General features: G+C 42.3%; 4 protein-coding genes across 17 annotated transcripts in view; 1 reads left to right on the top strand and 3 right to left on the bottom strand.

Moving 5' to 3' along the window:
* Positions 1-8424, bottom strand: part of ZNF655 (zinc finger protein 655) — a 13999-nt gene extending 5575 nt beyond the window's left edge. The window contains exons 1-5 of one of the 2 annotated variants that reach the window (XM_081089772.1): positions 8341-8408; positions 7273-7435; positions 6108-6193; positions 5594-5720; positions 2783-4322 (exon numbers count right to left, since the gene is read on the bottom strand). In XM_081089772.1, coding sequence (XP_080945898.1) covers positions 4126-4322; positions 5594-5720; positions 6108-6193; positions 7273-7408 — 546 coding nt within the window. In that variant the 5' untranslated portion in view covers positions 7409-7435; positions 8341-8408 and the 3' untranslated portion in view covers positions 2783-4125. Of the gene's footprint in view, positions 1-2782; positions 4323-5593; positions 5721-6107; positions 6194-7272; positions 7436-8340 lie in introns of those variants that run through there. The other variant, XM_081089771.1, reaches the window with a different exon arrangement.
* An 11059-nt stretch (positions 8425-19483) lies between these two features.
* On the bottom strand, positions 19484-39448 carry ZKSCAN5 (zinc finger with KRAB and SCAN domains 5). 10 transcript variants are annotated; one of them, XM_081089763.1, is made up of 7 exons: positions 38296-38822; positions 37279-37380; positions 33646-33781; positions 28996-29060; positions 28584-28719; positions 26541-27149; positions 19484-22741 (listed from the first exon to the last, which is right to left on the bottom strand). In XM_081089763.1, the coding sequence occupies exons 1-7, from the start codon at positions 38707-38709 to the stop codon at positions 21633-21635; spliced, it is 2571 nt and encodes an 856-aa protein (XP_080945889.1). In that variant the 5' UTR covers positions 38710-38822; the 3' UTR covers positions 19484-21632. The 10 variants fall into 10 exon arrangements, 8 of the variants coding, with proteins under 8 accessions (XP_080945889.1, XP_080945890.1, XP_080945892.1 ...); XM_081089764.1 differs by lacking the exon at positions 37279-37380 and having other exon boundaries at positions 38296-39448; XM_081089766.1 differs by lacking the exon at positions 37279-37380 and having other exon boundaries at positions 26727-27149; positions 38296-39448.
* A 2679-nt stretch (positions 39449-42127) lies between these two features.
* Positions 42128-52870, top strand: ZNF394 (zinc finger protein 394). 4 transcript variants are annotated; one of them, XR_013995861.1, is made up of 4 exons: positions 43934-44559; positions 46664-46784; positions 47098-47191; positions 51787-52870. XR_013995861.1 is itself a non-coding variant. In XM_081088925.1 (3 exons), the coding sequence occupies exons 1-3, from the start codon at positions 44107-44109 to the stop codon at positions 52863-52865; spliced, it is 1653 nt and encodes a 550-aa protein (XP_080945051.1). In that variant the 5' UTR covers positions 42128-44106; the 3' UTR covers positions 52866-52870. The 4 variants fall into 4 exon arrangements, 3 of the variants coding, with proteins under 3 accessions (XP_080945051.1, XP_080945050.1, XP_080945052.1); XM_081088925.1 differs by lacking the exon at positions 47098-47191 and having other exon boundaries at positions 42128-44559; XM_081088924.1 differs by lacking the exon at positions 47098-47191 and having other exon boundaries at positions 43934-44598.
* A 12462-nt stretch (positions 52871-65332) lies between these two features.
* Positions 65333-67732, bottom strand: ZNF789 (zinc finger protein 789; the record flags this gene model as incomplete). Its single annotated transcript, XM_081090263.1, is given in 4 exon segments — positions 65333-65336; positions 65918-65922; positions 65924-66055; positions 67727-67732. Coding segments are annotated over 4 exon segments (147 nt in total).
* Between the last annotated feature and the right edge of the window lie 3578 nt (positions 67733-71310).

Below are 71310 nucleotides of genomic sequence, written 5' to 3'. Positions count from 1 at the left end.
AAGAAATAAAAAATCTCTTTATAATAAAAATCCAAACTCTAGGCACAGTCAGAGCAATATTCAATTTGAGGAAAATGAACTTGTAAAGAAATAATTTGAACTCTCCTAAAATTTTTATTTGTATTAAAAAAATTGGTCTATAGCTCATATCACTCGTCCTTTTCAAACAAACATTTGAGTAACCACCATGAGCCAGGTACTTACAAACATAATCTAACTTAATCCTTGGCACAAACCAAAAGGGAGACACTATTTTTCGTGTGTGTGTGTTTTTTTTAATATATTTTATTGATTTCTTACAGAGAGGAAGGGAGAGGGATAGTCAGAAACATCGATTAGAGAGAGACATTGATCAGCTGCCTCCTGCACACTCCCCACTGGGTATGTGCCCACAACCAAGGTACATACCCTTGACCGGAATCGAACCTGGGACCCTTGAGTCCACAGGCCAACTCTCTATCCACTGAGCCAAACCGGTCAGGGCTATTTTTCATGTTTTATAGATGAAGAAAATGAGTGTGAGTTTAAATATTTGCTCAATGTATCACAGCTGATAACTGGAACACAAGTTTAATTCCACAGTTTATATTCTCTCTACTCTACCACACTAAGGGTCTCAGAAAGCATTGAGACAGGTTTTCCTGTCATTGGTCTAAATGTCTTTTCCTGCCCTGGCCAGGTAACTCAGTCAGAGTGTGGTCCGGATATGCCAAGCTTGCAAGTTCAATCTCCAGTCAGGGCACATAGAAGATGCAACCAATGAATGCATAGATAAGTGAAACAACAAATCAATGTTTCTCTTTCCTTCTCTCTTTCTTTCTCTCTCTCTCTCTCTCTCCCCCCCCCCCCCTCTCTCTCTCCCTCCCTCCGTTTCGCTCTCTAAAATCAATAATAATAAATAAATAAATGCCTTTTCCTAAATTTAACTCAAAACTCTATGCTCTCAAAAATAGCATTTGCTTAGATTTTTTTTGTAGCTCAAGCCTCTAATCTAAAATTACTTAATTTTTGCCTGGCTGGTGTGGCTCAGTGGTTGAGCACTGACCTATGAACCAGGAGGTCACGGTTTGATTCTTGGTCAAGGCACATGCCTGGGTTGTGGGCTCGATCCCCAGTGGGGGACATGCAGGAGGCAGCTGATCGATGATTCTCATCATTGTTTCTCTCTCTCTCTCTCCCTCTCTCTTCCTCTCTGAAATCAATAAAAATATATTTTAGAAAAATAAAATAAGTTAATTTTTTATTAAAATCTTTTAATTTTTAAATTTAAAACAAAGCCATTTCTTAATTCGATTTATTTTTACTTAATCTGGTTTTTTAAAGTAACATTTAAAATATACCTCAGAATTAAAAGGTTAAGGGATAAAGCAAAAAAATAAAATATACCTCATTATTTGGTTTCCTGCCTAAGATTTAGCCATTTGGAAGCTTCATGCCTTTCTTCCTGATCCTTAAAAAATACACAAATAAAATCTCTCCTTAGCAATATTGTTCTTGTGTATCTTCTATAATAATAAAAGTTTAATATGCTCATTAGACCGGACGTTGGACAACCTTCCAGACAAAGCCGGGGCTGCTGCAAGGGAAGCCTGGGTCCCAGGTGCCAGAGGGAAGCCAGTGGCGGCAGCCAGGAGAAAGAAGGGCTACTCTTGCAAGAATTTCGTGCATCGGGCCTCTAGTATACTTATAATGGAATATATTCCTAGACAATTTTACGTCTTGAATGTGTCCTTTCTGTTCCCAAACTATATAAACGTGCCTATCTGCTCAATTTATCATAGCCATTTTTCATTGTCATCAGAGTACAGCCATGAAAATATAAAAAACACCATATGTGGTTTAACTAATTGCTTTAAGACACAAAATAGTGAAAAAGAGCATGGGTTTCATAGTCAGTTTTGATTCCAAATTACGTGAATTACTAATTTCTCTGAATCTCAGCTTCCTCAGGTATAAAATAGAGTAATATCTGCTCACAGGGTTATAGTAAGGATTAAAATACACACACACACACACACACACACACACACACACACACACACTAGAGGCCTGTTGCACAAAAAGATTCGTGCAATAGGCCTTCCCTTCCCCTGGCTGCTGGCACCGGTTTTCCTCCGGCACCCGGGACCCAGGCCTTCGCTCCGGCCAGAGCCGCCTTCAAGCCTTCGCTGCTCCGGCCGAAGCCACCTTCAGTCTTCACTTCACCACTTCGCGCCTACGTATGCAAATTAACTGCCATCTTTGTTGGCGGTTAATTTGCATATCCCGCTGATTCGCCTATGTGAGGCGTAGCGAAGGTATGGCCAATTACCATGTTTGTCTATTATTAGATAGGATTATCTAAGAACCTATTGGTTGCTTAAGAAATAGTATACAGCTGTGGCAATAAAAACATTCTATACAAAATCATTTTTGTCCTGAGGACATTAACTTCAAAAAGTTAGGGGCTATGTGCCAAACATTCCTGCTTTATCAACTCACTTATCATGAACTAGAATTCTTATAAACATGTCATCTAATCAGGCACCCGCCACTCTATCCCATTTGCAATGCAATCCAGGCCTCTTTCCCAGTCTTAATTTCCAGTACTTAATCTTAATTTTAAGCACTAAGTCATATATAACATTCCTTTGAGTATGATCCTCAAGCCAGTAATTCATACATTGTTAATAGAGTATGCTTCTTTTTAGATTTGGTAATAAAAATTATGTTTTTACAAACTTTTTCGCTCTTTTACTCAACTGTTCATACTCTATATATTTTTGTTTTGTTTGTTTTTGTTAATCCTCACCCGAGGATATTTTTCCATTGATCTTTTAGAGAGAGTGGAAAAGAGAGGGAAAGACAGAGAGAAACACTGATGTGAGAGAAACACTGGTTGATTCCCTCATGCACCCCGACCAGGGCCCGGGCCAGGGAGGAGCCTGCAACCAAAGTACGTGCCCTTGATGGGAATCAAACACGGGACCCTTTAGTCTGTAAGCCAATGCTCTATCCACTGAGCCAAACCAGCGAGGGCCATACTCTGTATATTTACTAGAATATAGTCAAAGCACTTAACCAAAGGACCAAAGTTCTGATGTCTGTGACAAATACACCTCAGAGCTACTGCCATGGGAAAAAAGATGTGAACAGGCAGGCTGCTAAGTCAGGGACTGAATTATAAGAGTCCTTATTTTATAACATCAACATTAAGCTAAGTTAATTAAATGTATAACTTTAAAATGCACATGGAATTTGCTGAATCCACAAATATGAAAGGTCTTCCCAAGGACTGTAGAAAATAATTATTAAGGAGAGGCTCCTATCACAAGAGCGAATTGAATACGAGGATTTCTTGTGTGTATTTGTGCTCAGTATAAGTATGCATGTGTGTCCTGTGTGTATGAAGAGATGCGAGAAAATGGAACGAAATTCAGTTAACCAGCATGCTGTGCTATTAGGCTGATTAAGCTAAGAAGTTTCTTTACTCCAAAAAGTAGACAGGTTAACTATTGGAAATTATGTAATTATTAGATAAAAGTTATAGTATCTTGCAATTACATATCACTTTACAGTATACAAAATTGTTAAATATACATTCAATCTGATGCCCTGAAATAAAGAAACTGAACTCTTTTGCCTTCCCATCTCCCCTCCACCAAGGACAGCTAAGGAACACTTAATCAGAAAAGGTCATATAAATGTATCAATCTTGTTTGGCAACAAATAATAAAGGGGACAAAGTCAGGACCTTGGAGGTGGCCACAGGGACTTAAAAGAAGACTAGAATGTTAAATATAAAGAAAGCCCAGGGGTCACAAGAGAGTTAAGCATCAGAAGGAGCAGGTCCTGTTCACTACAGAAAAGGAGGGGCACGCAACAAACATTCCACATTCTAAAATAAAATGAAAACATAATAACTGAAGAGCTGGAGTTGAACTTTGTGGTTTCTCAGAACACAAGTAGATGACCACCAACCATGGCTTCTGAATGAACTCAAAATTCAGGATACAAAATGCATCTGGTGGCAACGGAGAGTTTCCTTGGCCCTTTAGAAATTTAACAAATGTCTTTTGAGGAGCTGCAATTTTACAAAGTGGTGGCATCCTGGGAGCATCTATTCCATCAATCAAATGTAATATCTTATAATCGTGGAAAAGGAGTTTCCGAGCGGGGATGAGCAATATCGATGGGAAGCCGATACTTGGGCCATCTCTTGGAGATTCCTGCTGAAAGGACTGCAAGTGTTTCTCCAGAGAAAGCACTTGCCTGGGTATGACTCAGGGCCGGGCAGGAATTCACACTATGAATCCGGGTGGTGGGAAGACGGAGAAGTATGCCTATAAAGATCAAAGAGCCAGGAATGGAAAACACGCTAAAACCTTCCCAGTTGGCAGGCTGCCTCCCCACAGAGAAGAAGACCTCTTTAATCCTGAGTGTAATCAAGGAGACAAAGCAACAACCCTAGATGCCATCAGCATAGGCAAAGCAAAATGAGAGAAAAGAAAAACCGTCATTAAATTTACACATAAATAAAAAGAACAAAAGCAGAGTCGGCAACAACAAAACAAAAAAACAAAGGGGGGGGGGGGGAGAGAGAGAGAGAGAGAGAGAGAGAGAGAGAGAGAGAGAGAGAGAGAGGAAAAGGAGCAATGCTCACATGAAGGGGGCTATCAACAACCCCCTACTGACGCTTCTCCACAGCACCATAGGTTACCTAATCTGGGCGGCCTACTGTACAACCCATATGACAAAGGAGAGACTTGGTTTAAATCTGAGACTTCTGCTGCTAGGAATGAGGTTATTAGGATTACCATCTGGGTGACTCACTGAAATGTACGCACAGTGAGTCTTGTCTTTAAATGAAGTCTCTCAAATCCTGCCTGCTTGAAGACGAATTTAGTAATCTCTCTTATAAGAGATTACTCAACAAGAAGGATTTAAGCTTATCTTTTAAAAAGGCATTTCTTCTTCCAAAGAAAATGGGAAACTCAGATACAAAGGCCCTGAATTACCAGGAAGGAATGTGTCTGGTTGTAGGTTGGGAGGCCCTAGAGCAGCGGTTCTCAACCTGTGGGTCGAGAACAACCTTTGGTGGTCGAACGACCCTTTCACAGGGGTCGCCTAAGACCATCCTGCATATCAGATATTTACATTGTGATTCATACAGTAGCAACATTACAGTTATGAAGTAGCAACAAAAATAATTTTATGCTTGGGTCACAATATGAGGAACTGTATTTAAAACGCCAGAAGGTTAAGAACCACTGCCCTAGAGTCTCTCTCATATAAAATAAAAATTAAATTAAGTTAAATTAAAATAAAAAAGGGAAGGTGAGAACTTAGGCAAAGCACAAGCAAGCTTCCCTTTTCTAACAGGGAACAGATACCCCATAAAAGCAGGAACCATTAACTCAGAATAAGGAGTAGAATGTCTCATCTTGAAACCCCCAAAGGAAAACCACTCCCAGAGGAGATGACCTTAAAGATAGAGGATTCAGAGGTTCTTAGACCTGGAATCTGAGCCAAACTCTACTTTCTCAGAGACCTCACACCTACTCAGTAAAGAAATCCCAATAGGTCAACTGAATGAATAAAAAGAAGTCCTTACCCAGTGAGACAACGTTCCCATAATTCTCTAACATCACTTCTCTGTAGAGATCCCTCTGAACAGGGTCCAGGCATCCCCATTCCTCTCGAGTAAGGTGCACAGCCACATCCTCGAATGTCACAAACTCCTGAAATAATACGGCCTGGCTGCTCTCGGGAATAAGGCCACGACGGCATCATGGCCAGAGAATGAAGGAGATGATATAGAGTCTCCAGTGTGTATTTATGTTGGGGAGGAGTGAGAACAGATTAGAATCTAGGGAATAAATCCCATAACCCTTTAACAATAAGCACCCATCAAAACACTAGGGATAAAGAACAAACAGTGTTTTCCAGTGGTGTTGAGAAGATGGGAAGATGGTTTGTGTGACGTCCAGGTCTCTGAAGAGGATCAGTTCTGAAACCAGAGTCTGTTACTGAAAAAGTTCTAGGCAAGGTTTATGGATGGGGTGAGGGAAGGGACACACTCAATCAGCAGCAACAGTCCCTGAGGAAAAGAAGGTTCCTCAGCTCACCTGGTACCTGGCTGTCAGGAGTGCAGTTGCCTGGTCTCCTGGGCTTCCCTCGTGGGGAAGAGCAGGCACCTGGGGAACAGGTGGAGCTAAGGGAGGAGAAAGGAGCCAAGAGTGAGAGCAGCCCTTCCCCAGGGCTCCCTTACAGAAGAGAGCCAGTAGGACCCTTCTTCCCGTCAACATTCCAGTAAAACCAATGAACATTTATCAAGTATTGAGTGTGTCTACTCTGCTCCTTCTCAGCACTTGCATGCCCTACTACAAAAGTTCAGACCCATGAGACGGGATTTTACGCAGTGTACCTGTTTTGCAAACGGGCAAAGCAAAGCATAAGAACTTACAGTGACTTGTCAAGAGCCATGGTTACCTCACAGACCGCTGACCCTTTCCCAGACACTTCTATAATCACTAAGCCTTCACCTTGTGAATGGGCACTGTCTCCGCAACTAGCGTGTAAGGCACCTAAGAACAAGGAATGGCCATTTGTTTCCTCACAGTCCTTTCCACACTCCCACATGCCCCACAGCACTCTACACACACAGTGTTGCTGACACACATTATTTCACTGCAGTTGGCTACAAGCATTCCGAGATAAGATTACAGGACAAAGGAAGTACAAGACAGATCAACCTACCTATATAATACCTAAAAATGTTATTGTATAATCAGTATAAGACACGTATACACTCCGACAGGCTCAACCAAGGAATGCAATGGGTGCTTTCTTGACCAAAATTAGTCACAAACACTGCAGTTGCAACAGAATGGCCTGTGGCAAAGCACGAAAGGTCATCCAGGAGGGAAGACACTAGGTGAAGGGAAGAGGGGGAGGGACAGCCCTGAACCTAAGAGGAAATGAAAGCCAAGCAAGGATTGTGAGAGGCCACAAAAACAGCACATCCGAGAAACGGCTGTGGATGTGGCAAATGGGATGAAGCAAAGGTGGTATAAACAAAAAGCAGCTGGAGCAGAGTGAGGGACTACCATTCTGCCTGTTAAGGGAAGACGGGCTGTCCTTAATAGAGGGGCCCATGCCCCTCCCTCCCAGGCCTCCCTGTAAGGGGCCATCTTCTGCCAGGAGTTCCTGGCCTCCCTCTCTCACACCAGGCCCAGAAGCCCCCCACACGCCCGCCCATGCTCCTGGATGTCAGTGCTGTCTCTGCCTTACCCCCAGGGAGTCCCTGTTCCATGTCCGTGTCCTGCAGGAACTCAGGCTCCGGGGACAGGCCCTCGGGCTGGGTCTCCAAAGACGGAAACTGGGCCCTTGGTGATCCTGCTGCTTCCTGGACAGACAGTTCCTCCATCCCTGTTCCGGAGGGCAATGACCATCACTGTGGGGTGAGAGTAGGAGAAATGGTTTTAGTACGTTAAAATAGCCTGGAAGTTCCTATCCTGAGCACTTAGCAAAGCACCTTATACACTGCAGATACTCAATAAAAAAAAAAAAAATAGTTGATAATGAAATGATTAAGCACCTCAACTAAACAACGAATTGGTATTTCCAAAAAAAAAAAAAAAATCAAGAAAGTTCTACTGAATAAAGATTTCCGAGGAAAGTTTAAAATAGTTGAGATTTACAAATTTCTTTCAAGGCTCAAGTCTGTACCCAGAGACATATGCTACTTAGGATTACTCGTTATTTCTTTAAGAGCAGGCCCCTGGGGATTGCTTGGTAAACACTCCGTCGGCCCCCTTTCAATTACTAAATAGTCTTGACTAAGAACGAAATTCCACTGTGGGGACCAGGCCCTTCGCTAACCCCGAGAAGGCAGGCCAGGCCTTTCCCTCAATCCTGCCAGTCACCCCGGGAAGAGCTGCGGCCCCAGCGGGCGGGACTGGCGTCCTTCAGGGCCAAGGCCGCCGCAGGGCTCCGCGCCCCTTCCGCGACGGGGCTGTCCCCGGCCGCAGCCCTCAGGCCGGCCCTGGCGTCGGGTCGGCAGAAGGCCTCTCCCGGCGCTGCCCTCCTCCCACTTCCCCGCGGGGGGAAAGCGAGGCCAGCCACAGTCACCCGGCTGACGCCGAGGCACGGCCACCGGGTCCTGACAGCAGGGTCCTCCGTCCGCGGGGCAGAGCCGGGCTGAGGAGAAACAGGCCCTCGCACCACCGGCCCGCGCGCTCCCGGGGACGGAAACCGCCGTCGGCGGGACCCGCCGCCTCCGCGTCCTCCCCGCGGGGGTGGAGGCTAAAACACGGGGCCGCCCCGACCGCGACCCCAGAGTGGCTTCCGGGGACTCACCCAAGTGCCACAGCGGGCCAGGCTGCCGTCCTGTCGCAGACACCTTTGCTCGCGGCCGTCCCGGCCTTAGGGGAGTCGCTCTACGCCGCTTGGAGGGCGGTGCTTCTCGGTGGCACTTCCGGAGGCGGAGTCCGGCGGCCGGCGCAGAGGGCGGGGCCCCGGATGAGGGCCCCGGAGGCGGCTGGCGGGGGAGGTGTGGGGGCCTCGGAGCCGGCTGCGGTGCCTCCTGCCCTCCTTCCCTGCCAGCCCGCCGGCTGCCTTTGTAGCCAGGGCACCAGTCATGGCTGTGCTGCCCCGGCTGGGAGGGCGCCCCGCAGGCCCTGCCCTGCCCAGCCAGCCCTCGAGACCACCTGGAGATGAGGAGGACTTGCTTGAGTCAGCCAGTCGGGAACGAGCACAAGGGCACAGAAGACTCGCTAAAGAGAGCTCGGATGGACGACTCTGATGGTAGGAGGTACACAGAAAACCGAGGATGGGGATCTACTGAGGTGCTTGGCGGAAGTGGGGGCGTTGAGCCAATGGGAGTGGAAGAGAGAAGCTGAGAACGGGAGAGCGCCACATTCCTGGGGGGAAGACGGACTGTGCGGAGCCAGGATGGGCAGAGCACGGAGAGCTTGGACAGGGAGGCCGAGCAGAAGCCCCTGAGGCAGCGGTTCTCAACCTGGGGGTCGCGACCCCTTTGGGGATCCAACGACCCTTTCACAGGGGTGGCCTAAGACCATCGGAAAACACATATATAATTACATATTGTTTTTGTGACTAATCACTATGCTTTAATTATGTTCAGTTTGTAACAATGAAAATACATCCTGCATATCAGATATTTACATGACGGTTCATAATGAAGTATGGTAGCAATCATTTCAGGTAGAAACTGTAGTTTAACTCTAACCCTGCTGTTTGGTTTCTGTACTTACTTTCTTGCTAAAATAATAGAAAAGTTATTTTAATTTTCTGAATTATATAAATCACCCCATTCGATTAAATACCCTATTGATTGTAATGTGAAATCCCATGGGTTGTGGTCATACTGGTCTTAGAAAGCACATTTTCCTTTACCTGGGAAGGACAGCACAGTTATCCCAAGGTCAGAGGGCTCCAGTTAACCTGTCCCTGTTGACTCCAGTGTTCCCGGGACCCAAAAACTGTCATTGAGATGAACATGCTTAAGTCTGCTCCTGTAAACTGCTTTTTTGCAAACCAGGTTCCTCATTCCAAACCTTGGGATGTAATCAATACCTTTGTGATCTTTGCCTATATAAATCTGGTGTTGGGGCTGGGGTGGGCACTATGAGATCTGGGAGAGCGAAATGCCCCCTCATAGTCCCGGATTTGCAATAAATGTGGCTCTTTAGTTCGACTTCTTGAGGCGTCCTTGTGTGATTCGCGGGGTACATTACAACAATAACAGTAGCAAAATTACAGTTATGAAGTAGCAACGAAAATAATTTTATGGTTGGGGGGTCACCACAACATGAGGAACTGTATGAAAGGGTCGCGGCATTAGGAAGGTTGAGAACCACTGCCCTAAGGTATTATGATTCCATGGATTCGTAGAGAATGTGATGTCTTGTGAAACTAGATCTGCTAGGGACTGGCATGTCTCTTAAAGAATAATTTTAAAAAGTGATTTGGAAGGGATTTAGGTAGTGCTGCTTTGTTTAAGCTCACAAATCAAACGTCATCCTTTAATGCTATTTCACATCAAATTAAATAAGAACAAAAGTATGGCATTGTATATCTTTTTTAAAAAAAACATCAGCCTCAGAGATTCTGATACACCCTCCCTTTATTTCCTCCTTGAGTATCAATGGCATCAATCCCTAACAAAGAGTGGTAAGAAACAATAGCTACTACTTGGCTTCTGAGCAAAATTTTCTTTCCATGGTTCCTCAGATGATGCAGATGGAAACAACCAACTCATAAATTTTGTGATTTTAGTGTAAACTATATAGCTTTAAAGAAAATGTATGAGCACTTCAGTAATTTTTCCTTTACACCCACCATTGCACTAGGCATGGATCAATACAAAAGAAGTAGAATATCACACTAGAATTGATACATGCTCTAAAAAATTGACTACTTTGTCAGCACTAGCACCATCATCTGTGAGCTTACAGGATGCCTTATCCATTGGACATACCTTAAACTAAGGAACCTATTTTATAGTCAAGGAGGTGTGACAATGAGCTTGTAACCACAGAATTAATGGTTCTTACTCATTATTCAGAAATAGCCTGATAGAACTGTGGAAAGACATGTATTGAAGACACAGCTAAATTGCTAATATAAGATGCAGTACCTTACCTAGTTGGGTATACAGTATATGCATTGATATGCACTGAACCAATTACCTATATATATGGTATTGTGTCTCTAATAGAAAGACTGCATGAGTATAGGAACCAAGGGGTCAAAACAGTAGTGGCACCCAGTAGTCCATTTGTGGAATTTGGGCTTCCTATCTCCAAACCTAGAGTCTCCTGGGTTATGGTCCAGATTCTCTAAAGAACATTTCTTTTAGGAGATACATTGTGTCCCACTGAACTGGAAACAGAATACCACCAGGCCACTTCGGGTTCCTGGTGCCAGTAGATCATTACGCAAAGAATGGAGTTATTATTCGTGTCCCCAAAGTCCTTGCCACACACACTACATAAATGGAAAAAACACCCAGTCAGCTGCATTCAATAACCTAGCTTCAATCACTTTAATATAAAAATAGGGGTGGCGGTAGAGGGGAAAGAGCAGGTTTATACAAAGAAAAACACAGTGCGTAATACTGTAATGGCTCTTAGAGATGACTTGGAACACTAGACGGAAATATGAGGAAGTATCTGGAGGAAAAAAGTTCTGGGAATACAATGTCTTCAAGGAAGATTATAGGTTAGGGAGCCAGCCAGTTATAAGGAGCAAAGACCTACTCAAGTGGATTATTGCAGAGTCATGGGGAAGTAGAAAGCAAAAACAATGGCAAACACAGCAAGGTCAAACCTCATAAGGAATGGGACATTTCAGGGTGTGGAAGGTTATTCAGAATATCACCTAGTCATTGGTAGCCTCTGCAGCAGGTGGCTGTTCCTTTTGTGGGCTTTCCATTGCTGTACTCAAACTTGTCTTGGAATTTAGAGTGGTGTCACAGTCATTCAAGGTGTCAGTTACTGTTTTATAAAAGATGAAGTTTCTTGAACTATTTATGATGTAATAGTAAAAGTCATTATTCTGATAACATTTTGACAGCAAAAATGCCTCACATTTGACTTACTATAATAATTCCATTATTGTTATTATGAAAACTCCCTGGAAACATTAGCCAAGCTCAGAATCTTATAATTTCTAGTATTGGAAAGAATGTCTGTTGTTTGAAAATGGCAATGCATAATCAGGGTCCCCAGAAAAGCAATCACTTTGGTTTTGTGAAACCATTCATTCATTTTAATAATTATTTTTATTAGAACCATTTTTGAGCCCTAGCTGGTTTGGCTCAGTGGATACAGTATTGGCCTGCAGACTGAAGGGTCCCTGGTTCCATTCAGTTAAAGGGCATGTGCCCAGGTTGCGGGCTCGATCCCCAGTCGCGGCGTGCAGGAGGCAGCCAATCAATGATTCTCTCTCATCATTCTTGTTTCTATCTCTCCCCTCTCCCTTCCTCTCTGAAATAAATAAAAATATATTTTAAAAATAAAGCCATTTTTTGAGGTATAATTCAAATACCCCACCATTCACGCAAAGTATGCAAGTCAATGATATTTAGTATGTTTGCTGATGGTGCAGTCATCATCACAATCAGTTGTAGAACATTCTCAAAAATAGCCATACCTAATAGCAGTCTCTTCCTACTCCTCCGCCAACCCTGGGCAACCACTAATTTACTGCCTATTGACTTGCCTGTTCTGGACATTTCATGTGAATGGCATTACACAATAACTGGTTTTTTTGTGACTGGTTTCTTTCACTTAGCATATTTTCAAGATTCATTCATGTTGTTGCATGTATCAGTACTTCATTCCTTTGTGTGACCCAATAATATTTCATTCTGTGGACATATTACATTTTGTTCATTAATTTGATGGATATTTGGGTTGTTTCTACTTTTTACTATTATGGATTATACAGCTATAAACATTCATGTATAAGTTTTCATTTCTCTTGCATATATATCTAAGAATGGAATTATTGGGACATATGGTAGCTCTGTGTTTAACAATTTAAATGCCAGGCTGTTTTCCAAAGTGGCTGCACTCGTCTGCATGTTTACCACTACAGTGTATTGAGGGTTCCAACTTCACATCCTTGCCAACACCTAGTACCTGACTTTTTTATTATAGGCATCCTAGTGGGTGTAAAGCGATATGTCATGGAAACCATTACTGACTTGACTTTGATTTTCCTCTGTGCAGTTCCTCTGCTATAGACACACAATCACTAAGTAGTAGTATTGTTTGGTAATAACTAGAATTATTACAATTACTGACATCAATAAGGAAAAGCAGGAGAAACGTATACCTGTGTGAACAGGATGGTACCCAGGGAAACTTAACCCCCCTTTTCCTGAGGGTTAAAGCCGAGCTGAGGAGAGAGATTCCCTCCCCAAAGCCTAACCCAGCGATTGGGGAACACAGATGCAAAGTCCTCCCGCACTCCTAGAGAGACCTCCGCAGCGCAGCCCAGTCCCGGAAGGCGGGTGTTGGCGCGCTTCCGGCTTCTGTGACCACACAAACAAACGCACAGGCAGCCTGGGTTTGGGGGAGCCGAGTGCTTGGGACCAATTTTCCCAGTCACCTCCCTTTTGTATCCCAGCGACCCCAGAGTGCTCCGGGGTTCACGGGGAGACGTGGGTCCGACGGGGAGGACAGAAGTGGATATGCACGGCCCTGTCGCGCGATCCGATCCCCCACCCCACGAGCGCCCTATGGAGGAGGTCCACGGCCCCATCCCGCATCCCAGCCGCAGCTGTGGGAAGCGCCGCCATCTCCACAGCCCTGGGGCTACGCAGAAATGGTCGTTTCCGGTCTAGGAGGAGCCGTTTCCGGGACCGGGAGGAGGCAGTCTCGTCCGGGGTGTTCACCCCAAGGGGTGGAGTGCAGAAAGGACCCTGGTTTAACGTTTGTGCTCCCCACGGAAGCATTCCATGTGCTGTCCTTCTGGTGAGAACTTTTTTCCTAGATTTCTTGGGACCCCCAAGGTATAAAACGGGGGAAGACCCTTGAGGCTACCGAGCTCCGTGGGCTTTTTTTTTTTTTTTTTTTTTTTTTAATGACGGACAAGTTTAAGCCTCAAGTGTTTGTATATCATCTGCTCACCCCCAAACCCATTACCGTTAATGGTGGTGATTAAGGAGTGTTTGAAGCCTAGTGAAAAAAGTGATTTAGATGCAGTAGGAAAATATATACATTTCACCATTTCCTTTAAGTTTGAGCTTTCTGAATTTTTTAAAAATCAGTTGTAATGATTATTGTTAACACCAGACACGCCATTCTGGGGGTGAGTCTACTACGTGTGCAAACTTCCAGTTCTTACCATTACGGTTGGTACCACAGGGATGATGCAGAGGTGGGTCTACAGCCCAAGGCCAGATCCCAGAGTTCGGAGACTGGTTTCTAGCCCCGTGTGGCCTTCCTTGGCGGTGTGGGCCCAGGGAACTAGGAAACTTTATGGAATGTTGAATTTCTTCATTTTACAGGTGAGGAAACTGACTCACCAGCCAGGATTAGAACTCCTGGTCTTAAATGCTTCCTGTGTTTTTTCCTCTATGTTACAATAGTATCGTTTTAATATTAAGCTCAAGATAATATTATTAAGAAGGAAAATCTATGGTTAAAAATATATTCCAAAAGTAGAGAAAAATGGGTTTTGGCTTATCCTCTTTTTTTTTTTTTTTTTTTAGGATAACTGAGCCAATAGTTTTTTTCAGCTGCACCTGTCAATTGGCACAGTCTATATTTTATTCTCACAGCATTCATCCACGCATAGCCCTTGGAGTGCCTGCCTTCTGTCTAACTGAGGACAGAGAGTAGAGACAACAACTCTTTGTAAGTCAACTACAAGCACTGATTAACTTGAAAGGGCATAATTTCCACATGCTTGGAGGCAACAGCACCTCTGACCTTTCACTGGCATCTCTCACCTGCCACCTGTTGTCATTCTTAAAGTTCCTTCCTGGCTCTTCTTTATTTTCCTAAACACAGAGTGGGTGGGCTAGAGATGAGGTGGGACAGTTGGTGAAGAGCAGAGAACCTCCAAAGTCCCAAATACTCCCGGCATCAATTTGAGATGCCTGGAAGCTGCTAATGGCAAGCTGTATTAGCTGCTGCAGGGGCAATTAAAGGGAACCAAACCATGGTCTTTGCCCCTTACTAGAGGGAAACCCTTTGAGGAAGACAGACTTGGAGATGACAACCAACTAAAACGTAAGCAGAAAGAATAAAATGCTAAAATACAGGTGAGAAAAAAGTTTCCCGAGGCTCTCAGAAAAGAGGACTTGAATGATGAAAAAGACCATAGAAGTCACATTTTAAAACTGGGCCTTGCCCTAGCTGTTTTGTCTCCGTGGATAGAGTGTTGGCCTGTGGACTGAGGGCCCCAGGTTTGATTCCGGTTGGGGCACATGCCCAGGTTGCGGCTTGATCCCCAGTGGGGGCCTGCAAGTGGCAGCCAATCAGTGATTCTTATCATTGATGTTTCTATCTCTGCCTCTCCCTTCCTCTCTGAAATAAATAAAAATATATTTAAAAAATAAAAATGAAAAATAAATAACCCTAACCCTAGCCCTAGTTGGTTTGGCTCAGTGAATAGAGGATTGTCCTGTGGACTAAAGGGTCTCATGTTTTTGTGTGTGTGTGTTTTATATATATATATATATTATTGATTTTTTACAGAGAGGAAGGGAGAGGAATAGAGAGTTAGAAACATCGATGAGAGAGAAACATCAATCAGCTGCCTCCTGCACACCTCCTACTGGGGATGTGCCCACAACCAAGGTACATGCCCTTGGCTGGAATCGAACCTGGGACCCTTCAGTCCGCAGGCCGACACTCTATCCATTGAGCCAAACCGGTTAGGGTGAGTTTCTTTATTCTTCCTACTTAGGGTTGCCTACCTTTTCCTGTGTTGAGATTAGTTTTTTACCAGCTCTGCTAACAGGCTTGGTAATCTTGGATAAATTACTGAACTTTTCTGGATCTATTTTATAAGTGAGTTCTTATCCTTGCTGCTCAGGTTTTGGGACTGCAAAAACCAGGCAAATAATCCTTCAAAGCCGTAAGGACCCCCAACTAGAAACTTCTCTTTCCAAAGAAGAGAATTAATGTTGAAGATGAGAGACAAGATTAGGAAAGAAAAACTGTTCCATGACCCTAGAGGACAGGAACATGCACCAACGATACATTTCCCACAACTGCTTCTGCCCTGGTTTGCTCAGAGGGCCTCAGAAAATCCTGGGAAACTGTCATAAATTATTAAGGTCATGCTCCAGGCTTCTCATTCCTGGACTAGGACTGGCTGGGGTCTCAGAATGGAAGGCAGTCTCTCAACCTCTTGCTCTCTTAAGGGAGAGATATGGCTCCCTTTTTTGGTGAACACCTATGCCAACTGAAAGCCAGTCTGAGAGGCTGGGAACATGCAAAGTCACCCCTCCTCCGAAAAGATGGTATGGGGAGGGAAGCGCAAGTAATTTGCTATCAGAATGGGAGAATTAGAAAGCTGTGAAAACATCAGGTACGGACTTGTTTTTCTCTCATTGAAGTGGAATCACTCTCTAGATTAGGATTTAGTAGGCCTGAGGTTCCAGGCTCCATTTCAGAGTTACAGTCAAGTCATAATATTGTGTTTCCATTTCTTCGTGTGTAAAATGGACTATCCTGCTCATTTTCTCTGCAGCACTTTTGAAGATCATATGACAACACTTTGGAAATTTAAAGAGCTATATAGAGTATAAATACTCATAGAGCTACATAAGAAAAAGATACTCAACATGCTGCAGATAAAGAGCTTAAGCTTCAGAGTTGGGCACATTAGGGTTTCAATCTTGACTCCAATTCTCAGTACCTATCTGACTATGGGCAATTTATTAACTTTCTGAAGCTCAGACTGCTCAACTGTAAAATTGGGATGAACTCTAATCAGTTATTGTAAATATGTGGTAAGCCATGTGTTACAGAATGAATTGTGTCAACCCCAAATTCATACATTGAAGTCCTAACACCCTGTGTGGCTGTGTTTGGAGGCAGGCCCTTAAGGCGGTAATTAGGGTTAAACGAGGTCATAAGGGTAGGGCCCATGCACATGCACAGAGGAAAGGCCATGTGAGGACACATGAGGAGGCAGCCATTTGCAAACTGAGAGAGGCTCAGTAGAAACCAACCCTACAGACACCTTGATTTCTGAATTATAGCCTCCAGAATAGTGAACAAATAGATTTTATTGTTTCAGCCACCCAGTCTGTGGCATTTTGTTATGGCAGTCAGAGCAGACTAACACACTATGTAAGGTACTTAGCACAAAAAATAACATCAGGTGTACAATATATATAACTTTTTCTCTTAGAAATAAGATTATACTATTACCCCAATGGTTTGTTAAGGTTATATATCTAGACCTAGTGAAGAGTTCGTGCTAATCCAGTCATATTCTCTCTCCTGGTTGTCCTCATGACAGGTGATATTTGTAGTATTTCCAGCCAAGGTTAAAACAAAGCAGTTGCCATACTGTATCAAACTCATGATTTATCATGCTCATCATTTCGTCTGTCAGAGGTACCAAGGGACAGATGTGTTGTGAAGAGGAAAGTTGTCATTGACATCAATTCCAAAACACACAAGTTCCTCTAATTCACTCTTTAATTTCCCTAATATTTTAGTCTACTATTTTTTCTATCTCTCTGTAGGCATGTCATTAGTTTACTACCCATGGGGCAAGAATCCTTGTTAGTTTTTCTCCTTATCTAATTCTGATTTTAAGGATTGTCTCTTAGTTCTACTACCTGTGACTTGGCATGTTCAACTCTGTGAACACCCTAAATTTTGTAGTTTCCTTTTTCTGAAATTTCTTAAAGTTCTGTTCTCCTTTGGTCCAAACAACCAGAGCTGCATTTTCTGGTGAAGTCATCCTGTACAAGGGCAGAAAAATGCTAGTGTGTTATGTTTTGTCTCCAATGCCTTTCCTAATGGGACCATCAATTAGGTAAAGTCAAAGCACCGAGCTGGACTGGGGAGAGGGAGGGAAATGTGGGAGGTTTCTCCATATCCTGCTGGGGGCAGTGACTAAGCAGCTTGTGTCCCCTCCACCACCTGCAGCTGGGAACTCAAAGCTGTGTGGCCGGGCCTGAAGAGGGACTTCCAGCAGAACACAGGACCTTCAGGACAAATAGAACAAGTCTGACGGAGAGCGCGTCCCATTCCCACTCCCTCCCCCGGAGCTCCATCCCAGTGGTGTTCCCTGGGAATCCAGCAGGTCTCATGGTCTAGGTCAGCCGTGGGCAAACTACGGCCCGCGGGCCGGATCCGGCCCGTTTGAAATGAATAAAACTATCGAAATAAAAGACCGTACCCTTTTATGTAATGATGTTTACTTTGAATTTATATTAGTCCACACAAACACTCCATCCATGCTTTTGTTCCGGCCCTCCGGTCCAGTTTAAGAACCCATTGTGGCCCTCGAGTCAAAAAGTTTGCCCACCCCTGGTCTAGGTGTTCCCTGAGCCTTCCTCTATAAATCTAGGGGGCCCTAACCACCTCCTCAGTCTATGGATAATACCAAGGTTAAGAAGCAGCTCCTCACCACTGAGAGAGAAGTAAGGAGCTGATGGGCAATCTTAGCCTCCTGGGTAAAAGGTGCAAGTCACAAATTTTGAGAACTAGCACATGATATCTGTTTCTAATGGTTCCTTCTGCAGAGAAAGGACCCCAAGCTAATGACCTGGATCTGGATGTACTTAGATGGCTCTGTTACTTTTGTAAAATCAACACAAATTTTTGATAGACTCAGTCACGGTACCTCAGCAAACATTTCTATAAAATTCAACCAACATGCTCAGAGCACCTATTCACTGAGGTAATTGCAATGCACATCATACTGTTCGGTTCCTTTTTGCCTTCACTGCTTTCTGACATTCTCATGTTAAAGAAGATCAGGAAATGGCATCTTGAACAAACAAATCCTACTCTAACTTGCCCAAACTTGAGCAAACAAAATACGTGACCCTAATGTTTTTCCCTTTCCTTTTGGAAATTTGTAAGGGATGGCTGTGATAAATGTGGTGACTGCATGGAAGCAAAATATTTTTCAGTCAGAAGTTCAAATCTTAAAACTCTTACCTTTTTTTTTTTTTTCTTTCTGCAACTAGGTGCAAGGAAAGATGCAGTATGGCAAGTTTCTGGAAATCAGCTGTTTAAAATGGAAGAGGCTGCCTTAGAAGGCAACGAACTCCCCATCATTGAAAGGATTTCATGCAAAAACTGGATAGTCCGTTGCCAGGAAATGCTTTCTCCAGTTCAACAGTTATTAAGCCTTGTTACACGCACATGCTTACAAATTGAATGGGGATTCTTCCACTGGTTTGATGCTCCTATGAGACCCATTATAATTCTAAGATTCTATAATTGTATTATTTTATCATATATTTGACGAAAACTGTTATTCACACAGATGAGAACAAGTTTCACCACTCTGTAATGTTTGATGTTTATAAGACAGTATAGTTTAGGGCTTAAGAGCTTAGCTTTTGGAGAAAACGTGATCTGGGTTCAAGGGCCGTGTGATTTGGGGCGAATGAATGAACTATTCTGAACCTCAGTTTTTCCCAACTGTAAAATGAGTGCTAATAAGGGAAACCACCTCATAATGTTGTGAAGATTGAGATGATCCGCATAAAGCATTTAGCATGTTTAAAACATGATAAATGCTCAATAAATGTTAACACCAAACTTTATTGGTTGTCATTCTCAAAACTGTTTAGCTCTGTGACTCTATTTGCAGGAAACAAGAATCTTCTTAATGCTCCTGAGAAGGACTTTTGATACACTGTTTGCATTAAGTTAGAGGTTATTTGTCCCAAGTGTGTCATTTTCTCTCTCCTGGCAATCAGTGACTTTCAGAAAGAATTCCATAATCCTTTTTGTTGTTGTTGTTTTTTAATTTTCTCCATAATCCTTTTATTATTTTCATTTTTTTCGCCAAAGTTTATCCAAGTCAGTACATCCCTTTCCACCTGTATGCCATCCCAGTTCACCACAGTGAACGTCTCACAACTGAACGACCACCACACGCCAGGGACTACCAACACTTCACCCACCATTAGTGAGGGAGTCCTCATTGCCTCATGGTCATCCTCCTCAGTGGCCAACCTCCTAGGACAGCTCACAGCACCAAATGCCCTAAACCAGGTTCCCTAAAACAGGGATTCAGAACCTCATGATTGGTTAAGGGTATGCTCTTCAGGAAAAGTATTTGCGAGAGGGAATGAAACAGATCAAGAGGGCAAGAGTGGAGCATGGACATAGTCTCAAGGTCTAGCCTTAGCCTGATCCACAAAGAGTGGCTTGGGAAACATAAACTACATTATAGGTTCCCCCCTGCTTTAAGCAAGTGAATCAACCTTTTGTACTTCCGTATCAGTCAGTCACTGGCTGGAGTGGGGGCGGCAGATAAACTACTGGATGCTGCAGCTCCCACCATTTGAGAACAAGTCTCCAGAATCTTTGGAGAAGGGAAGAGCTGTGAGCAATTAGCAGCCTCAACTCTGGGCAGCTTAGTGGATAGGTGTGCCAGTTTGGCTAGAGGAATCTGGACAGGACACCAGTGTACAACACAACAAGTTCAATTTGCTGTTCATTGTACGCTAGGCAGTCAGCAGAAGCAGGACTTCAGCAGTGCCCAAAAGCTCTTTCCCTTTCTCTAGCAAACAGACTCAAGTTAAACCTTTTTCCACGTCATCTTCTTTTGCCCACAACTCCTACCCAGACCATGACCTTCCTGCTCCTAATTACTGTTTACTTTCAAATCCAGCTGCAATGCAAATTGAAACTCAATCTACATGTCATTATCCTATGGGGGAATTAGTATACATATTGCTTGGATCACAATTCTTTATTTTTTCTTTTTAAATATATTTTTATTGATTTCAGAGAGGAAGGGAGAGGGAGAGACAGAAACATCAATGATTAGAGAGAATCACCGATCAGCTGCCTTCTACACGCCCCACACTGGGGACCGAGCCAACAACCCGGGCATGTGCCTTTGACCAGAATCAAACCTGGGATCAGAATCAAACCTGCAGACCCACGCTCCATCCACTGAGCCAAACTGGCCAGGGCGGAACCACAATTCTATGTGCATAGATACCCTGTTGTGGGTAATAGAAAAGAAGAAAAAAAGTCCACTATTTGGCCTGTCTTCTTTATTCCTCTAAGGTCCTGCTCCCCTCCCCTCAAGATGTGACTAACCAACACAGTTTCTATTGAATTGAAAAACTTAACTCCTCTTTATAATAGCTAATCTGATGATAACAGAATCAAAACAAAACCAAAAAAGTACAGTGTGTTTCATGGAGAAGTTGTAGATTGAATAAGATAGTAAGGAACACATACCATTTGGCCTCTGAACCCAATTTTTCCAAAATATAAATACCTTAAGTCAATTTTTTTTTTCAAAAGGTCTAATACTTATGATGGGAACAAGGACTGGAGCCTTCTATTGGCCAGGACAATCATTTCTAGGGAAGGTTCGTTGCTGAGGTACCAAAATGAGTATCATGCTGAAGAGTTCTCTTTCTTTACCTGTGCTCGTCCCTGAATAGATAAGCTGTCAAGGCAGAAATTACAAACAACGCTTATTTCTACTCTATCCATGAGGCTTTCCCAGTGTCAATGATCTGACATTCAAATGAATAAGTGCTACTTGAAGGTTTTCCTTCACCCATCATATCCATGGGTTCTCTCTCTCTCTCTCTCTTTCTCTCTCTCTTTTTTTTACTGCCCTGGCCAGGAATTGAACCATGACCTCTTGGTTCATAGGTCAACGTTCAACCACTGAGCCACGCCAGCCGGGCACCATGGGTTCTCTTTTGTCTACATTCTCAAGCATGAAGATGCTAACAAAAGCATTTCTCCTTGGGAAAAGCAAATTATCTATTTCTTGTTCTCCAGTGTTCCTAAATTCTAACTGAAGGATTTCAGTTATGTATCTGGAGGTTTTATGGTTAAGCTGAAGTTGTTACTACATTCATCATAGAAGTAGGATTTCTCTTCAGGAAAACTTCTCTAAATTGAGTAAGAGCGGTGCTACAACAGAAACATCTATACACTTACGGTATTTATGGAATCTGTCCTCTCATGACTTCTCAGATGTTTGAAGAGGCTACAACTCCAAGTGAAACTCATTCCACATTCTTTACATTGAAAGGGTTTCTCACCAGTATGCATTCTCTGATGTTGATTAAGATGTGACTTCAGAGTGAAGCCTCTGCCACATTCATTACATTGATAGGATTTCATGTTAGAATAGGTTTTTTGACGTTTTATGTGAGAACACTGGCCAACATTTTCTCTACATACATCACATTTACAGGTTTTCTCTGCAGTATGAGTTCTGTAATGCTGAATAAGGTCAGAACTATAATTAAAGGCTTTGCTACATATATCACACTTATAAGGCTGCTCTTGTAACTCAATCTTCTTATCTTCAGTCACTGTTAAATTCCAACTATATGCTTCCTCACAAACGCCATTTTTTTCTTTTTTTTTACCCATGTGGAGCACCTGATGTTCAATGAGGCTAACATACTGAAAAAAGATTTCTCCACATTCATGACACTGATGGGTTTTCTCTCTAGAATGAAGTCTTAGATGCCCAGCAAGGTGTGAACGCCTCCCAAAACCTTTCCCACACTCATTACATTTAAAGGGTCTCTCCCCACTGTGCACACTCTGATGCTGAACAAGATGGGACCTTACTCTAAATGCTTTCCCACATAAATGACAGGTATAGGGTTTTTCACCAGTGTGGACTCTCTGATGCTGAGTTAGGTGCACACGTTGATTATAGCTTTTCCCACACTCATCACACCTAAATGGTTTCTCTCCAGTGTGTATTCGCTGATGTTGAATAAGATGGGCACTCTGAATAAAGCTTTTTCCACATTCATTACATTTATGTGGTCTCTCTCCTGTGGAGGATTTTTTGTGGACATATGTGACTTGATTGAAATTTATCCTCTTTGAAGAGGGTTGTCCTACTATCTCTTTCATGGGAATTCCCTGCTTTCTATCCAACTTGCCTTCTCCAAAATCTTGAACTTGAGAAACATTTTTTTTGATTCTTCCAGATAGTTCCATGTCTGCTTCTGAAAATTCTGAAATTTTCTTCTTAACATTTAATTTTGTATTCTTACTTCTTTTGTCATTGCCTGAAAAAATAAAGAGGAAATGAAAATGTCATCAGTTCTTTTATAGAAGGAACTTTAAAAAAAAAAAAGAAAATCAAATGAAAATATGATGTAATAGGAGTGAAAAAGGGTATACATATATGTACTTGATGCAATTTAGCTCTGGCCAGTGTGTCTCAGTTGGTTAGAGCCTCATCCCATGAATTGAAGGGTCACGGTTTGATTCTGGTCAGAGCACATACCCAGGCTGCAAGTTTGAACCAAATGATGTTTCTTTCTTTCTTTCTGTCTCTCTCTTTCTCTCAAATCAAAAATAAATAAATAAATAAATTTAGTAATATGTAGCGATAGCCATAAAGATGTTTTTGGCCTTTCATCCACTAATCCCACTTCTGGGCATCTATTATGAGAAAACAATCCTAAATACTGAAAAAGGCATAAGCACAGCTATCAAAACAAAAGTGAAAATTTTAGAAGTCCAACTGGGGAACAATTGAATAAATTATGACATCTCCACACAATAGCAGATTATCAAAAATAACAAATAGGAAGGTCAAGCAACACTAGAAAATGTGTATGTCTAATATTTGTGTCCTATGAGCATAACTATATAAAAATAGGCTATAAGCCAAGCCAGTGTGGCTCAGTGGTTGACTGTTGACCTATGAACCAGGAGGTCAGTTTGATTCCCAGCCAGGGCACATGCCTGGTTTGTGGGCTCAATCCCCAGTGCTGGAGGCAGCCAATCAATGATTCTCTCTCATCATTGATGTTTCTATCTCTTCCTCTCCCTTCCTCTCTGAAATCAATAAAAAATATATTTAAAAATAAAAATAAGCTTATGAAAATGGATAGAAGGAAATCCACTATACAGTAATAATGCTATTAGTTAGGATGGTGAAATTATGTGTGATTTTTTTTCTCCCAATTTTTTTCCTCCAAACTTCCTATTATTTTAAAATAAAATTAAGTAAAATAAATAAATTGGAAAAAGTTGGAAAAGGGGAAGAAGCAAGCAAGAGAGTCCAATTCCGGCCAAAACCGGTTTGGCTCAGTGGATAGAGCGTCGGCCTGGGGACTGAAAGGTCCCAGGTTCGATTCCGGTCAAGGGCATGTACTTTGGTTGCGGGCACATCCCCAGTGGGAGATGTGCAGGAGGCGGCTGATCGATGTTTCTCTCCCATCGATGTTTCTAACTCTCTATCTCTCTCCCTTCCTCTCTGTAAAAAATCAATAAAATATATTTAAAAAAAAAAAAAAGAGAGTCCAATTCCTCATTTACTAGACTAGAAAGTGAATAGATACTGTCTAAAATTGATTAATAAGGCAATAGCAGGATTATTTAAAACTAGAAGCCAGGTGCACGAAATTTGTGTATGGGTACAGTCCTTAGTCCTGGCCGGCAATTGAAGCGCGAGCCTCTGATATGGAAGGGCAGGTCCCAGATGACCTCTGGACCCTGGGCAGCACCTGGACCCTTGGGCCCCTGTGTGCCCCCTCTGCCTGAGTCACAGCACCCAAGTCCCCACGCGGAGATGCGGTGAGCATGGCTGGACGCCACGGGCTGGGTCGCCGCATTGGCCTCTGGGCCGCCCAGCGGCACTGCACAGAGCCGGGCAGGCCGCGCGCTCTCTCCCAGCCAGCCTCGCAGACTGGCTCCTGCACGAACCTACGGGGAGCCCAACTGGCCTCTGTGGTCCTGGCAGCTGTGGCCCGGCTCACCAGAAGAAGCTGTGCAGGTGTTGGGCGGGCTCCTCACGGGCACCCAGCACCTGAGCACAGGGCCTTCCCCAGCATGTGAGCCCTGACATCCCGGGGGAGGGTAGCAGGGGGAGTGAGAGCGAGCTTGGCGGACACCCCGCATTCTCACCACACCTCCATCCCCGCCACTCGCACCCCTAGGTATCCAGCGAGAGGTCACAGAGCATCGCCGATGCCCCCCATGTTCCGTGCTGCCCCGTGGTGGTTGCACATGCCATAGCAAGTGGTCAAACTCCTGGTCAAATGACCGCCCAAGGGGACAATTTGCATATTAGACTTTTATTATATAGGACTAGTGACCTGGTGCATGGATTTGTGTGCATTGAAAGGAAATTAATTAGAAGGTGGCTGGCAGGGCGGGACAGGGCGAGACAGGAAGGACATGCCGTGGAGCCAACCTCCCGTGGTCCCTCCCCAGCCGGCCGCACCTGGGGCATGCGGTGGCTCAAAGGGCATCTGCAGAGTGAGTGGGATCCCTCCGGCAGGTGCGGTCCCTTGGCCTGGCCTGTGGGGATCTGGCCGAAACCAGCTCTCCGACATCCCCTGAGGGGTCCCAGATTGCGAGAGGGCGGTTCTCAGGTGACACACCCCAGAATTGGGCTGCCTCCTCTCTGGTTCTGGGGTGCGTCACCTGAGAACCACCACTGCCAAGTCATTGCAGCTTGACACTCCTGAATTGAGCATCTGCCCCTCGTGGACCGTGTGCGTTATAGCTACCAGTCGTACGGTCGCTTAGCCTTTTACATATACAGATATGGAATTACTGGAAGAAAATAGAGCTACAAGCAAGTACCTCTGGAGAAAGGGAAGTTGGGACAGAGGAGAGGGCATAGGGTCTTGCCTACTGATTTGACAATTAAAGTATCCTATGTAATAAAAGGCTAATATGCAACTAGACCAAATGGCGGAACAACTGAACAACCAGTTCCTATGATGTGCACTGACCACCAGGGGGCTCGCATGGAACATGGCGGGCGTCGGCAAGAGGCAGCAGAGCGCAGAACATGGCGGGTGTCAGCCACGGTGGGATGGTGGAGCAGGTAAGCAGGGGCACCAGACCAAGGTGGGGTGCAGTTGCTGTCATCGGGGCGAGCCTCTGGTGGTTACTGAAAATTCTTTGCTCCTGCATGCTATGGTCCCACCCAGTGCTTGCACCCGCTGCCAGCACCTGGCACTGGTCCCGATCGCTTGGCATTGTCAGTGGGTGTGAACGGCAGCTGCTGGCCCCAATCGCCCCTGAGGGCTTCTCCACCTCCCCCTGCTCCTGAGAGATGATCGGGGCAGCAGATGCCGCTCACACCTGCTGATGGTGCCAATCGCGCTCACACCTGCTGCTGGCGCCCGCTCCAATCATTCCATGCCATCAGCGGTGCAAACGGGGCCGGCGCCATTAGCACGTGGGAGCAGTGGTGGTGGGAGCAGGGCTGCTGGCAGACAGGGGAGCAGGGCTGCGACGGGAGGGACCAGGAGGGGGCGTGGAGGATGGGCTGAGATCCACCCCTGTGCCCACCACAGCCTTGCGGCCCACAGTTCCTTTCAAGGTGCATGAATTCGTGCACTGGGCCCCTAGTCTATATAATAAAAGCTCAGTGACCATTATGGCGGAACAACAAGAACGACCGGTCACCATGACACCACTGACCACCAGGGGGCAGATGCTCAACGCAGGAGCTGCCCCCTGGTGGTCAGTGCATTCCCATAGCTGCAGCACTGCTCAGCCAGAAGCCGGGCTCACAGCTGGCGAGAACAGTGGCAGTGGTGGCGGGAGCCTCACCCGCCTCCGAGACAGTGCTAAGGAGCAGTGAGCCAAGTGGTAAGGCGCAAGCAGGTGGGCGGTTAGGAGCAAGGGGTTCCAGATTGTGAGAGGACGCAGGCCGGGCTGAGAGACCGCCCCCCGCCCCCCACCCCTGCACGAATTTTGTGCATCAGGCCTCTAGTAAATAATAGACTATAATCTTTGCTCCTTCCTACTGCTCCCTTATCCACAACTCATCTGTTCTAAGCTAATAAAAACATTTTTGCCTCCATTTATTCTCCAATATAAACTCTTCACACATACATCTTTGGGATTTCTCTCTGAAGTGGCGCTTCAGATGCTCAATCAGATGAGAGTGCCGACCAAAGTTTTTCCCACATTCGGTACATCCGTAGGGTTTCTCTCCGCTGTGCACACTGTGATGCTGGACAAGGTGGGAACTCACACGAAAGGCTTTCCCGCACACCTGACATTTATAGGGTTTCTCACCAGTGTGGACTCGCTGATGTTGAGTAAGGTGCACACGCTGATTATAGCTTTTCCCACATTCACCACACTTAAATGGCTTTTCTCCAGTGTGGATTCGCCGATGTTGAATGAAGTTTGAGGCTTGAAGGAAAAATTTACCACAATCATTACATTTGTGACCTCTCTCAGCATTTGTGTTTTGCTTACAATTAATGTCTGTGATGGCACCAAGATCTCTTTTCTGGGAAGGGTTCTGCCTTGACTTCCCAACACTGGGGTTTACCTGCCACCCTTCTACCATGCTGTGAAGGTCATTAACTTCTCCAAATTCTTGACTTTGGGCAACACTTCTTTCAGTGATTCCTGATGTCATCCAGTGCGATTTGGCTTCATCAGAAATCTGCTTTACTATGAGTTCCATATTGTCATTCTTTGACTTGCAATCTGAAATAATGGAAGAAAAGTGGAAAATTTAGCTACTTCCTACAGTAGAATAAATAAAATGACTAAGGGATATAGAATAATTATACAAATCCAACATGAGCCCATGACCATGTAAACTGGTATAACATTTTTCAAAAGGAATCTGGCATTATCTATGTATTTCATCTAAAGTCTACCAGTGTGCTTGTTATATAGTGGTTCTTCTAAAAGAATTCATTCAAGCCCAGCTGGTGTGTCAGTGGTTGAGCATCAACCTATGAACCAGGAGGTCATGGTTTGATTCCTGGTCAGAGCACATGCCCGGGTTGTGCGCTTGATCCCCAGTTGGGGCATGCAGGAGGCAACTGATCAATGATTCTCTCTCATCATTGATGTTTCTACCTCTCTCTCCCTTTCTCTCTGACATAAATAAAAATATTTTTAATAATAAACAAAAGAATTAATTCAAAAGAAGCTAAAAGCTGTAAGCTCCAAAATGTTTGCCATAGTACTAAAGTTTTTATAATTGCTCCAGGCAGCAAAATCAAATATTCGTTTCCAAGATCATAACATAGTTAGAAATACTGGCAAAATTCAAGAAGGGATATGACAAAGAAACAACAAAAAGAAAAAACAAATATCTTTTTTTTTTTAAGAAAAAGGGGGAGGGCCGAAACCGGTTTGGCTCAGTGGATAGAGCATCGGCCTGCGGACTGAAAGGTCTCAGGTTCGATTCCGGTCAAGGGCATGTACCTGGGTTGCGGGCATATCCCCAGTAGGAGATGTGCAGGAGGCAGCTGATCGATGTTTCTCTCTCATCGATGTTTCTAACTCTCTATCTCTCTCCCTTCCTCTCTGTAAAAAATCAATAAAATATATTTTTAAAAAAAAAAAAGAAAGAAAAAGGGGGAGGGAGGATACAACATGTAAAATGTAGATGCCAACAGGGAAAACATCATAAAATAGGTACTAGTGATTTGAGAATTGTAACAGGGTGAACAACTAGCCACCCATGAGCTAGAAAGAAAAGAATGAATGCCATTGAGATATTGTAATAATAATTACTACCATACTTATTCGGCAAAGTCTGAGATGCTTTCACAAATGAGATTATTCAGCTAAGAATTAGTCAATCTGTCAAGGAATAGAATACAATAATTACTACAAACCTGTTAAAATCCAAACCTGTTAGTTTTAAGCTCTTTCATTTTAAAGCAGATAGTATTTGCAAATATTATTCTCTAAGCACTTCAGTCATACCCTTATTATGAAGGAAATAATTAAAATAAGCTAAGGCGGGGGGGGGGGAAGGTTGATTTATTCTTTCACAGAAAAAAAAATACGCCACATTATAGCATTTAAAACACACATGCTTTCATAAGATGCACTAGAAATATCCTTTGCAAGATAACAAAATTAATATGTCCTAATCCATGCAGACAAAATAAGTCTTACCCATGGAGGTAACACTCTCATAATTCTCCTTCCTGTCATCCCTATAGAGAGACTTCTGGGACTGGTCCACATGTTCCCATTCCTCCAGGATAAAGGAAACAGCCACATCCGCCACATCTTCAATTTTCACCAACTTCTGAAACACGAGATCTTCACTAAATTCCCATTCCCTATGTTCCAATTTGGATGAGGGAAAGAACTGCAAGTATTAAGGAAAGAAATAGGAGGCGGGACTATGCTTCAAAAAGGATGGGGAGTATTGGGTAGAATGGAAAAAGGATTGAAGTATAAACCCAAGGTGGGCCTGGTCTCTAAAGAGACAGAACTCCTGATAAAGATTCAGGATTAAGGCAGCTACGTCTCCAAGAACAGACATGGAAATAGACATGCAGGCACAGGGACGCCAGCTCACCTGGGACCCAGCTGAGAGAAGTGAGGCTGTCAGCTCCTGGCTGTCCTCCAGGGGAAGGGAAGAAACTTGGAGAGCAGGAAGGGATGAGGGGGGAGAAAGAGAGGTGTTAGTGAGAATATCTTTGCCCAGCTCCGACTGCCACCATATTCCACTTTTGGTCAAGAATCTACAGTGGTGCCTTGCCACATCAAGACCAAATTCTTCTGCGAGGCTCTTAAGATCTTCGCCATTTCCGGCCTCTCCCACGCCTACCTTATATTCACCCTTCCACCTGAAAACACTAGACTCCCTGCTCAGGCTACTCCCTACTGCTGACTTCAGATTGTACCATTCTGCTCTGCCAAGACTGAACCTCATCATTTCAAAGGATAACCAACGTCTCACAGCTTCAGATCTCAAGCACTTCCTAGAGCCCAGGGCTTCTCACGCTTTAATGAGCAAACAAATCACCTGGGGTCTAAGCATAGCGCAGATTCTGGCTTAGTAGGTTTGGGCTCCACATTTTGCATTTCTAACAAGCTTCCAAGTGATGATGTTGCTGCTGCTCCTTGAACTACACTTTATGATTTGCAAGGCATTAGTCCACATGCTCTCCCTTCGAGGAATTACTATGGTTGGTTTATAATCAATTTATTATTAAGCCTACTCTGTGTGTTATAATAGGCAGATAAAACAGTCCTTGCCTTCCAAAACTTCAGTAACAGGGAGTGTAGACATGTAAGCCTTACTTACTACCAGAATAGGGTCAATTACCAATTCTATACTTGAAGTTCACCATTAGGGATGCCGAGTAGAGTGGAAGGCGAAAGCTTCAGGAAAGCCTGTCCACAGGACATAGGGGTGGAGTGGGGTGAGGGTCAGGGTGCTTTGCAGGTGGAGTGAATAACATGTGCAATGCCTGGAGGGTCTGATATCCAGATGCTGGTGACAATTTGACCCTCTGCTGTCACCTCTGCTTATTTTTTTAAAATATATTTTATTGATTTTTACAGAGAGGAAGGGAGAGGGATAGAGAGTTAGAAACATCGATGAGAGAGAAACATCAATCAGCTGCCTCCTGCACGTCCCCTACTGGGGATGTGCCCGCAACCAAGGTACATGCCCTTGACCGGAATCGAACCTGGGACCCTTGAGTCCGCAGGCCGACGCTCTATCCACTGAGCCAAACCAGTTAGGGCGCCTCTACTTATTTTTGTCAAGATTCATGGTGTATCCAGATCTCAATCTATGTGAGCCCCACCTTAAACAAATAACCTGACAGTTTAGACCTTGCTATGGTTTCCTCAGTCCTGGAGATATCTGTGTATATGTAGCTTGCTTGTCTCTGAGGACTATAAAGTAATGAGCAATGACACAAAAAGGAGGTAATGATTATTGATGAAAGACAAAAACAGAGTCTGAAACCAGGAGTGTGGCTAAAGAGTAAAAAGAGGAGACTTGAAATAAAGGGATGAATGTAGTCTATACTTGAACAGTAATTGTGAGTACCGACTACATTCCAATTATAACTGGAATTATTATAGTAATTCCATTCTAAATAATTCCACTTATTTTTTGAAGTTCCTGCGAAACCCATTGCTTCTTTAACTTTTAAGTAAATCATTTTGCCTCTCTCAAGCCCAAATTAGTCCCAGCCTTCAGTGCTATCAAAGCATAAGGAATGCAAGCTCCCCCAGTGTATAAAAAAAATTAAAAACACAGTAATTTTGTTGGAATAAAGAAAGGGCTAGGGTCTGGCTACCAGGGCAGAGAAGAGAAGCAGCACCTAGGAACAGAAGAAAAGAGTAGCATGATGTGATGACACTCCGCAAGTAGTGGGAAGATGACAAGATTTAAGGAGGACAGGATTCTGTCCTTGGGAGGGCCTGGTGGTTAAAGCAAAGGGAGGATAGCTCAGAATGGGGTAAAAGTGTAGAATTAGAGGGTTAAAATATGAGCTCTGTCACTTAATAGCTTTGTGACCTTGAACAAATTACTCAACCTTTTTAGGCCTTAGCTTCTTAATTTCTAACATGAGGATAACAGCAGTACCTACTCATTCCACTGAGTACTAGGCCTCTTACATAATTTTGGGTTTCCATGTTGAACAGTTTTAACTATTTTTAAAGACTGTAATTATATGACTTTTATTCCTTTAGAGATCTTCTGAAGAACAGAAAGAAAATTCATTTTATGTTTTAAAAAATATAATAAAACTCATTCTATCTTGTAATTTCTATAATGGATCCACTGGACCATTTTATAAATTTAGAAAACATTTTGGGATCTGACTAATCTTATTTTTCCTTTATCATGAAACATTTTTCTATTTCATCATCCCAGGAATGATTTCATTCTTACTAATCACTATTCATTAATTACTTCCAACGAGAGCATAGAAGACTAAAATAATAAGAAATGAGAGAATAAAGAAAATATTTAGGATCACGCAACAGTGAAAAACATCATCATTATTCACTATTTCCAAAGTATTAAATACATTACATAGAGTTTTGCAACATCTTCCAGAAGGTATAAGACTGTTGACATCTACTTCTAACTTTCATTGAGCATAGTTGAGAATTTGGAAGTTTTTATTTTCTACCCATACTGGCAAGGAGAAAAAGACATTTCACAATTATTGGATGAATGAGATGATGAATTGTGACAGAGAACAGCGTGCTCTCTAATGATAATGATAAAACTGAAAATATAAGGGAAATCTTAGAATGAGTCTACAAATGATATCCTAGATGAACTTTCTCAAACTCAAGAATCAATAATAAACAATACATTTTTAATTTCATAAAAAGAATATGACCCATCTTATCCAGTGAGTCATTCAACAGAAAGGATTTCATCATGCAATATTTTACAACAAGATTCTGGACTATCCCATTTTGTTAAAAAGACAGTTTTTGATTTTGCTAAACAGACAGTACTGTGTGACAGTACTCTTTTGTTTTTTTATGATGTTTTAATTATCAAAATGCACTTGATACAAAGAAGTGTAATTCTTATTAAATCTTCTTTAAAAATTATTATCATCGCTCAGTCGATGTGGCTCAGTGTTTGAGTGATGACCTATGAACCAGGAAGCCATGATTTTATTTCTAGTCAGGGCACTTGTCTGGGTTGTTGTTGGCTTGATCCCCAATGGGGGGCATGTAAGAGATTGATGATTCTCTCTCATCATTGATGTTTCTATCTTTCTCTCCCTCTCCCTTCCTCTCTGAAATTAATAAAAAAATATTTTTAAAATTATTTTTATCCTTTGATTCTTCTATTATTATGCATAAAATTACTTAAATATAAAAAAGATAAAGGATCCATTGGCCCCAGATGGTAAGTGAAGATTATTTTTCCTGGTACATTGAAGGTTAAATGAATTCCTACAAGTAAAGCTTAGAACAGGTCCTGACACATAGTAAACTATGTGTCATAATAGCTGCTGCTGCTGTGCTTTTATTATTATTACCACAGTGAAAGGAAAGCTGAAATGGAAAAGATTAGAGACATAGGACATGTCAAGTGAAAGGCCTGACCACTAAGGGGAACCTAGAAGAAAGCCTGGGGCCAAACAGGAAATACAAGTTCACAATTTCCAATCCATAATTCTGAAATCCCAAAGCTCTACATACCAAAGGTGGTCTTTTTTTTTCATGAAGTTAGGCATTGAACTAATTTGACAACAAAACCTGACCAGAATATATGCAAAGCTAATCAAAGCTTTTATTTAATCCACTGTTGTATATATACATACATTTCACTGCTGAAATATGAATGTGTGTGATTATGGGGTACCATGTCAAATCCTGTTGGTAGTGTAATATGTGGTATGTAAATCACATTATCTTACTAAATCTGAAAAATTCTGAATTCTAAAATATATTTGATGGCAAGAGTTTCTGGTTAGAGATTACGACTTGTGGACATATATCATCATAAATAAGATAAGCTGTTCACTTTTCTTCTTTGATATATCTAATACAGGTTAATAAGGGAAGGAAAGAAAGAGAAAACAAATGCTCTAAAGGTCATGGTGAAGCACTGCTTGAAATAAGAATGAAAGCAAAATTCAAAATAAAGAATTTTAAAAAATGAAAGCAATTAGGAATTAGAAACTTTTTTTTTTTTTTTTACTTAAGCATTAAGATAACAAAATCTATGAAGTAGACTTGTAAATCTCTTAACAGTACCTATAAAGTTCTCATTATCTGCATTATAGCTTTTGAATACAACTGTGGTACAGTTCCTAGCCATCCTATAAGCTGACCTGTCTTTTTTAAAAATATACTTTTATTGATTTCTGAGAGGAAGGCAGATGAAGAGATAGAAACAGCAATGATGAGAGAGAATCATCAATCGGCTGTCTCCTGCAGCCCCACATTGGGGATCAAGCCCACGACCTGGCATGTGCCCCAACCGGGAATCAATCCATGACCTCCTGGTTCATTAGTCAATGCTCAACTACTGACCCATGCCAGCGGGGCAACCTGACCTCTCTTAATACCAGGGACTCAATTCCAGGTCCCCATACCATGCCAACCTCCAAATCCTACTGATTGCAGAAGCTCCCTAGGTCTCTCTCTTATAGGCACTGCATACCCACAAGGCCAGGGCGCCCACTCTCTGGCCACATCTGTTCCACCAAATCATATAGATCCTCACCATTTTCCTCCAGATGAGGCTTCTGTGGCTCTTGTTCAGGCTGGGGGTCCAGAGACAGAAGCTGGTGATGGAGGGACTCCTGCATAGCTCCTGATGGCACCATCTTCTGAGAAAGGCCTTCTGGACATGCCACAATCTAACAACCACAACCACACCAATCAGTACCTTAATGAGAAGGCTATTAAAGAATCCAGTAAATTCACATTATTCTTTCATTTGTTCATATACTAAATATTTAATGTGCAAGGTCTATAATGAGTCAAGCACTGATTATACATGGTTTATATCTAGTTGAAGAAGACCTCCATTAAACACTTCAACACATAAATAAGTATTAGTACATAATTACAGACTGTTATATGTTAGAAAGGAGGAGGAAGTACCATGAGACAGATCAGATGAGATCTACTTTTTTTTTCTACTTTATTTTTTAAGATATGTTTTTATTGATTTGAGAGAAGGGAGAGGGAGAAGAGATAGAAACATTGATGAATTGGCTGCCTCCTGCATGACTCCTACTGGGGATTGAGCCCACAACCAGGGCATGTGCCCTGACAGAGAATCAAACCGGTGACCTCTTGGTTCAGGGGCTGACACTCAACCAGTGAGCCACACCAGCTGGGCATGAGATCTACTTTAGATTGGGTAGCCATCAAAGGCTTTTCTGAGTAAGTGTCACTTAAGTAAACGCTTAATGGATGAAAGAAGCCAGCCAGGAGAAAGGTAAGAAGTGTTGCAAGCAGAGAGAACAATATAAACAAAGACTCTCAGACAGAAAGAGGGTATCTTAGGAAGGCCAATGTGGGTCAAGTTTAGTAAAGAGGGAAAGAGGCGAGAAAGGAGTTTGGAAAGGTCAATTATAGGACTCAGGAAGTGACACGTGGTTCTCCCGCAGACCAACACCAAGACTTAAGCTAGTTCATGTCCAGGGTGCAACAGACCTCAATCTTTCTGTTCTTGGCTCTTGCTCAACCTTAGGGTACACACAATTACTCTGCCACAACCAGTCTCCAGAATCTGTCTCAGCAGCAACTTAGCAGGTAATAAGATCCTGCACTGAGATAGAATCACCATCCCCTTTCTCCCTCCCTTATGGTTTCAAAACACTTTTGATTTTAACCCTACTATTACTGGCAAAATGTGGCACAAGAGTTACATTAAAAGGCAGTTGCAAAACAGCTGTGGCAAATATTCTGTGTGAAAGTTTGTGTCCTGGTTGACCCACTCAGAACAGAGTTAAGATGATGCCAAGTATGTCAAAGGGCACCATGGGCAACAAAGAACCAAAACAGCCCTTGATGTCCAGAAACTCGGACAGAGAAACTGAGAAAGGAGAAGGATAAAGCTTGGGGAAAGGTCTGCAGAGACAAGAACTGCCTGGAGATAAAGTTGAGGAAAAATGTCAGGGAAACAGGAGACAGACAGAGAGAAAGGCAAACAAAGTACACTGTGGATGCCCGTGGGAAATACCCTACCTGGGCCTCAATTCCTGACTACCACTAAGGAATTATTTTTTTCTGTATCCCTTCAAAGATGGGCTGCATATCACACTGAAAGGGGCAAATGTGCAATATATGCTGTAAATCCTGTATTTAAAAATGCTTTTTGTTTTAAATTACACTTTTGAATATTTATTACCAAAAAGATAGGACATAGTTTGTCCATTTATGTCCTAAATTAGTTTTTTTAAATATATTTTTATTGATTTCAGAGAGGAAGAGAGAGATAGAAACATCAATGATGAGAGAGAGTCAGACAGGCTACCTCCTGCATGCCCCACACTGGGGATCATGCCCACAACCCTGGCATGTGCCCTGACCAGGGATCAACCACTGAGGCACACCAGCTGGGCCCAAATTAGGTTTTAAAAAGAATTAACTAGATGTCAACAGGAACCTTTATGCCCTGAAAGAAGCAATAGAAAGGTTCAAACATTCCCATCTGTACAACAATCTTTCAGGAGAGCTACAGTGGCTCTCTCTGCGGCTCTCTTGCCTTGTGGGGTGAGCTAAGCCAGCTGAAGGGCCTGAGGATATTCTGGGATGAAGTACCCCTTACCCAGAGGTAAAGAATAATGAGTTGAGCCCGACTGGTTTGGCTCAGTGGAGAGAGCGCCGGCCTGTGGACTGAAGGGTCCCAGGTTCGATCCCGGTCAAGGGCATGTACCTTGGTTGCGGGCCCATCCCCAGTGGGAGATGTGCAGGAGGCAGCTGATCAGTGTTTTTCTCTCATCAATGTTTCTAACTCTCTATCCCTCTCCCTTCCTCACCGTAAAAAAATCAATAAGATATATTTTTTTTAAAAAAAAGAATAATGAGTTGGTACCTTACAATGAAGTGCCATTTCTCTGGAAAATGAGGGAAATTCTCTAACTAGTTTCAACCTCTGGTAGACCTATAATCTTTTGTTTCTTTGCTATAAAAAGAGAATTAAAGTTTAAGAGAGTGTGAGTCTAGCAACCAGAGGAAGGTAGAAGGTCAGATTATAAATGAGTTAGAAAGTACAAGATGTTAACAACATAAAGATATTGATTCTCCCTAGATTAATATATTATTTCATGCAATCCCAACAAAAATACCAACAGGAATTTGGGGGGTACTAAAAACTAAATAAATAATTCTAAAGATCATAAGGAAAATGAGAAAATATTAAAACATAATTTGGAAGAAGGAAGGGTAGCCCTATCATATACCAAAGCATTTCATAGAGCTCAAATAATTAAAATACTAACACATGAACACACAGTGACATCAGTAAACTAAAATAAAGAGACCACAAAAGGACCCAAATACATGCAGAAATTTGGTATGTAATATAGAGGCATTTTAATCAGAAAGAGAGAAGGTGGATTACAAGTTGCTGGGGCAACCTGGTAGATATCTGGGGGAAAATAAAGTTGTAACCATACCAAACACCCTAAACCAAAACGAATTCCAGATGTAAAAGTGTAAAAAATTTAAAAGTCTAAAGAAAAATTTAAGACAAAACTATGAGAAAAATTTCTTATAATATTGTAGTTGAGAAGGCCTTTCTAAGTATAGCACAAAACCCTAAAACAACGTAAAAGATCTAAGCTGATTGCATAAAAATTAAAACACCCTGCAAAGCAAAAATCTCCATAAGCAAAGACAAACAACAATGTGGAAAAGTAACACTTGCAATTCAATGACAGATACAGTCCTTACTTTTCCTAATAGGTAAATAATACAAACAGATAATTTACAATAAAAGGGCATATGCATAGCCCTTTAAAATATGCACTGTGGTCAAACTAACCCATTAGAGAAATGCATTAAAATTGCACAGAACTGGAATATGTATCTTTCATATTGGCAATAATCAAAACAGTTGGATAACATTGGGGTATCAGACTACAGGAAAATAATTTCTCTCATACATTGCTGTTGGGAATATAAATTAGTATAATCTCTATGTAGGGCAATCTATCAATAGCTGTCAAAATTACAAATGCATATGGCTTCTGAGCCAACAAATGGACTTAGCATTCATTCTATAATTAATGATGTATGTAAAGATATTCATGCAGCAGCCCTGACCGGTTTGGCTCAGTGGATAGAGCTTCGGCCTGTGGACTCAACGGTCCCAGGTTCGATTCCGGTCAAGGGCATGTACCTTGGTTGTGGGCGCGTCCCCAGTGGGGGGTGTGCAGGAGGCAGCTGATCGATGTTTCTCCCTCATCGATGTTTCTGGCTCTCTATCCCTTTCCCTTCCTCTCTGTAAAAAATCAATGAAATGTATTTTAAAAAAAAAATAAAAAAAATAAAGATATTCATGCAGCAAAGTTGTTTGTAGTAAAAATTCAGAAACAATCTAAAGGAACAACTTAAATGGCCCTCAATAGTCCAATTATGGTATATCCATACAATGGAATATAACACAGTTTCAGAGTGAGGTCGCTCTATTGCACTGACATGAAACAAACCAAGCTATAAGAAAAAAGCAAGAGGTAGAAATACACAGTGATTTTAAAACATCTGAGTTTTAAATATGTCATATACATGTATGTTCATATATTTAGAATATAGTATACCTCTGTAAGGATATGCATGTATCATATAAATGGTTGCCTCTGGTGAGGAGAATTAGGCATCTGAGGAACTAGGGGTGAGATGGAAACTTCCTTTTATTGCAACCTTAAGTACCTTTTGAATTTTGTATCATGTCACTCAAAAAATATAGTAATTTTAAAACTAAATTAAATCGCAGATTGTCTTCTCCAGGTTAGCACACTGGATACTGCTTCTCTTTGCTGGAGTGGCAGGAAATCTCCACAGTGTACGTAATCCCAGGAGAACAAAAGAATATAAATGAAGCACCAGAGTGCTAAGGATCTCACCCCTGCTCAGCAGCTCAACTCTCTTCCTGCCCTTCCTCATTGCTCTAATGCAGCCGTGGGCAAACTACGGCCCACGGGCCGGATCCGGCCCGTTTGAAATGAATAAAACTAAAAAAAAAAAAAAAAAGACCGTACCCTTTTATGTAATGGTGTTTACTTTGAATTTATATTAGTTCACACAAACACTCCATCCATGCTTTTGTTCCGGCCCTCCGGTCCAGTTCAAGAACCCATTGTGGCCCTCGAGTCAAAAAGTTTGCCCACCCCTGTCTAATGTCTCCTCTTCCACTCACCGGTTGTCTGCGTTCCTCTAGTTCCCTCTGTATATTTTCTACCACAGCCACAGCCTCTTCTCCATTTTCCGGGTGATGTTCTCTCACCCAGGTCTGGAACTCTTCAGGAAGGATGGTCAGGAACTGCTCCAGCACCAGCAGCTCCAGGATCTGCTCCTTGGTGTGCAGCTCAGGCCTCAGCCACTCACAGCAGAGCACCCGGAGCTGGCTGAGTGCCTCCCGGGGGCCTGATGCCTCATGGTACTGGAAGTGCTTGAAGCGCTGGTAAAAAGTCTCAAACACTGGCGGACCGTACTCCTGCATCCAGGTGCAGTCTTCTTCTTCCACCTTCACTATTAGAAGGTCTTCTTGCTCTTGTGAAGTCTCAGCTGGAGGGTCCAAGTCTATGACTTCCCCAGATTCTGTCATTATCATTCCAAACTCAGAAGGATGTCCCTCCCCTTTAGCTGTTTTACACTGATCAAATATGTTTTCCTCTTTAGGATCTCCTGCAGGACACGTTCATTATTATGCAACCTACTGATATATTGGAAATTATTATTAGCAAAGAGGTGACATAGAGGTCATTTATACTAAAGATGACCATTCAACAGAGTAATTCATTTAAAATATGAACAAGTCAGCTTAACGTATTTCCAACATTTAAAAAAATGTAAATGAGAGCCATAAAAAACCCGACATCAGGCCCAACCAACATAATTTTACTGGTGAAGAATATTAATAGGACAAGACTTACTAACTAGTCCAGTCGCAGTCGCTCCTTCTCTCTACCTTTACGTCAAACTTAAGTCAGAACAGGGGTCAAAAACATTACAATGATCAAAACTGGTACTGTCTTTCAAGCCAGAAGGGCCTGACAGACCAATGGGAGACTTCATTGGTCCCGAAGAGAAACAGGATAATAAGGGCAGATTTGGACCTGGATTTCTCGGAATCGACCCTGACCCCGTACACACGGGAGACCGGCCCGGTCAAGGTTAGGGATAGGGCCCCCGTCTGGATACAATGCCCATTCCCTTTCCTCAAGACTCCAGCCTCGGGGAGCTCTCCTGGGCGACCGAGCTCCCGCAATCAAGGCTGGAGAGATGGGTGTCTTTTCACAAACGGAGAGAAAACCGAAGGCGACACTTCGCACCACTTCCTCGCCGGAAGTAAGCAAGTCCAAGCTTTCTCTGTCCAACGGGCTTGAGCCATAAATCCAACCCCCGAGAGCACTTCCGAGTCCGCTCTAGGAAACCCGGAGGTCCTCGCCTCGCAGCGGGCGGAAAGTGCCCGCCGCACGCCCCACCCAGAGGGGCTGTGGGCCAATCGGTGGGGAAATGGGGCGGTGGCCCAGGAGCCAGTCACGCCCACGGAACCTCAGGAGTCGTGAAGAAAACAGCCACACTCTTTCCCCATCCAACCCCAAAGCAATTTATTTTTTAAAAATATTTTTATTGTGGGTAGGGGAGGCCAGGGGATTGTCAAGGGCGGGGGGGTGGGGGGTGGGGAAGGACACATATGTAATACCTTTGTAAATCTTTAAGCAATAAAAAAAAATAAAAATAAAAAAAATATTTTTAGAGAAGAAGGGAGAGGGAGAGAGAGAAAGAGACATCAATGAGGAGAGAGTATCACTCATCGGCTGCCTCCTGCACACCCCAACTGGGGATCGAGTCCGCAACCCGAGCATGTGCCCCCGACTGGAATCCAACCGGGACCTTCCAATCTGCAGTCCAAAGCTCTATCCACTGAGCCAAACCAGCAGGGCAACCCCAAAGCAATTTAAACAGCTCGGGCTCCTCCTCTTTCCTCGGAGTGCAGGCAGGGGCGGGGTCGTAGGTGTCGGGAGCTGTTGCTAAGGCGACAGTTGCTAGCATCCGATTTGCCGTGGAACCTGCGCTCCCCAACTCTTAACGCCCTGCGCCCCAATTCGGAGTAGGGTCCATACCATTCTGCAAGCCCACAACTGTCACTTCTCTTTAATTTTGAGCCCTTCGGTTTCTTCACATGAATCTCACCACTGCCCGCACCCCGTTTCCAGACACACCCACCTCTTTACCATCTCAGCTCTCTCTGGGCTAAAATCTCCGACGTTAAACTCGCGAGTCCCGGGAGCCGGTGGCTACCAGGACTACATCTCCCAGGAAGCGCCGCGTGGAACGTGCCCGCTAACCAATAGGGCCGCGGCTCTCTTTTCAGCCTCGGTTTCGCGGGCCTATCAGAGTGCGGGAGAGCAGGGACGCATTTGCTCCAACGCCCTGGGCTGGAAGGCGGTGTTCTGCGAAGTCCGTTGCCTTCTATCATGGAGAGAGTGGATGCCGAAACCACGCATCGTTGCAAAGTAGGGAAATCATCTATGCTGGGCTTCTTCAACCAAGGGGATCCCATCCTTAATAATTTCTCATTTTTGTATACGTTTACAAAGCTGTTTGACAGGCAAGACAAGAGGCTTATCACCACTCTTACATATCGCCAAAATGAGGCTCGCCTACACCACTCATCAGAAAGCACACATCCTTGGATCTACTGAAGAGTTATTTTTTAGTGTATGGGATGAATTTTTCACCAATCAAGGATGAGGTTTGGAGACTGACTTGCTAGCGCTGTGGTCTATCTTATGGGAATGAAAGAAATTCAGAAAAATCCGATACTATCTCGAGAGAGTCCTTTAGTAGGAGAGGCTCAAATTGACGAGGGGGCGGGGGGAGGCTGTATTTTTTTATAAATATATTTTTATTGATTTCAGAGAGGAAGGGAGAGGTAGAGAGAAACATCAATGATGCACGCCCCACACTGGGGATCTAGCCCGCAACCCGGGCATGTGCCCCAAACAGGAATCCAACCGCAACCTCTGGTTCATGGGTCAATGCTCAACCACTGAGCCATGCCAACCTGACAGAACATGAATTTCATAAGATTTTTTTTATGAATTATTGGTTAAATAGTAGTTGCCCATGTTTTCTTTTGTTCCCCCAAATTTCTATATTAATCTAGTGAACAAATATTTATTAAACACTTATTTTGTTGCCAGTCACTGTGCTAGACACAGGGAACATTGCAGTCATGCTCCCCCTTCATGGGAAGGACAGACAGTAAACAAGAATTAACAACACTGCCCTGGCCGGTATAGCTCAGTTTGTTGTAGCATCATTCCATGCACCCCAAGGTCACAGGTTCATTGCCCAGTCAAGGCAACTGTGTAGGTTGTGGGTTTGATCCCAGGTTGGGGTGCATATGGAAGCTAACCAATTGATGTTTCTCTCTCTTCCTCTCTAAAAAAACCAAAAATCAATAAAAACATATCTTTAGGTGAGGATTTTTAAAAAAAGAATCAGTTACAATGTGGTCAGTGCTATGAAAATTCAAAACGTGATGTGCTGGGTGAGGTGGGTAGGAATGGATGATCAGGGAAGTCCTCTCTAAGCAGGTGATATCTGAACTGAGATGTGAAGCATGAACATAAGTCAGACTTTTCTTTTTCTGCATTTTACAGATTTCTATTTCTAATAAAGATTACATAAATATTAATCTTGAATATCACACATAACAAAAAGCTCTTTGGGGGTCCTGAGACTAAAAAGTGAGAAAAGGGTCATGAGACTAAAAAGTGAGAAAACCACTGTGGTTTATCCCCAGCCATGATTAATCCATTTTCTTGTTCTGACCTCATAAGGCGCTACTGTGATGGAATTGCAAACCATTCCTGTATAAGGTCTTGGCTGGGCTGAGATGTTAGTCTGTTAGATCCCAGGAAGCTGATGGGTAGTGACCTATTGGACATGGACTAATGGGCTTATTTTCTTGTTTTTTTCTCCTCCTCTTCCTCCTCTTTCTCTCCCTCCTCCCACAGATCCACTTCAGTGAGAACAGATATCAAAGAATATTTTTTATTTTTTAAGTCACTAAGTGTGATAACTTTGCAGCCATCTCTGCCAATGAGGAGTGCCATATTGGCAGCTTCCTCATACTCAACATCATTGGCAAGGGATGCTTTGGAGAGGTGAGGCTGGCTAGACACGTTGTCACCAGCACAGAGATGGCTGTGAAAGTTGTCAATGGCAGAGTTTCTCTGATGTTCTCCAAGAGATTCATTCTCTTAAGGAACTAGATCATCTTAATATCACCAAGATGTTTGAAGTCATTACCACCGAGGACCAAGTATATCTCTTCATGGAACATGCCAGTGAAGGAACATTATTCGACTACTTAGAGAACTGTGGCCCCATGGCGGAAAAGGAAGCCCAAGCTCTGTTCCGACCATTACTATCAGTCGTCCATTACTGTCAACAGAGACACATCATACATCAGGATCTAAAGCCGAGAACATACTTCTAGATGGTGAGATGAATGTTAAATTAGCAGACTTTGGCCTCAGTAGGGTATTTTTGGAAGAAAACTGACTACCTTCTGTGGCACTACCCCCTGTATGGCCCCAGAGTTGTTCGGGTTCGAACTCTACGAGGGCCTGAAGATGGATGTCTGAAACATGGGGGTAGTGCTCTACAGGATGGTGACAAGAGAGCTTCCATTTGTGGTAAAGAATTTTGACGAATTTACTGAGTACATCTTGAATGGGTGCTTCTTTATACCATACTTCCTGTCTCTACAATGCCAAAAACTGTTATGAAAATTAATAACCCTCAACTCCAGCCAAAGACCAACCCTGGAAAATATCATGAAAAACTGCTGGGTCAACAGTTAGTGGACCTGAGACCAGACGTAGAGCCACCCTGGGGTGACGTAGCCACCCTGGGGTGACGTAGCCCCCCAGGTAGCCCAAATAATGAAGACCATGGACTATGAGAAGCACGAATATGGGAATTACTCACAAGAAAAACATATAACAATATCATGGGCAGTCACCTCACCTTAGATAGCATGAAAACCAAGATTTGTGGCCTCAAGATCAGGGTAAGGCCCTGCCCCTCCTCTGACCCCAACATCAGTCTTTCCCCAACCCAGGGGTTTCAGGCATCAGGGCAGAAGGGCAGAGATCCTGGGACTCCATCACTCAGCCTAGAATCAACTATGCCCAGTTCTCCAGGCAATCTGGAAGGGAGCACCACCCCTCCCCTAGGCTGCGTGGGAGAAAGGATGACCTTTCACCCAGCCAGTGTGGATGCAAGCACCACACCTCCCTTACCCAGCCTAGAATAAAGGACTGCCATCCTGAGCCCAGTCCTCCAGCGTGATCCCAGGAGACTGTGAGCAACTTGAGGACAAGGACTATGTTTTGCATCTATGGTGTCGAGCACGATGTTTTCTCATGTAGAAGATACTCTACAAACCTTTCTTGTGTAAACAAATACCACATGGGTGAATGTTTTTTACAACTCATTGTACAGTTGGATCTTTAACTTTTCCTAAAAAAAGACTTTAAAAATTTATTCACAGACAGGGTATTAAAGAATGACATTCAAGTTTTAAAAGGAGAGTATCGCTTAGTTCGGCAACCCGAAGGACTATAATCTGCTCAAAGCAGAGTATACAAGAAGAGCGTCCCTGGAAGGGGCGGGCGGCAAACCACCAAGATTCATCCCAGTCCTCCAGGGCGCCTAGAGAGATCCCGGAAATGCCCGGGAGGGTGTCTACCGCAGGGAGTCGGTGACGCACTTCCGGCCCGAGTTACTAGTTTCTGTTGGTTTTTTTTTGTCACGGGACGGGCCGGTCCTAAGTGGCAAAGCTGGCGGTGGGAGGACTCTCGCAGGGGGCCGGGTGGATTGCGCCTCAGCTTAAGGAAGGACGATGAGTGCCGTGGGTTTTTGCAGGGTTTGCTCTCTTCTCACCTGAAGGCAAAACTCCGGGAAAGTCAGCGCGTACTGAAGAAAGATGAGTTCGAGCGTGGTCGCAAGTGAAGGCAGTGACGCCGAGGCGGGGGCCGGGTTGGTGGCCCCAGGGCCGATGGTCGCCGCGCCGCCCCTGCGAGATGGACTTCTGATAGTGAAAGTGGAGGAAGACTCACCGGGAGTTCGGGAGCCCGACCCGCCTGTGGACTGCCTGGATCCCGAAACTTGTCGACAGTATTTTAGGCGGTTCCGTTATCAGGAGGCGGCCGGACCCGAAGAGGCGCTGAACCGGCTCAGGGAACTCTGTCGTCGGTGGCTGAGGCCGGAGGCGCACTCGAAGGAGCAGATCCTCGAGCTGCTGGTGCTGGAGCAGTTCCTGACCGCCCTGCCCCCGGAGCTGCGGGACCGCGTGCGGAGGCGCGACCCCGCGAGCGGCGACCAGGCTGCGGCCGTGCTGCGGGCTCTTCGGAGAACGCGCGGCGGAACCTCGCTGCCGGTGAGGAGTGCGCTGGTGGTGCGAGTGTGGGGAAGGGAGGTGTGTGAGTTTCAGAAGGTTTTTGTTCTTCCTTTTGACATTTTGTGTGAACTTTAGAATGTGCATAAAACTTCTTCCTTTCCGTAGGAAACAGTGACGAATCCATTCAGGAAATGATCCTTGAGTTGGAGACCGCTCAGCACAACACCTACTCGAGAGTATTGTTTACTCATTGTGAGACACTCTTTTGTGTAACTAGATTGTGGGGGCAAGAAAGATGTCAGGATGCTAGGAGAGCAATGCCCCACCACTTTGAAAGTGGGGTTCCCTTTTTACTTTTTAACGGTTTGGCGACTCCCTCCTCCCATAGCTGATAATAGTACTCCAGAGAGGAGAGAGAGGCTGGAAGTGGAGTTAATTACTGATCACACTTACGTGATGAAGCCTCCATAAAAGTTCCAGCTGCATGGGGTTCAGGGAGATTCCAGATTGTAAGTGCATCCGCTTGGGAGAGCAATCCACGCCAAGCTCCGTGGGGACAAGCTTCCGAGCATGGGACCTTCCCAGACCTTGCCCTATGCGTCTCCTCTATCTTGTGGTTTCTGAGTTACAACCTTTTATAATAAGCTGGTAATCTAGTAAGTAAATCGTTTTCCTGAGTTCTGAAGCTGCTCTGGGAAATTGATTTTGAACCCAAAGAGAGGGTCAAGGGAGCCTCTGATCCGGATGTGGGCTTACAGTTAGCATGAAGTTGGGAAGGGGGCAGTCTTGTAGGACTGTTCCCTTAACCTGTGGGATCTGAACCCATCTCCAGGTACATGGTGTCAGAATTGAGTCAAACTGTAGGATACAGCTAGCTGGTGTTGGAGAATTGCTGGACGTGTAGAAACACACACATCTGGTGTTAGAAGGGAAATAGTTTGTAATGAAGTATTAAGAGGAGACACACAGGAGTGTGGTTTTCCTTTACGCAGAGATGGAGGAGAGGCTGGGCGAGGGGGGAAGGTGTGAAATGTCCTATACTCAGGTCCTGGAGACAGGAGGCACTGCATGCTACACAGAACCTCATGGGAAAGACACCAGGTCGTAGTCAGGAGGCAGATGACAGGCGCTAGGGAGAAGTTAGGCCAGAGTCTAAATTGGGGTTTTAGAGGGAAAGGAAGAGCATGGCAGGGTAAACAATAGGATTGCTTAGTTTAAATCTTCCAGTCAGCTGTAAATTATGCAGTGGTTCCTAGTTGCCTGGTACCTGACCTTGGGATGATTAAGGCAGAGGCTAACCTTGCCTCCTTGGGTGTGCAGGCCCCATAGAGAAGATAGGGCTCTAGATTAACCAGTCTCAGCTGAACCTTTGCTCTCTAAGAATTGGCTGACACTCAGAGGGGAAGTCTCCCAGCCAGAAAGTTTTTTTTAATTAACATGTCAGAACATAGTAGAAAATTTAAAAAAAAAATTCCTTCCCTCACATTGAGTGTGAGATTTTTGGAGTCAGTTGATGAGTCATCACTGGAACCTAGACAATCTCTCTGCACCAGTTTTAGAACCTTCCCTCTCTAAGAACTGTGGCTTTACCTTCTGTACATAGTCAACTTACATTAAGATAAGCTTTTCAAAAGATCATCTTGTTGGGTAATCATCTTATTGTGCGATGGTCAAGGAAGGGAAAGGAAATTTTATTAAGTACCTGCTGTTGATGAGGTACCTTCATCTTCTTAAGACAGATATTTATATCCATTTCACACATGAAGAAACAGTTAGAGCCAGCATTGGAATTTAGGACTCTGGTCTGGTTATCTATACATTTTTAATCTATATCAGATTTCCATTTTGATAAATCATAGTGATGTAACTCAAATGATTATTTTGCTCTTACCCCAAGTTAGTGTAGACAATCCACAGAATGGCTTTTTGGGATTGCAAGAGAACGGCAGCTTCTGTTTTTGGTCATTTTGAAACTACCCAGTCAGTACAAGATTCACTGGTAAAGGCTCAACAGAAGTGTTTGTTACTTCATTCTCAGTGCTTCCTCCTCAGTACTGGCTGACTGAGTCTAGCCTATCCTGAGACTAGTGGTAAGGCTGTCCTGGGACAGCAGGTGCTGACGGGAGGTCTCTTTTTGTTTCAGGGATCGGTGAAGGTCAAGGATGTACCTGTAACGAGGGAGGAGTGGGAGCATCTGGACCCAGTTCAGAGGGACTTCTACAGGGAGGGCACGCTGAGGGATTATGGGAACACATTCCTACCAAGTAAGTGCTATGACTTTGCTTGTTTCTAGCTGTGTGTCATTTGTGAAGGGTTTGCTTCAGTTTGATCCCTGAGCCAGTCTGCCAGAAATAGGTTGAGAGTCCTAGGTTCTCTTTTGTGACCTTAAGTAAGACCTTTCTGTTCTGTTTTGTTAGGTGACAGATTCAGCTTCTTGTTTTAATTCATTTTCAGTAAAATACATACAGAAAAGTATAATGGACACCTGTGTATCTACCACCCAGGTTTATGAGATTTTAATATCAGCCATATTGGCTTCATATTTTTTTAAAAATATATTTTATTGATTTTTTACAGAGAGGAAGGGAGAAGGATAGAAACATCAATGAGAGAGAAACACCGATCAGCTGCCTCCTACACACCTCCTACTGGGGATGTGCCCACAACCAAGGTACATGCCCTTGACAGGAATCGAACCTGGGACCTTTCAGTCCGCAGGCTGACGCTCTATCCACTGAGCCAAACTGGTTAGGGCAGCTTCATATTTTTTTAAAATAAAAATGTGTTACAGCTATATTTGTACCTTCCTTGAAAGCTGCTGGCTTCCCTCCTTTTCCAGAGGTAACCAATATCTTGTGGTATTTATCATTTCCATGTGTGTTTTATATTCTTTCTATATATTCATGTAGACACACACACACACTCACTCTCTTTCCCTCTCTCTATATATGTGTGTGTAAACATGTATATAAACATGTAAATATATAAATGTGATTATATAAACATATATATACTACTTTAACACGTTTTTATGGTATATATATATTACTGTATGATTCTATTGCACCTTGCCTTTTTCCCAACAGTACATTTTTTAAAAAATATGTATATTTTATTGATTTTTACAGAGAGGAAGGGAGAGGGATAGAGAGTTAGAAACATCAATGAGAGAGAAACATCAATCAGCCGCCTCCTGCACATCCCCCACTGGGGATGTGCCCGCAACCAAGGTATATGCCCTTGACAGGAATCGAACCCGGGACCCTTCAGTCCTGCAGGCCAACGCTCTCTCCACTGAGCCAAACTGGCTAGGGCCCAACAGTACATTTTGAGATTTATCCATGTTGATATATATTGCTCTAGTTTATTCATTTTAACATCCATATATACATTGTAGGATATTCCCAAGTTCATTTATCCATTCTCCTGTCAATGGAGATTAAGACTTCCAGTTTTTCACCATTACCAACAGTACACTGAACATTCTTGTGTCTTTCTCTCTGTGGTCATATGTAGGAGATTCTGACAAGAATATACTTAGGGATATTTGCCCATCTTGCTGTCCAGAAGGATACAAGCAGTATACAAGAATTCTTTCTCCATATCTTTATCAACATTTGGTATTCAGCTGATGGCATGATGTCTTTTTTAAATATATTTTATTGATTTTTTACAGAGAGGAAGGGAGAGAGATAGTTAGAAACATCGATGAGAGAGAAACATCGATCAGCTGCCTCCTGCACATCTCCTACTAGGGATATGCCCGCAATCCAGGTACATGCCCTTGACCGGAATCGAACCTGGGACCTTTCAGTCCGCAGGCCAACGCTCTATCCACTGAGCCAAACCGGTTTCGGCGATGGCATGATGTCTTAACACAGTAGTCTAAGTATTCCTTTTAAAAATAGGAGAACCCAGCAGGCATGGCTCGTGGTTGAGCGTTGACCTATGAACCAGGAGGTCACAGTTCAATTCCCAGTCAGGGAACATGCTGGGTTGTGGGCTGGATCCCCAGTGTGGGGCATGCAGGAGACAGCCAATCAATGATTATCATCATTTATGTTTATTTTTTAAAAATATATATTTTCTTATATCCTATATAATAAAAGCCTAATATGCTAAGTGTCTGGTTTACCAGTCAGCCATTCAACCAATCAAAGCGTAATATGCTAATGATATGCTAAGGCCACTCAACCGCTCGCTATGATGTGCACTGACCACCAGGGAGCAGATGCCCTGACCTATAGGTTAGCTTGCTGCTGGGGTCCAGCTGATTGGGACCGAGCAAGACTGGCCGGACACGCCCTGGAGCCCTCCTGGCAGTCCCTCCCTGGCCCCAATCATGCACTGGTGGGGTCCCTTGGCCTGGCCTGTACCCTCTTGCAATGTGGGACTCCTTGGGGGATGTCGGAGAACCGGTTTTGGCCCGATCCCGCAGGCCAGGCCAAGGGACCCCACTGGTGCACGAATTTGTGCACTGGGCGTCTAGTATATTTACTGTATATATTAAAAGTAAATAAATAAAATGAGAAGGAAAAAAAGATTAAAAATATGAACAACAAAATGGCAATAAAAACATATCTATCAAAATTGAATCTAAAAAAAACCCAAAATACTATCTACATTCACCCACATATTGAATAACTTTTCTTTTACAGCTTTTACACTTTCCTTTTACAGTTTTCCCTGGAATTAAAAATGCCTCATTTTGCATGTGCTTATTCTTCTAACTACTGAACACTAGTTCACGCACAAGCTTTCTGTTAGAAATATAAAACTCCTTTCAACATGTTCACATATATCAGATATGCCATCATTTAAATATCCCCTTGGAGAGATTCCCCTGAGGCTTCCTCTGCTCCAGTGTGAATAGGCTTCTTCTCCAGACCTGTTATCCAGCTGTTGTCCTAGACCAGTGATGGCGAACCTATGACACGCGTGTCAGAGGTGACACACGAACTCATTTTTTTGGTTGATTTTTCTTTGTTAAATGGCATTTAAATATATAAAATAAATATCAAAACTGTAAATCTTTGTTTTACTATGGTTGCAAATATCAAAAAATTTCTATATATGACACGGCACCAGAGTTAAGTTAGGGTTTTCAAAATGCTGACACGCTGAGCTCAAAAGGTTCGCTCTCACTGTCCTAGACTCTCCTTCACTATCACCCTGGGAATTCCTTTATTTTCCCCTGGATCCCATATAATTTTCTTTTCTTTTTTTTTTTTAATAAATCTTTATTGTTCAGATTATTACAGTTGTTCCTCTTTTTCCCCCCCATAGCTCCCCTCCACCCAGTTCCTACCCCACCCTCTGCCCTTATCACCCCCCCCCCACTGTCCTCATCCATAGGTGTACGATTTTTGTCCAGTCTCTTCCCACACCCCCCACACCCTTTTCTCCCCCGCCATATAATTTTCTTCCTTCATTTTACCCCCTTGATTTGATGGAGAACTCTTCTAGTGTGTTCCAGAGAACATATACTTGGGAGCTAAATATTTTGAAACTTTGTCAATGTCAGAAAATATATTTAGTCCTCTCTTACATTTGTATTATAGTGTGGCTGGATAGAGCATTCAATATTAGAAATAACATGTTTGAATTTTGAAGACTCAATTTTCTGGCTAGCTTGCCATGTTGCTATTGAGAAATCTTATGTCACTGTGATATTTTATCCTTGGCATACAATCTGTTTGTCCTGTGTAGAAGCCTTTAGAACAGCGGTTCTCAACCTGTGGGTCGTGACCCCTTTGGCGGTCTAACGACCCTTTCACAGGGGTTGCCTAAGACCATCCTGCATATCAGCTATTTACATTACAATTCATAACAGTAGCAACATTACAGTTATGAAGTAGCAACAAAAATAATTTTATGCTTAGGTCACAACATGAGGAACTGTATTTAAAGGGCCAGAAGGTTGAGAACCACTGCTTTAGAAGCTTTTCTTTATTCCTGCTACTATGAAATTTCACAATGGATATGGCTTAATGTGAGGTAGGTGTTTTTTCTCCCCATTCATTGTTCTGAGTAGTTGACAGGCCCTTATAACATAGACACCCATATCTTTAAGTTGTGAGAAATTTTCTGTAGTATTTTTTATTTATCTATCTACTTATTTTTATCTCATTTTTACTATGTTGTTTCCGGGATTTCTTTCATTTGGATGTTGGAACTCATGGACTGATTCTGTCAAGTCCCCTGATCCCCTTCCTATTTCTTTATCTTTCATTTCGCTTTCTAGGAGATCTCCTTAGCTTTATTTTCCAACAAATATTTCAACAAGAGATTATTCAATAAATATTTTATTGAGTATTTGCAGTAAACTAAGTGTTACTGTAGATGGGGATATAATAGGAAATAAGCCTATGAAATTCCTGCCATAAAAATTTTTGCCCTTGCCCCAGCCAGGTGGCTCAGTTGGTTGAAGCATCATCCTGTACACCAAAGAGGTTGCAGTTAATCCCTGGTAGGGGCTGATAATGGGAGGCAACTGATCAATGTTTCTTTCCTTTCCTCTCTAAAAATCAATAAACATATCATCAGGTGAGGATTTAAAAAAAAAATTTTTCTGCCCTTTCTGCCTGGAAAACATAAGCTTTGGAACCAGTAGTTTGAGCTTGAGGAGAGGACAGTACATTGGGTTTTACCAACTAGTGTGTTAGTTTTCACTTGATTGCCCTGATATGCTAATGGTACCTGTCACCTGTTCTTTAACTATGCCTGATGTCCCTGATCCAGAATTTATCTAGTCTGGCCTTCTTGGAGAGTAAACTGTAAGAATTCTGGATTGGGGGATGGACTCTGGTGTCTTGACTGCTCATTATAGACTTTCAATCAGTACTAGATATATCTTCCACACAGACTCTGCCTTCAGACATTGGAGGCACCTGGTATGTCTAATACAGTAACTCATCGTGAATAGAATTTCTTTCTCAAACCATCCTTCAGCCATAGGATAAAAGCTATACCATCTCTCTTGACACCCTTCCAGATTTGCCTGTCATAATATGGTGACTCAAAGAACAGTAGAGTGGGGCAGGAGGATAAGAGATGGGTTGGTGGGTGCAGGCACAAGTATAAAGCAAAGACATGGGGTTTGTACAGGAAAATGTGAATACATATGACAGGTTAACTAAATTCAACTTCAGGAGTGGTTTCATCGAGATTAAAAAGGTTATTGGTGGGGCTATTTTTCTGCTAGCACTCGTTTATTTCACTGTTGCCTGGGATGAAATGTCAGCAATTTGTATTTTAATGTTTCAGGTTTGGAAACCAGAACAGAGAACAAAGAGTTAATTCCAAAGCAAGAAATTCTAGAAGTAGAGCCACAGATGCAGCTACAAGAAAGATCCCAGGGGAATGCTCCCCTGTTGTCCAAATGTGGTGACACCCATGAGGAGATGGTAGAAAAGCATTCAAGAAACCCTTTATTCCTGAAACTTGAAAATTCTCCTGAGGAGCAAAGACTCACCAGCATCTCAGATCTCAAGAATGTTCCCACAGAAGAGGGAGAGTCCAAAAATAATGAAATTGGGAATAGTGCCAGAAGTTCCAACTTGGTTCTTTGTCAGCCTGGCCTGACAGCAGAGAGGTCTGTTAGTGGTGCTGAACATGGCAACAGGTGCAAACAGAGTTTAAATATAATGAAACTTCAAGTGGTGAAACCTCACAAATCTATTGACAATGTGGAAAATTTCCATACTCCAGGCCTTTTTCAGACCCAGAGGCAGCTCCGTGAAGAAAGACCTTATAAATGTGATAACTGTGGAAAGAGTTTCAAACAGCGTTCTGACCTCTTGAAACACCATAGAATCCACACTGGGGAGAAACCCTATGAATGCAAAGAATGTGGGAAGAGCTTCACTCAGAGTACTGCCTTGGTTAAACACCAGAGAACGCATACAGGGGAAAAGCCATACACATGTCCCAAATGTGGGGACAGCTTCAGACAGAGCTCACATCTCAATCGGCATCAACGAATCCACATAGGAGAGAAACACTATCAATGTTCTGAATGTGGGGAGACCTGCCGTATTTCCAACCGTTTTAGACATCAGAGAATCCATAAAGGGGAAAGACCCTATACATGTGAAGAATGTGAGAAAAGCTTCAAACGGTGCTCTGACCTCTCTAAACATCAGAGAACCCACACCGGGGAGAAGCCTTATGAATGTTCCGTCTGTGGGAAACGCTTCAGTCAGAGTGCGACCCTCATTATACACCAGAGAACTCACACTGGAGAAAGACCTTATAAATGTCTTGAATGTGGGGAAAGCTTTAGACAGAGTCCACACCTTATTCGACACCAAAGGATCCACAGAAATAAAGCCCCATCATTTTGACATGATTCTGCATGAGCTGTTTCCTTTCATTTTATTATTGCCCTGAAACTACATTCTCTGGCTTTTGGTGTATTTCAGTTAATCATGGGTCATATTTCCTTGGGCATCACAACCAAGATAGATTCAGTCTGACTTAAATCTCAAGACATATGTTGATAGAGTATTGCTATGAAGGAGAAGCATGTAAATTAGGAGCCCCTCTACCAGATGGATCTGTGGAGGAGACTTCTGAAAAAAGTGCAACAGTCTGTCCTTGTCTCTCCACCCTTACCTCTCCTGCTCTTGGACCAAATCTTCCACACTCACATTACTTCCCCAAGAATTCATTTTAGTAAAGACAATTGTAAATTGTCTTTCTACTTAGATGGTAGAGAGGATTTCAAGTACTTTCTCATCCAAAACACCTCATACATTTAGTTCAGTGAATGCAAGAGTCACTCTGTTTTTGACTTTTAAAATATTCAGTTTTGCAGAGTTCCTCTTTCCCACTCTTTCCCTATTGTGTTAAACTGTAGGCACAACTAAAAACTTGGATTAGAGCCTAAATCCATCTTTTTCTCTTTCCAGTCCTGCACACTAGTAACATGTATCGCATCTAAATTCTTTCTGAACATTTTTTTTAAACTAAAGGGATATAAGCACATTACTGGATATTTGGGAAAACAACAGGGAGAAAATGACCCATACTTCCACACTTGATCTGTTACTGGCATTTACAGTTAATCATTGAACTACGTGAGGGTTCGGGGTGCCTACACCCTGCACAGTCAAAAAATCCATGTATAACTGACTCCCCCCAATATTTAAGTCATCCCTAGATATCTGTGGGGATTGGCTTCAAGATCCCTGCTGACAAAAATCTGCATATGCTCAAGTCCCTTATATTAAATGATGTAGGAAAATGCATTTAATCAGCATTCCATGTTTGCAAATTTCCAACCGCAGGTTGAAAATACTGTCTTCCATCTGCAATTGGTTGTATCCACGGATGTGAAACCTGTAGGTACAGAGTGCTGCCTGTATATTTGTTGAAAAAACTTGTGTACAAGTGGACCTTTGCAGTTCAGACTTGTGTTCAAGAGTCAACTGTATTTCCTTCTGATTTTTTTCTGGTATTTTTGTATAATAAAAATGAGTTTTTATATTTTATGTATTTAACATTAGGTATTAAGGATTTTATATGGTTATTACCTTTATGCAATGGCTGCATCATATTCCAACAAATGGATGTAACAATGGAGCCATTTTCCTTTTATTGGAAATTTCAGGCATTTCTCTTTTTTTTTGTTGTTGTTGCAAGCAAGGCAGCATGTAGTGAATGTTAATGTCATTTTAGCATAATTTGGATTGTTCTCTAGAATCTAAGACTAGTTTCTCAGAAATCTGATCAGTGTGTGAGCTATTTTGGGCTTTTAATACAACTTACCAATTTCCCCTGAAGCAAACGTCAATTATGTTCTATTATGAGAATTCTACTCTAGCATTGTCACCTTACCTCGTATTTTTTTCCTAAATGTACGAAAACGGAAACCAAAGTAACTGCCTTTCAGATCTCACCTCTATCTTGGATGTGATAGAATAGTAGTGTGTGCTTTCTTTCACCTTCCTTGTAACCAACAGGAGGGACTGCAAAAGGGCTGGCCTAGGTATCGTTAACTTTTTATTTAAATGAGATTCAGTATTAAGAAAACGACTGAGAATGGGGCAATGATAAAAGTTTAAGCAGGTCATAAGCTGTATCAGTGGTATTTTCTCCAAGCTTATTCAAGGATATTTTCCCAAAGTCAGATAGTGATAGTTATATAGTATATAACCTGGTACAGGTTCTGATCCTAGTGTTCTTTTTACTATAGTAACTCTGCAAACTTATAATGAACTGTCCTCTCTCCAATTTTAGTTTTTATCTACTTTCTACAGACATTTACTGCTACCTATATGCTACTTGAATTTCCCACATATATGCCTTTGGTCAAGATGTTTCCTCTGCTTTTAATCCCATCTTCCTTTCCTCAGTCCCTAAATCACAAATAACAAAGGAAAAATTCCACTCTCATAAAACAATTTAAAATTTTTGCTTCTCAAGTATCCTACCCCAAAATGTTTTCTTTACTAACACTATCGGTAGGTTTTGTTTATCGTTTACCATACCAACTACTGTATACAGTAAATTAATGTGTTTATGTAATCTCTGATCCCTATATTATGAAGGGTGAGTGTCTTAGTCTGCTCTGATACCATAAAAAAAAATTAACAGACTGGGATGATAAATAGCATTTATTTTCTCACCACGCCCCTACTAGGGCTGGGGACTCCAAGATCAGGATGTTGGCAAGGTTGGTTCCTTCTGAGGCCTCTTTCCTTGGCTTATACATGGCTGTCTTTTCCTTGTCTTCATGTGGTCTTCCAAATTTCCTTTTCATAAGGACACCAGTCATAAGATTTCAGCCCACCCTAGTGACTTCATTTTAACTTAATCACCTCCTAAAAGGCCCTGTCTCCAAACACAATCACATTCCGAGACACTATGATTTAGGGCTTCAACATATACATTTTGGGGGTAAAAACACAAGTAATACCAGAAACTGCTAAAAAACGAAGCTTAGTTATTTGTTCAATAATTCATTCAGCTTTTTTTTATTGAAACACTTCAATTCTTTTGACAAAAATATAGGTGGTCTTTTTCTGATCTCAGATTAGTGAAGAATATCTTAAACATGTATAAAGTTAACATATGATAACAGCTCTAAAAAACACCCCAAAAGCTATAGTTGTACATTTCTCGCTCCTGTAAGTTTAAGGGACATACACATGACTGGCAGGGTGGCTTTCCTCCAAGCCATCAGTTTGATGGCAGCCCTGCCATCGTCAATACATGGCTGCCAAAATTCCCAGGGTTTTCTAACCTAGTCAACTGGAAGGAAGACGAGCACGGAGGTGTCAGAGCTTTCATGGGCCTAGCCAAGAAGTAGCACACATCGCTCTACTCATTCTCTTGGTTAGGACTCAGTCACCTAGACATGTTGAACAATACAATCTGTGAAATGTGATCTAGCTGTGCACCTAGGAAGAAAAACAAATTTCTGATAAATTGGTAGCAATCTGAAACAAGACTCAAAAAGCACTACAAAAGACTGATAAATTCAACTACATTAAGATCAGGAAAAGACAAAATAGAAATCACAGCCCATGATAATGAAAAGTTGCTCAATTATATTAGTAATAATAGATATGCAAATTAATCCACAATTAGATACTATTTCACACCTTACAGATTATCAAATCTTTAAAAATCTCTCAGGCCCTAGCCTGTTTAACTTAGTGGAAAGAGTGTTGGCCTATGGACTGAAGGGTCCCGGGTTCGATTCCAGTCAAGGGCATGGTTGTAGTCTCGATCCCCAGCCCTAGTCGGGGCGTGTGCGAAGGCAACCAATTGATGTGCCTCCCTCAAGGCGATGTTTCTCTCTCTTTCTCTCCCTTCCCACTCTCTCAAAAAAATCAATGGAAAAATATCCTCAAGTGAGGATTAACAAAAAAATAATTTAAAAAAATGTCAGAACCAAGTATTCATAAACACATAGAGTGGTGGGAACTCTCGTCTATTGCTGTTGGGTGTGTAAATTGTTACATGTATTATAGAAAGTTTGGCATTACTGATTTTAGAGAAATGATTTGTTGTCCCATTTATTTATGCATTCATTGGTTGATTCTTTTATATCCCCTGACTGGGGATCAAACCTGCAACTTTGGTGTATCGGGACAGCTCTCTAACCAACTGAGCTACCCAGCCAAGGCTTGGCATTACTTATTCAGGCTGAAAAACGTATGTATCTTATGACTCATCATGAAAATGTGTCTATGTCTAGGGCTTTTCACAGGGAACTAAGGCATGTTGACATGTTGTTTTATAATAGCCCTAAAGTGGAAATACCCTAAAAGCCCATCGACAAAAGAATAGATTCATAAGTTGTGGTATACTCCTACAAAGAAATACTGAGCACCAGTAAATATGACTGGACCACAGCTACACAGAAATACGGATGATTCTCAAAACACATGTGCAGTGAAAGTACAAAAGTATTCCATGGATGTAAAATTCCAGAATAAGCAAAACTAAATAGTGTAATGTCCAGACATGAGTAAATGTATGTATACATTATACAAAGGAATGATTAACATAAAACTCGAAGTATTTTATTTGTTAACCTTTGGTGAAGAGAAAGGGAGCTGAGTTTGGAGAGATTGTAAAGGGCTTTGTGATTCTGAAAATGACCTAATTCTTAACTAGGGTGAAGATGCCTGGGAGGTTCTTTTTATAATTATTTACTGTCACATATCTTCATATACTTTTGCATTATATTATTTATTGTGAAATAATTGTATCCAATAACTGGATACAATAGTTTATTATGAAATATTGCTAACATACAAATAAACAAAATAGCCTGGTTTTAAAGAACATTAACATATGTACCACACAGATTTATCCATTCTTAACATGCCAGATTTGTTTCAGATAATTTGCTTTTTTCAAATATGTTTTTATTGATTTAAGAGAGAGGGAGAAAGAGAATCATCAGTGATGAGAATCATCAATCTGCTGCCTCCTGCACGCCGCCTACTGGGGGTTGAGCCACAACCCGGGCATGTGCCCTGACAAGGAATGGTTAAAACAACTCTCTAAGCAGTTTTCTACTGCCCCTTCTTTCCAGTTAGAAACTTGTGGATGTGAGGGATCCTCTTCCTCCCATTATTGTACTGGGAAATGGGAAAGAAAAAATAATGGGGATATGTAGAGTTTTAAAAACACTTAAATGGAAAAGCATAGGTAATTACTATAGATATGATAAAAAGAACATTTGTACATTCTTAAACTTGATGTTTGATACAAGTAACTTTCCATGTGGCAACAGTTGTGTTGATTGGCTAGGTTTCTCCCATGTGTTTTATACAATTTGGAATTGATAAACCATTTTTATTTTACAAAAAATATGCTTGGAATAACTGTGGGAACGAAAGGATTTGGCTCCTCAAGATTTATATTTGACACTTTTTTAGTACAAGCCATTTACTTGTGGGAGAGGCGCTGAAACACTGGTAGGGGAGTGAAGGGACAGATAAGGGAAGACAGCTGCCATTGTAAGTGAATGTGTATAATCCCATGGGAAAATCTGAAAAGTGTACAACAGATGCTTCAGATAACCTGTGTGCTCCTCCCAAGGGGAGGGAGATCTGGTTTATATCAAATTCTCATCAAGCACTGGGTAAAGCCTGCTCACAGGACATACAGAGTAGTGGCCTTTCATGATTTTAGAAAAAGCCTGCAGACCAACAGATGAAGATAGTGCAAGGCAAATGAAACACACAGAGAGGCTACGGCCAAAGGGGCAGGAGCAGGGCACCAACAGCATCTGCTGTAAGCACTGGCTTAGAACTCTTCATAGAATGTAGTAATTTTCACCAGCACACTGCTATGCGGGAAGAATTTCTTAAATATGCAATACCTGACCATTTAATCAGGGGTGCTAACCTCTTTTCCCTTAGATTGTCAAATAAAAAAAATGACAACAGAAACACAATAGTAGCTTTCCGGTGTGAATGAATCAAAATCTTACCTACTTTTTTGGGCAAATTGGCCAAAAATATATTTTTTGATGTGCCGCAGAGTTTTAGTAAATAGTTTATGTGTGCCATGAGATGAAAAACGTTGAAAATCACTACAGTAGAACACTAAATTTTATTAAAAATTTTTATTCTTAATACCTCACTAGCTACAAGTGGCACTTACTTTTAAACAGCCTATCAATATCAAGTCATTATTCTGTGTAGAACCAAGAAAGGCCTTCTTAAATCATTCACAATATATTAAATGATCTCCAGCCTGGGGGACCACAGAGCAAAGCTACCAAGCCTCCCTTATGCCTTAACTTGACTTGGGGGGAACAAAGGTATAGGGACTCAAGGGAAACCGGATACAACAGCCTATCACATTTTCTATTAAGTAATTCTGGACTACAGCAAGGTTACCTACAAAATGAGGGCCCCCGCAGAAAGATGGACTTCGGCTCTTGTTTATTAATTTTTGTAAAATGATCTAATTACACATACTTGCAATAGTGACAAGTACTGGTCTTTAAATTATAGCTTTTCTCATTAGTCACGTAGATACCTGCTCCCTGTGAGTACTCTGATGCTTAATAAAGCTTGTGCGCCAACTGAAAGATTTCTCGCATTTGTCACATCTATAGGGTCTCTCTCCATTATGAATGACCTCGTGTCGACGAAGATTTGACTTAAAACTAAAAGTTTTTCCACATTCTCTACATTCAAATACTTTCCCCTTAGTATGGGTCCTTTGATGCTGAATGAGATCTATATTCCGACCAAAGGATTCTCCACATTCACTGCATTTGTGAGCGTTCTGTTTACTGTGAATTTGTTGATGGCTCTTAAGGGTTGAGTTCCGAACAAAGGCTTTTCCACATTCAAGGCATTTATGGGGTTTTTCTCCGCTGTGGATTACCTGATGTCGAATTAGAGTTGAATTCTGACTAAATGTTCTTTCACATTCACTACATTTATAGGGTTTTTCTTTGGTATGGATCCTTTTATGCTCAACAAGATATGCCATCTGACGGAAATATTTTCCACATTCATGACATTTATATGGCTTTTCTTGAGGGTGACACTGTTTATGGGCAGTAAGAGCAGACTTCTGTTTGAAGGCTTGCCCACATATGTCACACTCAAAGGGATCCTCTGAAGTGTGAAATCTCTGATGTCGAACAAAATTTGCATGACGTTTGAAGGCTCTTCCACATTCACTGCATTCATAAGATTTTGCATTTGTCAGAATTTGCTTATGCCTCAAAAACAATGATCTCTGATTGAAGGGTTTTCCATACTCATTATATTTGCCCTGCTTCTTACTTGTTTGACCATTCTGATCTTGAAAAAGGTTAAGGTTTTGAAGGAAGTACTTGTTGTATTCATTATCAACAGTAGGAAGTACAACTCTGTAAATGTCCACAAATTTGTTAAATTTAAGTAACTTTTCTGAAGGTGTCATGGCCGTCTTCTGCTTTACCACTGGTATCTTACATGACTTTGTATTTTCAGAAATTTTCTGCTTTGGAGTTAGCTTTATCATCTGGTATCTGGCTTCAGAACCTAGCAAGAAAAAAAATATATATATATGTATATACACACACACGCACACACACATACATATATGGCTGTTTTGGTTCAGTAGATAGAGCGTCGGACTGCAGACTGAAAGGTTCCAGGTTGGATTCCAGTCAAGGGCACATGCCTGGGTTTCAGGCTCAATCCCCCGGTGGGGGATGTGCAGGAGGCAGCCAATCAATGATTCTCTCTCATCATTGATGTTTCTATCTCTCTCTCCCTCTCCCTTCCTCTCTGAATTCAATAAAAATATATTTAAAAAAAAGAAAATATATAAATCACCTGTCCACACAGAAGAAAAAAAAGGGAAAAGAAGCCAACTGTTTGTAATATAAGACACTGAAATGAAGCTAAGAAATGTTTGCTTAGTTACATCATCATAATAGAGAGGCCAAAATTCTGATTTTAATAGGACTCTCAGCTTTTATAACTGAAAGAGCTCTTGATATCAACCAACCAACTAAAAAATGTACAAGAAGGTATTATCCCAGCCAGTGTTGCTCAGTGGTTGAATGTCGACCTCTGAACCAGGAGATCACGGTTTGATTCTGAGTCAGCACATGCCGGAGTTGATTTGATCCCCAGTGGGGGGCATGCAGAAGGCAGCCAATCAATGATTCTCTCTCACTGATGTTTTTATCCATCTCTCTTCCTCTCCCTTCCTCTCTGAAATCAATAAGAATATATTTTTTTAAAAAGTGTGTTAGTGCCCTGACCGGTTTGGCTCAGTGGATAGAGCGTCTGCTTGCAGACTGAAGGGTCCCAGGTTTGATTCTGGTCAAGGGCATGTACCTTGGTTTCGGGCACATCCCCACTGGGGGGTGTGAAGGAGGCAGCTGATCCATGTTTCTCTCTCATTGATGTTTCTAACTCTCTATCCTTCTCCCTTCCTCTCTGCAAAAAAAATCAATAAAATATATTTTTTAAAAAAGTGTGTTAGAGAATGTGAGAACAAAGTGAAGCCCTCATCATTACTGAAAAGCAACTTACTAAAGGTACTCAGTAGTGTCACATAAATATGGGGGGAGAGTATCTTATATGATAAACATGTTTTTAATATATCTGGGAGGAAGAACTCCTTAAAAATGAAAAAAAGTGTAAGATAGAAAGAAAAGGAACCAGAGAGAAGAAGGTACAAAAGTCAACAAAATAGAGCAGAGGTAATCAACCAGGGTGGTTTTACATCCTAGGAGACATTTGACAATGTCTGGAGATAATTTTGGTTGTCACAACTGGGGTGGTGCTACTGGCATCTAGTGGGTGGAGGCCAAGAATGCTGCTGAATATCCTACAATGCACAGGACAGCTCCCCTCAACAAAGAACTATCTAGCCCAAATGTTGAAGTGCTCCAACTGAAAAACCTTGGAGTAGAGGGACATGGGAAAGGGTAGAAGCAGCAATAGGAGATAGTAAGTAGGAAAAAGTAGGTACATCAAGAAATACCAAGTAACACCAAAAGCAAAATGAAAGCAAGGGAACAAGAGAAAGGATAAGTAATGAAGGTAGAAGAAAGCAATAGCTAATATGGCATAAGAGCTATCAGAAAACACCAGACCAGCTGCTTCAGTGAAGTACTTTAATGCAAAAGAGAATGCGCTTTGCAAACTCGAAATCAAATCCTAACTAGCAATCTTCTGTGTGATAGATTATCTTTTTAAAATATATATATATATTTTATTGAATTCAGAGAGGAAGGGAGAGGGAGATAGAAACATCAATATCGAGAATCATACAACTTAACAAAAGGAAGATAAACAATCCAATCAAAAAATGGGCAAAGGATCTAAATAGACACATTTCAAAAGAGGACATTCAGAAAGCCAAGAGACATATGAAAACATGCTCAAAGTCACTAATCATCCGAGAGATGCAAATCAAAACAACAATGAGGTACCATCTCACACCTGTCAGAATGGCTATCATCAACAAATCAACAAACGACAAGTGCTGGAGAGGATGTGGAGAAAAAGGAACACTTGTGCACTGCTGGTGGGAATGCAGACTGGTGCAGCCACTATGGAAGACAGTATGGAGTTTCCTCAAAAAACTAAAAATGGAACTCCCATTTGACCCTGTGATCCCACTCCTAGGAATATATCCCAAGAAACCAGAAACACCAATCAGAAAGGATATATGCACCCATATGTTCATAGCAGCACAATTCACCATAGCTAAGATCTGGAAACAGCCTAAGTGCCCATCAGTAGATGAATGGATTAGAAAACTGTGATACATCTACACGATGGAATACTATGCTGCTGTAAAAAAGAAGGAACTCTTACCATTTGCAACAGCATGGATGGAACTGGAGAGCATTATGCTAAGTGAAATAAGCCAGTCAATGAAGGAAAAATACCACATGATCTCACTCATTCATGGATAATAAAGACCATTATAAACTTAAAAAAAAAAAAATTGAGAATCACTGATTGGCTGCCTCCTGCACACCCCCTACTGGGGATCAGGCCTGTGCCCTTGATGGGAATCAAACCCAGGACCCTTCAGTCCACAGGCTGATGCTCTGTGTGAGAGATATCTTAATCTATTAGTTTCTTCCTCTGGAAAATGGAGCTTATGGTATTACTACTACCTTCAGAGGGCAGTAGGGATGACGAAGTGAGAGAATGTATGCTAAACACCTGGCTCAGTATTAAGGACACAGAAGGAGCTTCATTAATGTGATTTCCTTCCTCTTTATGGTTTCTGCTTGTCTGGGACTTCTCACCCACCTGGGCAAGCACTACTGGAAGCCCTTCTAGTCCCAGCTCTTGGTAGATCCAGGATCCATGGGTCTTCCCACTGTTCCAGCTGACAGATCACCTCAGGTTTTGGAATCTGAAATCCTATTCATGGGGAAGTAAATGGATGTGATGGTTAGTGAGTTACAGAGATGCCCTAGAGCTCAGATTAACCACTTTGGGTCTACAGTGGCAAGGAGATAAGGACAATAATCAAAAGGGCTCCTGAGAATAGAAATCCGCACAACCTTTGTGAAAATCTGACAATCTTTATTGACAGCCTGAATGATACTCACCCCTTGGATGTGGTAAACTCACTCTTAGAAATGGCTCAGTGGTTGAGCACTGACCTATGAACCAGGAGATCATGGATCCGATTCCTGGTCAGGGCGTACGCCTGGGTTGCAGGCTCAGTCCCCAGCTGGAGGCATGCAGGACGCAGCCTATCAATGATTCTCTCTCATCATTGATGTTTCTATCTCTCTCTTTCCCTTTCCCTTCCTCTCTGAAATCAATAAAAAATATTTAAAAAAAAAAGAAATACAGCCAAAGGAAAAGTTAATGTTCCAGAGATTTTCAGCAGAGTTGCAACAATGTAGAACTGGAAATAAATGTTAATAGGGGAATAATTAAAGTATAGCAATTAATATAATAAAGGGAAAAGTATTAGGCACATATTAAAAATCCATGTTTAAAAAATATTTATTGCCGAAACTGGTTTGGCTCAGTGGATAAAGCGTCAGCCTGCGGACTGAAGGGTCCCAGGTTCAATTCTGGTCAAGGGCATGTACCTGGGTTGCGGGCACATCCCCAGTAGATGTGCAGGAGGCAGCTGATCGATGTTTCTCTCTCATCGATGTTTCTGACTATCTCTCTCCCTTCCTCTCTGTAAAAAATCAATAAAATATATATTTAAAAAAAAAATTTATTGAGGGTCAATGGGGAAAAAAAAGGATATATGTAATACTTTCAATAATAAAGAATTATTTTTTAAAAACGTATTAGAACAGGGAAGTGCTCCCTGTACATTTTTAAAGCAGAATACAAAACTCATGTAGAGTATAATTCAAAACTCATGTAAAGTATGATCCAAATTTAATATTTTAAAACTATATGTAGATATGTCCATAAGTATACGTATATATGAAAAGACTAGGAAAAAGTAAACCAAAATGTTGACAAGTTATTTCTGAGCACTGGGACTTTTATTTTCTACTCTATTACTGAAATATCATTCAATAATACATTATATATTAAGAAACTTAAAAGTACCATACCAGCTAACTCCAACATTCCAGTCTTAGGAATACCAGTATATCTTGGGAATAATCAGAAATCCATATAAAGATTAATAGACAGAAATATCCATTGGCACTTTATCATATAGAAAATGATAAACACACAAGTGAATCAACAAGTAAAACAAAGCCAAGCTTAATATTCCCGAATGGGAAAATAATTAAATATTAAGGATCATACAATAGATTTACATTAAGATTATTTACTATATTATGGGGGTTTTTAACAGCAGAGGGAAAATTCTGATGCTATAATGTTAAGTTTTAAAGGGATTACAGAATTATACAAAGAATATGCTCAGCTACATTTTAAAAAAATGTTTTTACTGATTTTAGAGAGAGAGAGAGAGAGAGAGAAACATTAATCAGTCACCTCCTACATGTACTCTGACCAGGGCAAACCAACTGAGCCACACTGGCCAAGACACTCAGCTACATTTTTTATTTTTTATTTTTTTTAATATATTTTATTGATTTTTTACAGAGAGGAAGGGAGAGAGATAGTCAGAAACATCGATGAGAGAGAAACATCGATCAGTTGCCTCCTGCACATCTCCCACTGGGGATATGCCCGCAACCCAGGTACATGCCCTTGACCGGAATCGAACCTGGGACCTTTCAATCCGCAGGCCGACGCTCTATCCACTGAGCTAAACCGGTTTCGGAGCAGCTACATTTTTTAAAGCATGGGGGAAAAAATACTGGAAGTAAATACTCCAAAATATTAACAGTATTACCCCTGAATGTTTTTTCCTTCCCTTCATGCTTTTCTATACCTTCCATGTATTCAAATATGCTCTTGTATATTTTTTAAAAGAAAAGGAATCATTAAAAAAAAACCCAGAGGTGGGTAGATAATCCTATGACAGAAACTGTGTCAAGAGTGTCAGCGTGAGGGTCAAGCAAATATCCCCAGAAAGAAAACTATTTATCCAGGTAACTTCACAGTAGGACATTCTGCATTGGCTTAAGAGAAAGGCTGACTCCTGGGAAGAAAGAAGCAGTGAAGGTTCAGAAAGAAAGTCAAGTCTGTTAAGAATCATTTCCTGGGCAACGAGTGATGTTGCAAACAGGAAGGAATCATTTCCAGAGAAAAGAAATAAGACATTTCAAGAGAGTAAGAAGCTAACCTTTGGGAATCCAATCAGCCACAATCTTTTCAACTCCAAGAAGTCTTATAGATATAGAGGTCAATGGTGGTGGGAAATGAACTCTAAAACAAAAGGAAACTTCCTCATCCCCAATCCCTTATCTGAAGCCAGATGAGTTTCAGGATTCAGAATTTTTCCAGATTTAGAAAGGATGACTTTCTATTATATACTAACCCCAAACCTAACAGGGTTTGGGACTGTACCTTTAATCAAGCACATTGATGTTCCTGATGCTAAATATATAGATACAAAAGTCAAATGGGAAAAATCCTATATAATAAAAGCCTAATATGCAAATTGACTGAACGGCAGAACAACCAGTTGCTATTACACACACTGACCACCAGGGGGCAGGCACTCAATGCAGGAGCTGCCCCCAGCTCACAGACCCTAGCCCAGTCAAGGCAGGTGCCAGCAGGGGCCCGCTGATCGCCCCGCCAGTCACCCCACAGATTGGCCCTGATTGCTGGCCATGCCTAGGAACCCTACCTGTGCACGAATTTCGTGTACCAGGCCTCTAGTAAGGATGATAAATAGCTTGACTTGTAGGGTGAAGTCAAGTTTGGCCACTGGATGACCAGGTTGATTCTTGTAGCCAAATGAGCTATGAAACCATTTCTGATTTTCAGTGATTTTTCTGATTTTAGAATTTGTGTAGACAATCAAAGGCAAATCTGTAAGCCTAGTCATTACCCAACAAAATCATGTTTCTGTAATTCTCCAGCATCACATCTCTGTAGAGGTCCTTTTGAGCCAAATCAAGTTTGTTCCACTCTTCTCTGGTGAAGTACATAGCCACATCCTCAAAGGACAGCAACTCCTAAAAACACAGTGACTAATTATAGCTTCAATTCTGACAATAACTTTGTGAGCTGCTATTATTCTTTTTTTTTTTTAAATATATTTTATTGATTTTACAGAGAGGAAGGGAGAGGGATAGAGAGTTAGAAACATCGATGGGAGAGAAACATCGATCAGCTGCCTCCTGCACACCTCCCACTGGGGATGTGCCTGCAACCAAGGTACATGCCCTTGACCGGAATCGAACCTGGGACCTTTCAGTCCGCAGGCCGATGCTCTTATCCACTGAGCCAAACTGGTTAGGGCTGTGAGCTGCTATTATTCTATGAGTCATGTTTGATTAGATAAAGTGATTTGGCCAAGTTCATTCAATTAGTAAGTAGATTCAGGGATCAACTTCAGTCTTCCCAGACATGTCTTTTTTCTATGCGAGGGCCAGAAGTTTTTTCTTTAGAGGGCCAGATATATATCTTAGGCTTCTTGGGCCCTTTGCTGCCCTTATTCAGTTCTGCTACTGTAGCACAAAAGAAAGCTATGGAAAGCAAATGGGCATCACTGTGTTCCAATAAAACTTTACTATCAGGACTTGCCCAAATCCTGCTCTATATACACACAACCCTTTGCAAATGATTTTTCTGTCAGGGCTCGCACAGGGAAGAGATAGCACACTCAAATGAGGTCACTGAGGACAGCTTAGTGTGCAGACTGGTCACAAAAGAATGGACAGGCTTCCAACAGGGCCTGCTGAAGCATGCAGGGGCTGGCTCTCCTGGGGAACCATTACCGACTAAGTCTGATGGAGAAAGCAGGGAAGGGGTTATTAGAATATAGAAAGTTGTTGAGAGGAAACAAGGCTGAAACCAGGGTCTTAGAGAAATGCAGCCCAGCAAGGAGAAAGCTGTAGGAATAAGCATCTGACATTAATTTCCTCCAAGCCTCTGGTCCCCTGACTCCCACCATTCCATTGCCAAAAACCAACCAGAAGCCAGAGGGCGAGGGAGCCCACTGATGATAAATATAAAGGTCAGCCTCCCGGGGCACAGACCAAAGTCAGGAAAAGTACAGAGTATATCCAGGGGGATCAGGTGTTCAGCACAATGTACGTAGTCGAAGTTTCCATTTGCAAATGTGTGTTCACCTCAGATGAGCCAAGAACAGAAGGTATCTCATTCATATGCTATTGGAGCAGTTGGAGCAGAAGCCTGGTTGTCTGCTCACTATACTCCTTTCTCTTATAAGACATTGATGGTGTGGGTTCAGGGGGTATTTGTGCAGAACAAAGGTGCTCAGTAACAGAGAATACCCACCCCATCCTGAGAAGCTTCTCACACCTCTCCTCTGGATTCAGACACCACAATCTCCCAAATTCCATGGCCTTTCTTTCCTCCCCACTGACCCTGACTTCCTCAAGCTCTCTCTCACCACCATCCTAAATGTCCCTCCTTTTATTGCCTCCTGAACCTGACCAACTCAGCTATCTGCATTCTCTATATCTACATGAAGGTTATTAGGTGCCGGGGGATGAGATGGTTTAATCTCCCATGAGTTATCTCTGTACATTTGGTGTTATAGTTGAGCCCTTAAAGATTCTCAAAAACTCTTGCTCTTATATTCCCCACAGTGGTATTCTACATATTTATCACTCCTGTTCCTTTAAGAAACGTTTACTGAGCACCAATAAGTTGTTAACCTTCATGCTATCGGTCAATAATAAATATAAGGTTACAACTCAGGCTGTGAACTGCTCAACTCTATATAATAAAAGTGGTGTGATGGGGCCCCCTCGAGTTGCTAAGTGCACAACTGAACAATCCTATAGCAGCCCTGGTCCCTGCTTCAGGAAGTGAACGATCCAGTGGAGGAAGATGGAGAAACCAACATGGGAATGATCCAGTGGTCAACACGCCTGGGAGGTGATTAGAGAGGGCTGTGAGGAGAGCGAGCGCCCCTTCCCTTTCAGAATGCACTGCCCGTTCTGTCCCAGAAAACAGCCCATGGGGCACATGCTCTTTAACTCCTCTCGTATTCCCCACCGCCTCCCCTAGACATTACCTACATTTTTACTCATTCCTCTTCTCCCTCAGAGGAAGAGGTTGTCCTTCTAGTAATCTCTCCTCCTCTGCCATTGATTCCATTCTCTCCTGTCTCTGCCAGGGTCTGAATCCAATGATGATGATGAGTCTTCCTTTTCTTTCTCTTTCCTCTCTTTCCCCTTGTGATATTGTGATTTACAGTTAAAAAAAAAAAATATATATATATATATATATATATATATATATATTCCCTAAAACCCCTGGAATTTCCTAAAGGAATAACACCAAATGAGCATCTTTTAATATTTGGTCTTTTGTCCTAGGTTTCTCAGATAGGTCCAGAGCCATAAAGGTAAAAGGCATGTCTTGTTACTCACAATAACTTTCTTCCACCACACCTGAGTTTATGTTAATGAGATGAACTTTAGAAAGTCCCTAAAAATGGCAGCACAACCATAGGATTAGAGGGTTAGAACTTTCGGACCCCTTCCGCCCCCCCAACTAAGAGAATAGGAGAGGTTAACCTATGATCAAAGGCCAATTAATTAATCAATCAAACCTATGTAATGAGCCTCCATTGAAAACCCAATATGGGTTAGTGAAGTCCTGGAGATGCTGGGAGGGTGGTATGCCTGGACACAGTATGGAAGCTCTTCACCTCTTCCCACATACCTTGCCCTATACTCTCTTCCATCTGACTGTTCCTGAGTTATATCCTTTTATAATAGACCAGGAATCTAGATAAACCGTTTTCCTGAGTCTTTGAGCCACTGCAGCATATTAATGGCATCTGAGGAAGGGGTCATGGGAACCTCCAATTTATAGCTAGTCATTCAGAAGCATAGGTGACAAACTGGACTGTGATTGGTGTCTGAACTAAGGGGCAGTTTTGCTGGACTGAGGCCTTAACCTGTAGGGCCCTATGCTAAGTCCAAATAGGCTGTCAGAATTGAGTTACATTGCAGGGCACTTAGCTGGTGTCATAACTGCTTGATAAGTAGAATAATCCCACGTCTGGTGTCAGAAGTGAAAAGCATGAAAGTAGAGAAACACAGGCGTGTTCTTTCCTAAATACTCACTCCTCTCTTAACTCCTTTCCCTTAGCCAGCAAAAATGCTAAAATATCTCCTATTCTTAAAAAGATCTGCCTTGTGCCTTGCTTCCCCTCTGGTTTCCACTCTCTCATTCCCTCATTGGACCAACTTCTGTAAAGAAAACTCTACACACTCACCTGCAATCTCTCCACAACCCTCCCCTGCACTCTGCCCATCAGTGCCCTACTTGAGAACACAGGCAAAAGTTATGTAGTTAATGTAGGAAGTCAGAGAAGTTTTCACAGAGAAGATGATTTTTGAGTTGAGTCTTAAAATATGAATAAGTGAGTTTGCCTGTGGACAGCAAGAACAGGAAATACAAAAGAATGGAGGAATGGAAGAGCACTATGCATTCCAGTGTGCAGATCCTCTGGCTGTGGGGGAAGGCTGGAGATAAAGCTGAGAAGGCAGGCGGAGTTTCCAGATCCCTCAGAAGATGCAGACATGCTGGAGCAATATGGACCATCTGCTACAACCTGAATTCCCTCCCTCCTGTTCAAGGCTGCACTTTAAAATTATTACAATTGCTTTCCAACTTGTCCCTTACTTTTAAACTCAATTTCTTATCATCACCAGCCATAATGTTACAAATTCAATAATTAAGCTCCCATTATATCCATTAGATGAGAATTTACCCCTGTATTATAAGAATTTACATATCTACCTTTCCAAACATCTTAGAAACTCTGAAGCAAGAGTTTATCTCCCAGCATAAAGTACACAATAGGTACACAAGAATGCTCACTAACAAAAACAATAAACAACTGTGGTTACAATAGCTAAAACTTACAGAGTGCTTAAAAGGTAATAAGATACTATGAAAAGTACTCCACATACCTTACTTCATTTAATCCTCACAACTCTTTGCTGTAGGTACTACCATTATACCATTTTACACATAAAGAACTCAAGTTTAAGGTCTTTACATTGCCTTCCAAGAAGGAAAAATCCCCAAATTGATAAAGATGGCTCAACCTAAACAAAAGAGTTAAAGCCACATTAAAGCCATCGCCCACTATAGTCACAGGGACTATACTGAGGAAGTGGAGGAGAACCCAGCTCACCTTCCCTGGGGCTGTCAGGAACACAGCTGCCATGGCCTGGTTTCTAAGATGGGGCAGGATCCTGGCCACCAGGCTAAGCTGAAAGAGAAAAAATAAAAAATAAAGGTAAGGAGTGAGGCCAGTACACATTTGAACCTCTCTCACTAGGCAACTCTGGGAATTCCACCAGGGCCAATACACCTCAGCGAACACGAAGTCACTATTTAATGTTGGAATGTGTGATAAAATGAAAGAAGCCACTAGAATAGGGTTTTTTAGTAATTTCTGAAGCTAGATCCATTTTCAAAACTACAGTCAAAAGAACCTGTGGCCCAGCCCTCCCCTTTTCCCTAGAATATGTTCTGCAGTACCTCATTATAAAAATAGCACTCTGTCAGCAGATGAGTGGATTAAAAACCTGTGGTACATCTACACAATGGAATACTATGATGCTGTAAAAAAGGAACGTTTACCATCTGCAAAGCATGGATGGACCTGGTGAGCATTATGCTAAGAGAAATAAGCCGGAGAAAGATAAATATCACATGATCTCACTCATTTGTGGAATATAATGAACAACATTAACTGATGAACAAAAATAGATCCAGAGACACAGAAGTATCAAATAGACCACCTGCCAAACCTCAGAGGGAAGGCAGGGGACGGTGGGGTGGTGGGGTAAGAGATCAGCCAAAGGACTTATATCCATGTATCTGAGCATGACCAATGGACACAGACCAATGGGAGCGGCAGTTATCAGATTTCAGGCTACCTGTTATACACAAAGAAGTAATTGTTGTCAAAAAGAAATTCAGCTTTACTTCATATGGATATTTTATCCAGCAAGAAACAAACCACAAACACGGAGACTTCAAAACTCAAGGTGTTGAGAAGCTGGGCTCTCAGCAGTTGCTGCTCAGCTTATAAAAGCATGTGAGGGGTAGCAGAATACACCACCCCAAAGTATGCTCCTTTGGAATGTTGATTATTTTGAGCTGCAGGCACTTAAAAAACAGCAAATGCAAAGACAGGCTTTCTATGAGCTGCCTTTATCTTCCTAAAGACAGATCCTCCAAAAGGAACTCAACTGTCATAAATCCCTCC

This window comes from Myotis nattereri (genome assembly GCF_964212035.1).
Source record: "Myotis nattereri genome assembly, chromosome: 4".
Classification (NCBI taxonomy): domain Eukaryota; kingdom Metazoa; phylum Chordata; class Mammalia; order Chiroptera; family Vespertilionidae; genus Myotis; species Myotis nattereri.
This window is presented reverse-complemented; position numbering and strand designations above follow the sequence as displayed.

Bases quoted from the DNA above. Each gene is read 5' to 3' on its own strand.
- ZKSCAN5 (XM_081089763.1), bottom strand. From the start codon at position 38,709: ATGATAATGACAGAATCTGGGGAAGTCATAGACTTGGACCCTCCAGCT. The intron at 33,782-37,278 runs GTACATGCCCTT...TGTGGTTGTTAG, and splicing joins GGGACGCGCCCACAACCAAG to ATTGTGGCATGTCCAGAAGG. The intron at 29,061-33,645 runs GTGAGGATCTAT...CTGCTCTCCAAG, and splicing joins GCCTCATCTGGAGGAAAATG to TTTCTTCCCTTCCCCTGGAG.
- ZNF394 (XM_081088924.1), top strand. From the start codon at position 44,107: ATGAGTTCGAGCGTGGTCGCAAGTGAAGGCAGTGACGCCGAGGCGGGG. The intron at 44,599-46,663 runs GTGTGTGAGTTT...TTTTTGTTTCAG, and splicing joins TGCGAGTGTGGGGAAGGGAG to GGATCGGTGAAGGTCAAGGA. The intron at 46,785-51,786 runs GTAAGTGCTATG...TTAATGTTTCAG, and splicing joins TGGGAACACATTCCTACCAA to GTTTGGAAACCAGAACAGAG.